Below are 72,089 nucleotides of genomic sequence, written 5' to 3' on the forward strand. Positions count from 1 at the left end.
GCTTGTTGAGCTCAACCAATTTCAATTTAAGGCCTACACATGTTTTCAACAACTTTGTCACAAGCGTAATTATACAAAACCAATACACACACACAAACATGTTCTTTATAGAGCAAGAATAATTTATTTGTCAACCATGTATACTGAAAATACGTTTGTATTTGCTATCATACTGATAATAAGTTTCTTTTAAACGTCACACTGGTGACCAGGTTTATAGCGAGAGTCACTGCACATGACAAACCTAGCTGTTGGAACGAACTTGTATGGCCAGCCAATCCATTAACAATAAAGCTGAATGTATACTGATCGCCGAGCGATTGCGATAAAACGCTTTTGGAAAGCGATGGGCAATCGAGTATAAATTCAGCTTAAGGTAATGTACAAAGCAACATTACACTTTGTGCACAGCTTAAATGACTAACAGACAACAATAACATCCTAACAAGATGAATCAAATAAAAAAAGAATATACCGGTAAGGCAACGAAAAAAACCAACCAAACCCTTTTTTATGTGCAGATGGACATTTCATGTAGGGTCCGCCGGTCTGGATTTTTTTTTTCTGGAGGCTAAAATGACCCTAAAATATCACCCAAAATTTGAAAATTTGGCACAAATTGATAATTTTTTTTTACAAACAAATTTTTCAAATGTTCTGAATTTTTTTTCAAACATTTTCAGTTAAAATCATTAAATTTTGGCCTAAAACGGCTGATTCTACATAATTTTAGCCAAACAAAACGGAATACATCCCCCACCACTCAAACTCTGCAAAAATATGCCCGAGATTTTAAAAACTTCATATTCTATACAGATAATGAAATATTTTTTGCAATTCTTCCAGAAATGCTTTAAAACTTTGAATTACCAATATTTTTGTAAAAATAAAAATAAAGAAAAAAAAATTACACTAGCCAATTTTTCCAAGACAAATGTGCACCCAAGCATGACAGCTTTGAGATATACACATTGGGCTATTGCAGTTGACTTCCAAACACCCCCTATAATGGAAGACATGACCCTTACTCTCCCACACAGGGGGTGTAGATTTCAAATGGAGTGTACCTCATTCATGTAACCCCATTTGACATGAACTTAAATCTTCCGCACAGAGGGTGTGAATTTCAAATCAAATGAAGTACCTCATTCAGGTAACCCAATTTGAAATTCACACTGTGTGGACAATTAAGGTCATGTCTTCCACAGGGTGTATGGATTTCAACTGGAATAGCCCATTTATTTTTAGGCATAATGTCTGTGTTTCCTCACCTGAAATGAAAGCTAGTATCTCCTCTTTTTTCCCATGATATAAACACATGATTCCATGATAAGGCTAAAAAAAATATGTTTGGTTGCCCTAAACCGACAGACCCAAAAAATTGGAAATCTTGGGTCGGGTTTTTTTTTTCATTCACTTTTTTAGAAGAAACCTTAAGATTTGGACAGAATCAAGGACTTTTATATTTGTTATTCACTCATTTTATTTATTAAATGCATGATAGAAAACAAGAAGTATTTCCATTTAAATCCAGTCCAAAAACACACAATTTTTTTACCATAAAATGATCAAGCATTTGTCAATACTAATAGACTTTTTTCAAAATGGAGGAAAAATCAAGGAAGAGTCCATGAAAAAAAAAAAAAAGGGATCGACCTACCGACCCTCCAAATTTTTGTCTCGGAAGGGCAACCAAACAATTTCTTTTTTTTGGCCTAATAATAGGACTGTCTTGGGGTTCATACACGAGATATCGCAGACTACAGATTATATTGACATAATACGAGATGTAATTCATACAATATTAATGACGTATATTCATATGTAGCGGTAAACGTAAATAGAGAGCAAAATTAAACTTTACCCTACTCAATTTGGTACACTCAATGGAGCACTTTCACCGGGCTAGCTGGCATCTTCAGCAGGGCAATAAAATTTGCAGAAGATGCTATTTGATCCAGTGAAAGTGCTTGGGTGAGTGTACCAAATTTGAGTAGCTTAGAAACTTTAATTTTGCTATGTAATTTATACAATTTAAATCAAATTTAACATGATGAACCTATTCCATCTTCTAACCTTGAAGGCATGCGACTGAACAAATTTACTGGCTCCATTTATAGTTTGACATCCTAACCCCACACACTTCTGAAGTGTAACTAAAAAAATAAAATAAAACATAAACAACTGATTTCAGTCTGAACACAAGAAGTAGGAGAGACAAAAAAATAAATTTACAATTACAGATTGAATGGAACCTCACTATTGAATATAAATTCAAGTCAAGAGTCAAGCGTACATGAGTGTGACCGCAGAAGCGATAGATAATCATACTAAGTGCCTGATCAACAACCATGACAACAAGACCGTTGACGCATTGGTCATCGAGCGCGTACATGTAGAAAGGGCAGATATGTCACTTCTTTTACGTGCTCGATGATCACCATTGTGTACCCGAGCCAGAAACCTGACAAATTAGGAAATTAATTTTAGTTGGTCAGGTTTACATCATGATAAGTGTACTTATACATAATTACTCAATTCAATGAATTTTATACCACTCATACAAAGATTGTTGTCATTTGATTGGCTAATTACTATTGCCAATTACTGTTGATTGATTTTGCTATTTAGCGAAAAGATTATTGCACTCTGCACAAGTGCAATAGTCTATTTTCCATTACACTCAAGTGCAGCTACCATGACAATGCTTGCAAATGCCTGGACTCACCAATTACAGATGTGGGGGTTGCGTTTAAAATAAATACAGTTTGGATATTCTTTAAATTATTTTCTTTTTCCTGCGGATTTAAACAAATAAGGAATGAAAAGCATCAATAAATGCAGCAGTCCATATTTCATCTAATGAAAATACTCTTACCATTGTACTCATAAAAATTCAATATTTGTATAAATTGTATATACCAAAGCACAAATAATAAGACCTTGGGATGTGTTACAATCGGTAGAATTTTTGATCATAAAATCAATATATATCTCTGCTGTAGCCTGTAGCGCTACATATTTAGATTAAGCATATAAAATCAACTCTGCCCCTTCTCTCAAAATCCTACCCCTGACAATGTATTCCTTTTACAATCCATACACCTCCTATGGAAGACACAACCTTAATCTTCCACACATGGAGTGTCAATTTCAAATTGGTTTACCTGAATGAGTAACTCCATTTGAAATTCACACACCCCGTGTGGAAGATTAAGGTCATGCCTTCCACAGGGGGTATGGAATTCAAATGGAATATAGGTCAATATGTACGAGGTGACATGGTAGCTGCAACAGATGATACAATAGTATGACAATGAAATACTGTATATGCTCTAGTTAACGGCCCATTGCATTTTCCAAAAGGGAGGCATTTAGGGATCTGGAATGAGCGTTTTTTGTTGGACATGAGAGCACATCAGACATATCGAATTGCATTCTGAATACGAAGAATATCTTCTGATATCAAATAATTTTCATTTTTTGAAAATCACGATTAGAGGTTAATAACTGCGATCGGTTATTTGGAGGCATTGTGAAAAATCTAAACATTTTGCCTTTGGAACCGAGGAATATCCCGAGGCGTAGCCCCGAGGGATATTTCCGAGGTCCAAAGCAAAATGTTTAGATTTTTCACAATGCCCATATATTACCGATGCAAAGTTATTAACCTCATTCATAACCATCACTTTAATCTCTTCACCTTACAAAATAACACAAAATTTTGCTCGAAAGTTTATAAAAATAGATGATTTTTACATCTTCCCTTGCCAAAAATCGATCAGGCTAAAACAGAACGACCAATAACAAAAGTGCGATCACAATCTGTGCAAATATGGTAGCGCCGCAATCCAAATACGACAGCCAGCGCTAGCAAGCGCCAGTTTGTTGGACGCACAATACCGCGCACGCAGAAGTCAATTGTGTGCGACATTGGAACAATTACGCATTTTGCGGTCAATTGTGAGATATTAATGACCTCGATTTGCGTTCGCGTTTCGCAAATAATAAAATATGATTGGATCGCACGCATCGCGTTTATTAATGAGGCTATGAATATAATACAAATTTTATGACAAATTATTAAAATGTGACATTTGTCACTTTTTTGATATATAACAGCCCTCGAAGTAAATTTTTATAAATATAATGATATATTCTTAAAGTGTATGCAGCTAGGAGGAAAAGCCGACGATCAATTGAAAATTTTGACCTTTCATATTGAAGATATGGATTTTTCCCCCAAAAGATCTAATTTTTTTGGTGTTTTGGGGAAAAAATCCATATCTTCAATACAAAAGGTCAAAATTTTCATCCCACGCACATACACTTTAAGTATAAATCATCAGATTTATAAAGTTTACTTCAAGTACTGTTAAATATCAAAATATCAATTTTTAATCATTTGCCATAAAATGTGTATTACATTGCATAATTTCAAAAAATCAAAATTATTTGATATCAGAAGGACATTCGTTGTATTCAGAATGCAATGAGATATGTCTGATGTGCGCTAATGTCCCACAATAAATACTGTCCAAACGCTCATACCCCATCCCTTAATTAGAGGTCCTTTTTATAATAATAATTCCCATTAAAACATCGCTAGTACCGTCTGGCAGTGCTGCGGTGCTCCACAAACAATATGGAATTTCTACAAATACTAGAACACTGCGAACACTGTAGATGACAATGGTCGCACACATGGATGGTAAAATTGATGATCGTATGTGTGAAAACATTTATGGAATTTTGACAGCATTTATAGAACAGTTTGGTTTAAAAAATGGTGGGGCATTTATTAGATGAGGGCTTTAATCAGATGGAGTATGGAATTCTCGCTTCATGTAGAAAATGCAAAAAAATTAAAAAACTAAAAATTACAGAACCCATCACAGTCAATGTCACCATACACTTGAATGTAAAACACCCTTTCTATATTTCACCAATAAATATTCCATAACATTTTCCCCATCTTTTTACAGACATATAAACCAGGTATATCATTCAATAGATTGAAAAAAATAAAAAATAAAGCAAGATCCAAGTTTACCACTTACTCAAAACCAACAAGAAAAACCCATAGGTTGTCTTACGAGGTTGGACATGCAATGCGGTATGGTATGCAGTTTTTGTTTTTTCTGAATGATTTTTAAATTATTTTATGACTTCTTGTTGTAACTACATGATTTTATGAACAAACACGGTTGACTAGTGACAAACCAAACCTTCTTTGTTTTTGGCCCAATGGGCTGGAGTCACCCATTTGAAATTCACATTCCTTGTGTGGAAGATTAAAGTCATGTCTGCCATAGGGAAGGGCTCAATCACTAAACATATGTGGAAACTATGAGTTTGAACGTGTACACACATTTTGCTGCAACAAAGTTACTCAGTATCTCTGACAAGTGAACCATCACACTCCTATGCTTTATTCAGCCCTTAATAAGCGAGACTCATAACATCATGGATTAATAAGGCACCTTGTCCTATCTGTGCGGGCCAATTAAAACAAGAGCTACTCCGGGGTTTACCCGATTAATCTCGGGATTCTTTTTCATCTGAAAATCAGTTGTAAACCATTGAAAACCGGTGTATTCTGTATAATGCAATGCAATGCAATACAATGCGGTTTTCCGTTTGATGTTGCTTCTGAGATTTTTACAGTGTATCGGTGCTCACTCGCTCGCAGATTTTCTGCGATTAAATCTATCTTCAGTTAGGAAAACATGCCTAAAGAATGACATAATACGCAGCACTTATGCTAAGTGCGCTTTGCATGATGTACGACTAGTGTTTGCCTTTGCTAATTTACACAAGTGTAAGTTGAGACTTCATTGACGAAACAAATTGACCAATTATGAGTTGAACCGAGTGTATTATGTGTCACTCTGCTCTATATGGCAAGCATGCAGTCTGTTCTGATAAAAAAATGTTATCACCGCATTTTGCTCCTCCGTAAGGAAAGTTCAATGATGTAAAACATTCTTTTGTTTAATTACATGTATTTGGGCCTCAAATTGAAATTCACGTTTTGAAGGGCACTCATTTTCAAGGCTATTGGACAATTCCAGTTGAAATTTACACATTCACCATGTATGAAAACATGACCTTAATCTCCAACAGGGGGAGTGTAGATTTCAAATGGAGTCACCCATTCAGGTAACCCCATTTGAAATTCACACTCCCTGTGGAAGATTAGGTCATGTCTTCCATGCATGGCAGGTGTATGGATTTCAACTGGAATAGCACATTTTTATCAGAACAGTCTGTAGCCTCAACTTGACCCTCCCCCTGCCTCTGAAGGTGACATTCACATCTGATTAGCAAACTCTTCCTCGACCATCTTCTTGTACTCATCCAGGCCTCCCTCCATAGACTTGACTGTGTTGTTATTACATACCCATAACTCTTTGCAGATCATGCGTATAAGAGACTCGTCGTGAGATACTAATATTACACCTCCCTGCAAGAACAAGAAAAAAAATATATTTATTATTAAAATTATAGATACAAGCAGGGTTCGAATTCGACTGTATCGCATAGCAGTTTGCTCCACATTTTGAAGTAACTGCTACCCAATTTTGCATTTGTAGAGCACTTTTTATAGTGCTTTAGTATGGAAGTATCCTGATCATAATGAATTAGCCAAAAACTGCTACGCACAATTTTTAAATGAATTCAAACCCTGGATACAAGTGATTTTTTTAATAGCAAGATATACTTTTCGAGGTAGGTATGCAGAGGTGACACCGACATCTGTTTCTACCGAGAACATTTTGTCATCTGCATCACATACTGTCATACCTCAAAAGGCTGCCTTGTGTGCTTTTTATTGTCATCTAATTGTGATGGGATACACTCTAAAATTCATAAATTAATTTTGAGGTAATATCACAATATTTATTACAATCTAATGTTCATTCATAAAAGAAAGAAGCATCCTGAAATATGAAATAACAATACAAAATGCAACATTAATAAACACCAGTGGGAATTCCAATTGAATGAACGCAGTTTTCAACAGCTGTATTCGATCCAACAGCGATCGTATTTCACGTATTTCAAACTACAACGGGAACGCACGACCTTGGATACAATACTAACAAATCACGAGTGCATTGGCATGGCTGGATTCACTTCCGCGTTACCCATGCAAAGTCGCACACGCAGTGTACGCAAAAAATCGTCACGCTATGTCAGGCTGTGTTCATTCAATTGGAATTTCCACTGGGGAAATCACACAAGGCAGCCTTTTGAGATACGGCACTATGTGATGCAGACGACACTCAGGTTGATCCATTATCCACCTCATTTTTTTACATTTCATGTTCAAGGTCCTATGAAAGGCACCTTTTTTTCCCAGATTTCATATGTGTTTGATGTCTAGCATCTCTATAGTCCCTTCGATAAATGTGTTATTCCATTTGAAATCTGTCACAACCCTGTGGAAGATTTAAGGAAAGTCTCACCAAGGGAATATGTTTCTCAAATGGAACTGGCTAGGGTTAATTATTTTGAAATCCATATATGGCTTTACCTAGATATATTCTACAACAGGAGTGAGTATTTCAAATTGAAGTTACCCAACTGTCTATTCTATTTGAAACCCATACTCCCTCTGTGGACAACTTAAGCTAATACTTCCACAGGGGGAGTGTGGATTTTTAAATGGAATAAAGCACTCACCTTGAAATTATTGATGGCCTTTCCTAGAGCTTCTACTGTAGCGATGTCTAAATGATTGGTAGGTTCATCAAGGATGAAGAAATTGGGACTGAAGCAAATACAGGAAATGAACATAGTAAGTACTAGACTGAACCCCTTGTCATCTACAACCAAAGATCTTTTAGTAAAGCTAGATGAGAATTAGTGTACATGTTCACGTAACCTCCTTCAACTCATTTGCATAGAATTGGATACCAGGATCGTATTCTGATTTGTTGAACTTCGAATTAGCATACTTTTGGATACCTCCATATTTGGGTTTACCTAATTAATTATTAATGACGATTACGTTGTTTACATCATGATGTCATCAGAGCTTGTCACTCGAAACACGAAAAACATTTGCACTTTTCTTTCCATTAACGTTATATCGTGAAATACCACATAGCGGAGGTGTTAGTTTTTTATTTAAGGAAAATATTCCTGGTGATGACCCCATGTTGACAATGGCTAAATATGCTGTATAAGTTCTGGAAAGGGTCCGGCGACGGTCCGCCATTTTTTTCTTCAGATTTTGAGGTCATTTAGTAGACTTGCTTACCAGTCGTTTTCATTATCCTAACTACAGTTTGCACATTAAAAAGTGAACTTCGACGCACGTGATGCGAAAAATTCTTGCCGCACCTTTTTTTATTCATTTTTCAGCCGGGACGGTTACGTTTGCGGCCACGCATCGGTATAGGGATGACCGGTTCTTGTGTATATTAGAATTCTGTGTCTACAACTGCGCATGTCATTTTGTGTCAGTTAGTGTTTGTATTGTGTTGGATTTGTGAAAATATCCTCGCATGACTTTGGTCGTGCACCCCGTCGCGGTCAGTGTCCTACCATGCTGTAGTGACAGGATCACACGGTGCTGTTCTAAAATGTGTGTTCATAAACAACCATTGATATGAGGCAAGCATCCTAAATTCAATTCCAGTTTCTGCATTATAGTACAATTAGTGGAGCCTGCAATTAATTGGAGAATAAAAGTATTGTTTTGACGACCCAGCAGTGTATTTATTGCCTGATATAACACATAACAATAATGGTATCTACCATGTTATATCAGGCGATAAATACACAGCTGGATAACAAAACAACAATTTTTTTAAAAACATTTTTATCAAGTTCACTACCATGCATGCAGTTGGCGAATCCACCGAGTCCTCATTCATGGGCGCGATCGCAACATACCGCGCAACTGTGCATGATAACTGCTGCGTACCATCATACGTAGTACGCGCATCTCATTCGGATAGCAATAAAGCATGATATCGATGCATGCAACTCAATGCGTTATGCAGGGCTATACCTTCAATTGTCTGCAAAATGCGCTGATAACCTTAATATAAACAAAATAGAAAAGATCAAATTTTAACGCACTTACTTTGCAGCACACATTAGTGCAAAGGCCACTCTGCTTTTCTGTCCTCCCGAGAGACTTGATACAGGTCTAGTAGCTAACTCCCCGCTCACCCCATAGGCACCTAATAGATGACGGTATTCTTCTATTGGTTTGCCTGTGACCAAGTCCAAATAAAAACTTGTTAGTAAGTTGGTACTACAATTTCATCAAGGTAAAAAGTAACTGCTACTTATTAGAATGTGTTATTCAAGTTGAAATTCATACACCCCTATGGTAGACATGACCTTAATCTTCCACACAGAGGGGTGTAGATTTCAAATGGAGTAACACATTCAGATATCCCCATTTGAAATTCACACTCCCTGTGTGGAAGATTAATGGCTTATGTCTATGTCTTCCATGCCATGGGGGGTATGGATTTCAACTTGAATACCAATGAAGATATGGTGATGATTTATATTAATCAGACTTGAGCACCAATGGTGCAGTAGCTCAGCAACAGGTTCACAAACTATACAACTTTGTAATGACCTGACAGCTGACTACCTAATATAACCTCAAAAATCATATTAAGAAAACTATATCCAAAGGTGTCATGTCTGTGGTATTGTTTGAGAATATGTTCATACATTACATCTATTCCTACACAAAAGTAACAACGGCTCCATTCAACTCTGTCATAATCATACTGAAATGATATTTTGACTACAATACCTACCGTATTGTTTGTAATAAACGCCCCGGGGGCGTTGCATTTTTCCAAAAGGGGGGCGTTTATTAGAAGTGAATTGTCAGTGAAAAAAGCTTTAAAATCGTGTTCAATTTCCCGATGGTGCTCCTATTAAAAGGAGGGATTTACACTATACATGATGGCGGCGCCCACGGAAAATGATATTTTCGTGGGAAATACAACAAAATTACACCTGTAAGTGCATGAATTAGTGAAATTCTACCATAATTAGGCAATGAAATGGATGGGAGTTGAGTCATAATAGGTTTTGTCCATTCAATTTAGCGATCGTGACTGATGACTGATGCAAGTTTTAAGCTAATATGTCATGGAAATGTTCGCATTTTTGTCAATTTTTCACAGAAAAATTGGAGGGGCGTTTATTAGAGGGGGAGCGTTTATTACAAACAATACGGTATTTGTGCATAATAACATATACTATACTGAAATATCACTGTTCATGCTATCAGAACAAACTAGAGAAGCGCCCCCTACCTGGAAACCTTGTTTTCATGACTTCAATGGACGTATGTTCCATTTCTAATTGATCAACGTGATGCTGACTAAAGTAGCCTATACGTAGATTACGGTGACAATGTCGTATGCCGTTCACAGGTTCTAGACCGCCTAGCAATATCTTCAATAGTGTGGTTTTACCTGAACCATTTTCACCGACCTAAAAGCAAACGATGAAAGAAAATTATGATGAGGGTTTTTCTGCCTCAAAAATATTTTTGGTTGGGTGACACAAAATGAAAACATAACCAAATAATGCAAGTGGACAGCTTCTGATTGGATGAGGGGTCTATACACTTCCCACAATGCATTTCTTCCATTTCTATTTTCTGTGCTATCTAGTGCAACATGGGTCGACAGTGACGAAGTACCTCAACGAAACAGAGGACATCCAGATCTTACAAAATATGTTTATTTCTTTTTACTATATCAACCCATGTTTAGCCTAGCTGATGTTACACTACAGAAAATGATAAAGTAAGCAAAATGACAAGCATAATATAAGCAAGTATTAAAAGAAACGTGATGACTTACTATACATATCCTTGATTCTAGCGTCGCTGATATGTCGAGTTTCTTGAAGATAGGACTACTGACATCATAATGGAAGTCAACCTCATCTAACTGTATGATTGGCGGAGACAGTTTCTGTATTTCTGATGGAAATCTATGGATAGGACAAAAAAATAAATAGTCACCAATGCTGCTCCATCTATGGTCTATTGGAGCTATATCCTGAAAATGGATTGTCAATGTGCTGTTCTATATTTATTTATTTATTTATAACATTTGGCACAAGGCCATGCAGATCCAATATTGATTACACAATAAATTGAAGGATTGCCCTTACATTAAAATCAGAAACATTACTAGAAAATACATATAATCAATACAGAATAAAATAAAACAAAACATAAATTATGTGAACTGGTTAGAGGAGGTGGGGTCCACAACTTATAAGTTCCTCCTAAATACTTTTAAAATAAATCAAAAAAAAATTGACGAAATGCAAGTGTAAAAAGATTATTTTACACATTTTATGGAACAAATTATAGTGTCACATGTCATTGCGTTCAGTCACAATGGTTCATTATGTAAAAGAAAAGACTGTTTTAAACAGTGTTAAAAGTTGCATTGAGTCCATAGGGGTCAACTCTCAAACAATACAGCAGGTCAAGCCTATTCATGTGTTTGTTAAAGAAACCCTGACTGCTATGGACTTAGGTGCAACTTTTAAAACAGTCTCTTTTCGTACACAATTAACCATTGTGACTGAACCCAATGATGTGTGATGCTATAAATTGGTCAACTCAGGTAAACCAAATAGGGCTATACCACAGAATTAAAACCAGAGAACCAGGACTCGACCGCCATCTTGATACAGGCATGGAGCAAAAATTGGGGTATTCGGTTTCCCTCGGAATGCGCCGAGGCATTCGTTGTCATGCAAGCGACATGGATAATGGGCGCATTTGAGAGACGCACTTGATGCGACCAGCACCTTGAAAAGCGACAACGCTTCAGATGAGACGCAGAATTGTTTTCGTTTGTCTCGGCGCACCGTCGGTAAGGACCCGAATACCCCCAATTTTCTCCCCATAGCTGACGGCGCGATTGTACGTGGCGGTATAGGGAGTCCCGGTTCTCCTTCTCTAATTCTGTGGGCTATACAAATCTTTTCATATTTTCACATTTCGTAAGGTATTTTTCGACTTGTTTTTAAAAGTATAGGGGGAAACTTAAAAGTTGTGTACAGCCATATATCCAATGGAAGACATGACCTTAATCTCCCACACAGTGGGTGTAGATTTCAAATAGAGACACCCATTCAGGTAAGTTCATTTGAAATTCACACTCCTGTGTGAGAGATTAATCATGTCTTCCATAGGGGGTGTATGGATTTCAACTGGAATAGCCAATTCCTTCACAATGCTGTTCAATATGAACAAGACAAACAACAATAACTATAATAGGATTCTATTTTGAACTATTTTTGTATTCCTGATAGTGTGTACATGTATGCTGTTTGTACTTAAGTTGTTGTTGTTTGTAAAGTGCATCAAGGTCGGCGATATAATGGGCTATTCCAGTTGAAATCCATACACCCTTTATGGAAGACATGACCTTAATCTCCTACACAGGGAGTGCAAATTTCAAATGGGCTCATCTGAATTGGCGACTCCATTTGACATCTACACCCCCTGTGTGGGAGGTTAAGGTTATGCCTTCCATAGGGGGTGTATGGATTTCAACTGGAATTGCCCAATTGGAATAGTGTCTGTTACAACAGTTTAATGTCAGTCTATTTATTTATTTGATTCATTTATTAGACTTCATCACTGGTACATATAAAATTATTGCACATCAAAATATTGAAAAATATAAATATAGAAGTTTTTTTTTAAAAACATGTTAAAAGACCAGCAAATAGGCCTGGATAAACAGGTGCAAATTCACCTCTAGAGAACCATCCCACCTAGGAAAGACCTAAATAATTTGAAAAAAAGAGAATGGAATGCTAGGGCAAGACCTTAAATGGGCCTACAATTTGGGCATCGCAAACTAGAAAACCAGGTATCAGATGGAACACATTTGGACTAAAATTGAGACTTAAAAAAATCCAGAGCTTGATATTTGAAAGGAGAAATGGAATTGGATAATTTGGTTTCCAAAGGCAGGGAACAATGCAGTTGAAGTATGATTATTTGTGGGACACAGTCTTACACCTCTGAAAAGATAACATAAGAGGACCTGCAGAGAGCCTAGTGGTGGGATGGTTCTGTTGGTTATTACTTTTAAAAACAACATATTTATCTACATCTAAATCATATTGCCCCAACTTGCATGTATGAAAAAAGCTAAGATCACCAAGTTCCCTTCTGGATGATAGTGGAAGAAGATCAAGACTGGTTAACCGCTCTTTATAGTCCATGTCAGGATAGTGCATAATGAATTTGGTAGCTCGTCTTTGGACACCTTCAATAAGCTGGACATTTTGTTTTGAAGTCCCACTCCAAAGACAGCTACCATACTTTAACTGGTGCATTAAAACCAACTGTATGCATAATCACTTACTTTAATACAACATCTGGTTCTTTCTCTACAGGTTTTAATTCAGGTCTGGAAAAGAAACAAACAAAATAAAGCTCATAATTTAAATAATTTGATACAAAATATGTGAAATAAGTAAAAAAACCTCGAAAGATTAGCCCTCACAGTGAAACTCGGTATGAAACTCACTGCGTATGCATGCATTCCACATGATGCGATGATGCAATCAGCCGAAGTCAAATATACCCAGGGAATTGCTGGCTGGGCCAGCTAAACCCTCATGGCTAGGGACAGGCATAAAAATTTCAAATTAATTCTATTAACATGAATTGTTGTTTATTGGAAGAGAGAACTTCTCAGAAACAATTTGACACCAAAACCAATCTTCTACTGTATTGCTAAGTGAAGTTATGACGAAATTACTGTCGGAACATTGGGCCATTTTCTCTGATAAGACTTACCATAGGAGTGCATGGGGGACTTGATAATTTTGTGCCCCCCTGTCAATTTTTTGTTTTCACTGTAATTTAATCTAATTTTTGTTGAATATTATGTATGTTATCATTTTCAACACATCTGTGAAATTTTGTTTGAAAATTCAAATTTTAAGGTGGTAAAAAAGTGATTTTTGTGCTAATTTTGGTCAAATTTTGCCATTTTTCGGCCATGTTGGGCCCATTTTAGGCAAAAACAATGATTTTCCCAAGCGATAACAAAAAAGTGCTTTCTCCCAGCAAATAAGGAAACTGGAATTGTTATGTGAAAAGGATGAAAGTTTTTGTCAAACCATGTTTCCCTTTTGTCAGAAGATGAATTTTGGGTCAAAATAGTATTTTTCCCAAAATGCCCCTTTTGACCCCCTTTTTGACCAAAACGGTGATTTTCACCTAGGCATATCTCACAGAAAAAAATATTCAAAAGTGAAGTCAATGTTGCATTCTGCTTCCTAAAGCATTGAATCTGTTGTCAATGCAAACTAGAGCATCTGAAACAGATTAATTTTGGTTTTATTCATCATTTTCTCCAAAAATGGTGTTTTCAGTGGCACAAAATGGCACAGATTTACATAGGGCTTTATTATCAAGTAAAATAAATAGCGCCCTCGCTCAGATTTGCCTGTCCCTATCATGGCTACAGTTCCGTGATCTGTTGGATTAGGGCTAGCTAACATGTTTTCCTAGATTCATGCCTAATTTAAGCCCCATTAAAGCTCACTATATGAAAACCACTGCATGTATTCCACATTATCGTCTGTGTGCCATGCGAGGGGTCCGAGGTTTTAATCCCGGGGTACCAAGTGACTTCTTTGGTCATCTTCTCTCCTTTTTTTGTTTGTTCTTTCCTTCCGATATCATACAATCAATGGGTTGGGTTAGGGTTAGGGAAAGAATAGAGTCAAATACAGACTAGAATTAAGAATTTATAATTAAATGCTATTAACCGCCAAGATGGCGCCCTGACCATGGCACTTAATGATATGAATATCATACATATACTTACAATTTTTCTAGAAACTTGAGTTTACTCTGTACTAAGGATGCTCTCTTTGCATTGTAACGAAACCTATCAATAAAAGTCTGAAATTTAAAAACAAAAAATTTGAAAAGATTTTACACAATTGATACATGAAATACAGCGTCGTTGGGCAGGTAAAACCTCCTGTGTCATTGGCCCCTGAACATGTTTATATAGCAAAACCCCTTATGTAACTGGTTGGCAGTTTTCTTATTAACATGTTCAGGGGCCACAAACACAGAGGAGGTTTTTCCTGCCCAACGACGACATGACTCTCAAAGGCAAAATGGGCTATTCCAGTTGAAGTCCATGCACCCCCTATGGAAGACATGACCTTAATCTTCCATACAGGAAGTGTGAATTTCAAATGGGGTTACTTGAATAGGTGACTCTATTTGAAATTCACACTCCCTGTGTGGATGATTAAAGTCATGTCTTCCATAAGGGTTGTATGGATTTCAACTGGTATATATATAGGCTAATTCTACAAGACAAAACCAGTCGCAAAATCTAAAGATCTTTCATTTAGGCTAAGTAAAATAAATAACATGTATATCGCGCCTGTCCTCACCGATTTTCGGAGTTCAAATAGTTTTGTTATTTTTCTTGTTTGCTCCCTTGTATCTAGAATTGTTGTGACGAAAAGACATGTTAAGAAGTTCTTGTTTATCATTTATAAACACTTTCTTCAAGCTTAAGTTTGTTCGGCTTATATAAGGCAGAAATTATTTGGCTTTTGTTACAGTGCGTGTTAATAAATTCCCAACTCATACTCGCATAAATTAACATAAGCGTGCGCCAGTCACGCATTATGCAAGGCGCAACTAGCGTAAGCATTGCGCCCAACAGCGTGCACACCATTCTATATCAATACACAGTGCTAAGAGTCTTATTTTTTCCGCCATATATAAGCCGCACAAACTTTAAGGGCAGGGCTTTGGGGCAATAACTACAATATTTGGTTCCTCCCTGTTTTTATGATGGTGTATAAATGAAAAGTAAATTTGCAACAAATTAACAAATAATAAGAGTCTTCCTCACCAAATTTGGAAAAAGTTCGGACGATATACATGTTATTTATTTTACTTGCCCTTACTAGTCCCCAGCCAGGATAGTTATTATTTGAAAATAAACAAATTCATAATACATTGAAGGGAAATCTGTCTTCCTGCACTGGAAATCTTGAGTCATATTCCTAGCAAAGGTTGACTCACACAGGGACTGACGGCACCATTATTGTGAATTTGTGATAACCAACAGTGTACTCCTTTCCCTATCCCTCACTTCTCAAAAGCCCTACCTGTGCATGAGCCCTCACGTCCATCTGTGCATCATACTCCCTCTCCCCTATCCCTTACATCTCACAAGCCCTACCTGTGCATGAGCCCTCACGTCCATCTGGGCATCATCCCCTTTCCCTATCCCTCACTTCTCAAAAGCCCTACCTGTGCATGAGCCCTCACGTCCATCTGGGCATCATACTCCCTCTTTCCTATCCCTCACTTCTCACAAGCCCTACCTGTGCATGAGCCCTCACGTCCATCTGTGCATCATACTCCCTCTTCCCTATCCCCCACTTCTCACAAGGCCTACCTGTGCATAAGCCCTCACATCCATCATCATCCCCTTTCCCTATCCCTCACTTCTCACAAGCCCTACCTGTGCATGAGCCCTCACGTCCATCTGTGCATCATACTCCCTCTTCCCTATCCCTCACTTCTCACAAGGCCTACCTGTGCATGAGCCCTCACGTCCATCTGTGCATCATACTCCCTCTTCCCTATCCCCCACTTCTCACAAGGCCTACCTGTGCATAAGCCCTCACATCCATCATCATCCCCTTTCCCTATCACTCACTTCTCTCAAGCCCTACCTGTGCATGAGCCCTCACATCCATCATACTCCCTCTTCCCTATCCCTTACTTCTCACAAGGCCTACCTGTGCATGAGCCCTCGCGTCCATCTGTGCATCATACTCCCTCTCCCCTATCCCTTACTTCTCACAAGCCCTACCTGTGCATGAGCCCTCACGTCCATCTGGGCATCATACTCCCTCTTTCCTATCCCTCACTTCTCACAAGCCCTACCTGTGCATGAGCTCTCACGTCCATCTGTGCATCATACTCCCTCTCCCCTATCCCTCACTTCTCACAAGGCCTACCTGTGCATGAGCCCTCACATCCATCATCATCCCCTTTCCCTATCACTCACTTCTCACAAGCCCTACCTGTGCATGAGCCCTCACGCCCATCTGGGCATCATCCCTTTCCCTATCCCTCACTTCTCACAAGCCCTACCTGTGCATGAGCCCTCACGTCCATCTGTGCATCATACTCCCTCTTCCCTATCCCTCACTTCTCACAAGCCCTACCTGTGCATGAGCCCTCACATCCATCTGGGCATCATCCCCTTTCCCTATCCCTCACTTCTCACAAGCCCTACCTGTGCATGAGCCCTCACATCCATCTGTGCATCATACTCCCTCTCCCCTATCCCTTACTTCTCACAAGGCCTACCTGTGCATGAGCCCTCACGTCCATCTGTGCATCATACTCCCTCTCCCCTATCCCTCACTTCTCACAAGGCCTACCTGTGCATGAGCCCTCACGTCCATCTGTGCATCATACTCCCTCTCCCCTATCCCTTACTTCTCACAAGCCCTACCTGTGCATGAGCCCTCACATCCATCTGTGCATCATCCCCTTTCCCTATCCCTCACTTCTCACAAGGCCTACCTGTGCATGAGCCCTCACGTCCATCTGGGCATCATCCCTTTCCCTATCCCTCACTTCTCACAAGGCCTACCTGTGCATGAGCCCTCACGTCCATCATACTCCCTCTCCCCTATCCCTCACTTCTCACAAGGCCTACCTGTGCATGAGCCCTCACGTCCATCTGTGCATCATACTCCCTCTGTTGATTCTTATGTTTCTCTTCTTTCGTCTTGAAGAATTGTGCGTAGTTACCCTTGTAGAATGTGAGTTCCTTTGAGTGAAGGTGAATGGTGTCTGTGCACACCGAATCTAAGAAGTTCTTGTCGTGAGATACGACTAGAATGGTCGTAGGCCAAGACTGAAAATAAAAAAATATGCAAATAGAATAGGAAGTGCCATTTAGCTAGAAATTCTACATTCTAAAATTTATTATTATTTAATATCATTCAACGCCATAACTTCTTTAGGGATTCAATCATGTTTCACCGTTGTTCATCACCGATTAACAATGATGCGTCCGCGTCTTCTGAGTGGTTTACTTCGCGAGGGCAGCTTTAGCTGTAAACCACACAGACGCGCCGGACGCGGTTGTTAATCAGTGATGAACAACGGTGAAACATGATTGAATCCCTTTCAACAACGAAACAAGCTAAAGATGTCTAATTCACATGATTTTTTCATTCGGAATGTCCATATTTGTCATTGCCACTCAACCTTACAAGAAGATCGAGGTATTTCTCTGTTGATATCGGCAATAAAACTAAAGAATAAAGCAGTAATATTTAGCTGCTACCGCCAACATTAAGAGAGTTCATGTTTACGCATTCGTTCCAGGCATGACAAATTTTACGCGCTCATGCGTAACGCATAATACGCGTAACCTTGCTTCGCGTATACGCTACTGGACTGTGGATTCATCACGGATTAACAACGGTTGGCTCCTGTACAAAGGTATAGGAAGAGTTGTTGAATTATGTTTTAACAATGGTGATGCATCAGTAAACATAGATGTTTACCCCACTTGAAAGTCTTCATCCTTGTGTGGATTAAGCTCATGTCTTCCATAGGGGGTGTATGGATTTTGAATTTAAAAGGAACAGCCCAACATACCTGTAGATAATTTTCTAACCATAAAATGGCTTTGATATCCAACATGTTAGTAGGTTCGTCAAGAAGTAGCAAGTCTGGTTTTGTAAATAGCGCCCTCGCTAATGCTATCCTCATCCTCCACCCACCAGAAAATTCTCTGTAACAAAAATTAAGTTACTGATATTGGTTGCACTATTCAAATCCATTTATGCAGTCAAGACTGAAAAGTACAAAATTTTGTTCCAATTAAGTTCATACAAATCTGATGTAATGTAAGCGCTATGTTTCAATGATTAAAGTCAAAATTTGAATAATTGGGAACACTTCTGTTCTACCCTTTATATTACAGAAGTTTTACACAATAAAGTGCATATAACACAATGCATGTAAAGGATTGTTGGGAATTATACAAATAATTGTTTACTCATTCCTCACCTATCAAAACTGACCCTAATTTAAGATATAAACACAAAGTAGTTTTGGTAAGTTAACTTTTGTTCATAGCTTTATTTTGTTGACAAAATCATCACAATTTGGTTCCAGGAATATGGTCATTTTAGTGTTGCTCAGAACAATAAAACACAAAGGAAGTTGAATGCTTTTATTGACTGTATCTCAAAATTAATATTAGCGAGAAACAACTCATAAAACCTGAGCACATCACATATTCAAATACACTTTGTACAGTCAATTTGACTGAATACAGATATAAAGAAAATAATAGTTTTATCAGAGAGGGTGGGGCAGAAATGTTTGCCATGCAGTTCTCGCAAAATCATTGGCTTCATTCATAGTTCTTTTCAATTAGCCTCTTTCGGTATTTATCACTCTTTGTACCTGGCCCATTTAAAATCCACATCCCCCCTGTGGAAGAATCTGGAAATATCTTCCACAGGGGGAGTATGGATTTCAGATGGAATGAACACATTAGCAGCTCAATTTGAATTTCATACACCCTCTGAGAAAATTTCATCCTGAATCTTTTACTGAGGGAGGTGAGTTTCAAATGGAGCTGCTAATGTGTTCATTCCATTTGAAATTCATACTCCCCTGGTGGGAGATATTTCCAAAATCTTCCACAGGGGTAGTATGGGTTATAACTGGAAAAGCCTATTGGATTTGCCTGGCTTTAAACTCTGGTTGCTCTACGAAAAAGGAATAACTATAATCCCTCCGATTATCCCCTGCTGATGCCCTATTATATCAGTTCGGGGGCACTGCTAATTCAAAGACGTCTCTGATATCAAAGACTCTTCAGTGCCGAGTCACCTGACAGTATCATAATTCAAAGACGTCTCATAAATCACATACTCCCTAGTCTCAAAACCCAGCCGCAAACGATATTGTGAACGTGAACTGGCTTAACGGGAATAATTTTGCGAGTAGGCCTAATCAGCATGATCAGGGTTGTAGCTATAGCCCAAGTGCCTGCTAGCTCCTGCTAATTTTACTATCCAATTTATGAATTAAATCGCGGGCTCGGGATACACTCTTTCTAGTGAACGTGATAAATCGGAGAATGCTAAAAAATGTTGCTCTTTTTCATAATTGAGCTTAAATGCTGCAGAATAACTTTGCTCTCGACGACATTTTGCAGACTTTCAATTCTCCGGACACATCAAAACTGTTTATTGGTTATTTTCAGAGCATATATTTTTTTACAGATTTCCAACTAAGCATAATTTTAGTTTTAGGCTTAGGGAAACTGGGGTAATTGTGGCTCCCTTTTGCATTTTTACCATGTAATTCTTTAAGTATGAACTGGAGAAGTAAGATTTCTGCATGAGTGGATAGAGGCAATGGGTACCTATAAGATGTGATAAATATAATTGGAAAATATATTGCAATTTGCATAATAATTAACATGTTTTAGGGGGCCAATTACCCCAAGCGGGTAATTGTGGCCCCTGAACAAAATAAAGAATTTAAAGAGTATTGTGAATCCAGTTCTTCCTGATAACTATTAATAACATGTTTATAATCATTGCGATAATTCTAGGCCATTTGGACTGGTTTATTTACCAGAAAAAGGCATTTTAAGGCATTTTGTAAATTACTTGTTATTATGCTAATTTTTGCTTGCCGAAACTGCGGCCGGATCTGACTGTTCATTATACTTCCTTGTTTTGATTTGAAAACATACTAAATATGTCTTTTTTTTCTCAATAATGACCCCAAATGGCTAATTTGATTAACATATAACAGATTAATGACCAAAATAGCTTTTTAGGGGGTCAGATGCAAGTAATTTGCTTAAGACATGAACAGGGGCCACATTTATCCCAAGCCGGGTATTACATAATATGCAAATTTAGCTCATTAAATAAACAATTTTTTTATAAAATTGTTATATCAATGGGAACTGTTATGATTACCTTTCATGTCAAACACATACAAAATAGTCAGTGATACAACCAATAAGTACCACCCTATGAATAAAAAGTGGACTTGCCACTTTTTTAGAGCCATTTATGATGTCGCTCCGCTAATTAGACCCCCTCATAAAAATTTTAATGCTATTTGAATATTTTTTCACCAAATAGTAACATAAAGACCACTCTTTCATACAATACAAAGTTAAGTCACCTAGACCAATAAAGACACCCTGATAAAGACAAAGGGGCCACAATTACCCCGGGGCCACAATTACCCCAGTCTCCGCCTATATTTAACACTCGTGCTCAATAATTCCTTCAATTCAGCCTAAGTGTAGGCTTTTCTGTTTTGCTTGAGGGGGATGTGCTATAATAGGCCTATAGTCATTATATCTATGAACGATAGGCCTATAATTCCTAACAAATTTCCTGCGGACCTGACTTCTGCATGGGTATGAACCTGCTCAATTAGGCCTATATGGATAAATGCAAGTTAGCATTTTCTTTTTTGACGGAGAAGGGTGCCTGAGGGGGATGTGCTCCCTCAGAAGGATAATTATTTTCAAAAAGTTATGAAAGGCACAATAAAGTCATTTGGTGTAAAAGTTTACACTTATTATTCGTATTATTTTGGGCATAACAGATTTCAACGGACCCGACTTGTGAGGGGAATATTATCCTCAAACTAAAAGCCAATTGGTGCATCATTTTGCATTAGGCCCCTATTATTAACTTATTTTTCCGACCATCATGATTAAGCATAGCCTATAGGCCATATAACCATGTCATGATAATGCATAATATGTATTTTAGAATGGATTTCCAGTGGATGCGAATTCCCGTCACAAATTTCAAGCATGGACATAATTATGATGCGCAATGACTCAGAAAGTAGGCCTACTCTTCCTCGTTTCTTCCTGTTTTCTTCCTTGTTTTCTTTCCACTTTCCCCCCTTTCGTTTGCCTAAAAATCCCCGGATATTGAAATGAGCCTGGGTGGCTGTGGCAAAACAAAATTATTCAACCCAGTTTTGCTAATATTTTGTCCTGATTTTTGTAACATTTTCGTTCCGGTATTATTGGCAGTTATTTTATATATGTTTTCAGTTGTCGGGTTATTTCTTTCAATTTTTGCGAAATCAGCACGCAAAAGTAGACCTTTTTCTTTCCCTCTCTTTTCCGCCCTTCAATTTTTGTAGGGGCACTATACTGCCCCACTGGCTATGCCCAGGCCCGTACGCAGAGTGGGGCCGTGCGATGGGGCAAAAGTCCTCAAAAAATCCTAATTTACGATCGTAGTGACCAAAAAATACGCTTTTTTATGTTTTTAGTCAAAAAGGTCCAAAGTTTGTGAAGAAGGTCCACTTTTTACAAAATCGCTCCCTGGAAAAAAAAAAACAACACTTTTTCAAAATCAGCACCCCATAAAAAAAAAAACGGGCCTGGCTATGCCACTGCTCTATCACTCCCCTTCCTCTCCCTCCTCTCCCTTCTCTCTTCTCTCTCTGTCTCCCTCATTTTTTTTAAGACCCGGGGCTGCAGGCCCCAAAGCCCCACTCCCTGGGCAGTGGGCACGCGCCTGGTTTACCGTAATTTGTTGATCTATTTTGAGCCACCTAATCATAACATAACCCCACCCCTATCAATAAAATACAAGTGACCATATTTCTCCGATTTCATCCCATGCACGGTTGCAAGATTCAGACCACGAGGTTAGGCCTGAACGTTTCGTGAGGGGCCTACCATTTTCAAGTCATTTTTGAATATATTCTTGAAAAGTTGCCGCCACAATGCGTGCCAAAAATCGCTTCCCTCCCCCTTCGTTGACTGGCCAAAAATTCATTGTTCCCTCCTTTTTTTGCCTTGCCAAAATATTCACTCCCCATGACTTGGGATTTTTTTTTTTTTTCAAACGTTGGATATGGCTCGATTTTGCCAATCTAAGTGTTTTCTGGGACCATTTGTCAGAATTTGCACAGATAGATATGATGTTTGCACAGGCAGATATTTGCTAAACATAGGAAAGCATATTCCGATACAGTCACCTTCTTTCCGATATGCTGCATCTAGCCCCAAACTGTAAAAAAAAGACGACGTATGTGATATCACAGACCCCGTATGTGAAATCACTGACCCGTCTTTGATATCAGAGACGTCTTTGAATTAGCAGTGCCCCCGAACTGATATAGCTATCAACATGGTGTGAAATACCATTATTACATTACAATTTTCTATCTTTTGGCTTGTCTACTGTGGTTTATCATTAGGGTGGGCTTGTCCAGCTGAGAGTGAAATTGGCCAAAGGGGGTATTAACTAGTAATTGGTCATGGATAAACATCCTTTTTCATAGAGCAAGAGGACTATACCAAATTTTATATACAATATATTCTTACTATCTTACCTTGTAGCTTTCCTCTGCATTGCTGGTGAAAATCCTAAACCAGCAAGAATCATAGCAGCTCTGAAAAAAAGGCAAAACAAGACATGAATTGATCAAGCTCCTTTTTGTCGCTAAATTTGGTATTTGAAGCTTTTGAAAAGGAAATTTATATATAGTTTTGACATTATTATGAATGATGAACACTTGCTTGAGAAAGTTTCTGTAATCTTATTGGTTCTTAGTGGTGTTATATGACACATTCTTAAACACTTGAGAATGTTGCTGCAATCTGTTTAGTTCTTACCCGTGTGATATGACACAATATCACACGGGTCAGCGCGTATGCATCGACGCGATACGCGCACTCGCTCTTTGAACCAATGGGAGGCGCACTGCAACAACGGGACTGATAGATTTTAAGCCCTAGGTAATTCCTTGTAAAATGTAGAATTTAATTTGATTAAAATATGTAATACTTATGATATTTTTATTATTTTGAATTTAAGTGTTTAAGAATGAGAATAAAGGTATTGTTTTTAGCAGCTGTCGTGCATCTATCGTCTCATATAACAGGCGACATCATTATTTTAGCGTAAAACAACTCGGCTCCGCCCGTTGTTTTACTTAAAATAATGATGTCGCCTCGTGTTATATGAGACGATAGATGCACTCCAGCTGCTAAAAACAATACCTTTATTCTCTAAACATAACACGGTTCAGCATGTGCGGGTTGAAGCAATACATTTACGCACTATTTGAACCAATCAGAGGCACAGGAATAATCAATTCTAAGCCCTAGATAATTTCTTGTAAAATGTAGAATTGAATATGATTAAAATTTGGTATATTTATAATTAATATTTTTATTTGAAGTGTTTAAGAATGAGAATAAAGATATTGTTAATAGCCATGAATCTATCATCTTACATATAATGGGCAACATCATTAGTTTTGGCATAAACCAAATCTGCCTCATTGTTCTACTTAAAATAATGATGTCCTCTGTGTTATATGAGATGATAGATGCCCATTTTATTTTGTTCCATCACAGTGCAACCCCCTTCAGGGTTATGTATTGATAAAGAATATATAAAATATATATGTTGGGTGCATTGAAATTCATCATTTGAACTACAACAAATTTCATATCTAGTCTAGTCTGCTCTGCGTGCTTGCCATAGACTTTAACATAAAAAGTCAAAGTTTTGATATATTTTCTCAAAACATCAAGAGCTATCTTAAGAACAACTGAACCAATACTAGGCTTGTTTGTACTAGTTTTAATGCATTTTTCTTGCTGATTCCAAATATGGTCATGAAAATTTACAATTCTGACATTTTTTAAACTTTTCGTCTGCAGTTGACAGCCGCGTGGAGAGAATTAACCTGTAATGACTTACTTTGCTGGGGCTTTATCTGCTTCAATTTCTTCTAATTTGGCATACACCTGTGTTAACCTTGTACCGATTGCAGGATCAGCTGACCCAGGACTGTAAAAAGAAAACCAAACAGACAAAATAAGATACGGCAAAACACAGCAAAAACTTTTTACGATAATGTCACAACCACATAATATATGTACATTATATGTATTCTCATATTTTTTTCTGTTAAGCGATGAAAAAAAATAACCCTGTTTTACAGGTCAGGGGACACAGATTTTCTGCTTTTGAGATTTTTACTTAGTTGTATACATGAAAAATCAGCCATTTGTTGGCGAAAAGTGGACTGAGTTTGACAGAAAATGTTGTATGCATGTAAAATCAGCTGTTTTGGATAAAAAGTAGATTTATTTTGACTGAAAAAAAAACATGTGCAAAACGAATGGAAAAATTGCAAAAATTATTTACATATTTTGGTGATTTTTAGAGTCATATGCAAAAAAAACACCAAGAAAACAACCCAAACCAACCAATGTTACTTGAAAGGTCCATCTGCATGTAGAACAGTTGTTTTTTTCATTGCCTTATTTACAATTGAGAGATTTGCTACTTGCCTTACTTGTTTTGTAAATTTATTTCAACAGTTTTGCTTTTGTAACATAATATGTTACAGGGAAAGAGATTCTGCCCTGGAATCGAACCCAGGACCTTAGGTTTGCGAGACCTGCACCTTACCACAGGAGCTTCCAAGAGTTAGGCAACTGAAAATTTGATATATAAAATTCTATTAACTCCACAGTCCATTGTTCAAAATCGTGCACTGTGATTTGTCCAAACATGTCATGTGAGGGTACATTATTCTGCAAATAACGTGCCCTGGGATCCATTTCACTAAACTTTTAACCCTTCGTAACTCAAGTAACCATTCGTAAAGTTACAAATACCCAATACTAGACGTAATTTTACAAAGGGTTCCTGTAGTAAATCTCTATTACTTACGAAGGGTACCGTTTGTAAGTTTGGTGAAATGGAACTTATGACTCGTCGTAAGTACGAACGATTTTGAGATTTACAAAGCTTCGTAAAGTTGAGTGAAATGGACCCCTGATTAGTCTAACTATAATATTGTACACTAACCCTTATCATCCCCAACTCAAGTAACTCACCTGGTAGCATGTACTAATTCAGTGAGATGTTTTTCTTCTTTAATTAACGCCTCTCTTGTTTCATCACATTCCAACACACTGTCTACAGCTATCGTGTCATCACCTATGACCTCTTGTTCCACATGTAATACCGTGATGTGAGACTGGATTCTTAATTCACGTCTGCAAAAAAAACCCCAAATATATGTACATATGTGACCATCCACCACAACTGAGCCCGGATGTCTCCAGTGCCACTATTGAGATATGCTCCATTGAACTTAACAATAAACAATAGGAAACAAAGGATTTATTGACTGTTTTATTGATTTTTCACTACTTAAATGTCAAGTACTATAGACATGATATACATCATTTTAAAGCTAATTTCAAGCAGAATATTTTGGTTGAATATCTCAAAAATGATGATTGTCGACTTTAGGGCTCAGTTGTGCTGGATGGTCACATATTTATCTATTTATAGTCAAATAATATAAGGTGTGCCTTTTTTTAATTGCTAATTGGGGAAAAAAAAGATGATTACCATACGTGTCTTGTCTGATTCATGGAATGTGCAATTCCAGTTGAAATCCATACATCCTCTATGAAAGACATGCCCTCAATCTCCCACACTGGGAGCATGAATTTCAAATGGGGTTTCCTGAATGGGTGACTCCATTTGAAATCTACACCCCTGGTGTGGTAGATTAAGGTCATGTCTTCCATAGGGGGTGTATGGATTTCAACTGGAATAGCCCAACGTTTCTTCCTTGTGACCATTATGCGATATGTTAACCCCATTGACACTATCAGCCTATTTTTCGGCCTCAAAGAACTATTTTGATTGGTTATAAAGAGGACTATATCATGCATTAAGCCAATCAAAGATATGGTAATTATAAGAATAGTCAGTAGGGCTGAAAGGGATTAACTTAAAATTGCTAAGAGATCTAAAAGCTCTATTTTGATTGGCTACTCAGATGATTACATCATGTAATGAACCAATCAAGGGCACTGTAAGAAAGACAGTAGTGCCCATGGGGTTAATGCACTTACAATGATATCATTTTGAGCAATGTACTCTTGCCAACACCATTCCTACCGACAAGTCCATATCTCCTACCAAATGACAGCAATAGATTAGCTTCCTTTAGAAGTACTCTGAAAAAATAAAATAAAATAAAGTGGAATCAAAACAGTTTGATCAAATACTCTTTATATTTTACATAAAAGTAGTTTTTAATTTATATAAAAGTAGTTTTTTATTTTACATGAAGTTGTTTTTATTTTACATAAAAAGTAATTTTAATTTTAATCAAAAAATGGTTTTTATTTTACATGAAAGTAGTTTTTAATTGACATAAAAGTTGTAAAATATAATCAAATTGACTGACTCTACCTCCTGAAGATATTCTGTAGACAAGCAAACAATTCTTTGTTGTTGTTTTTTGCCTAACCAAGGCATGCCTCTGCACAGCACAGTACACATTTGTTTTAATAGATAAGCAAACAAAATATAGGATTCTTCTCATGCATGGATGAACAACAACAAAAAAGCACCTCTAATTTTGGACTGCAGATACTTTTTGTTTAAATCTACAATACATTGTAGAAAAATTCAACTTCATTATTTTCATCCAAGGAGAGAAAATCAAAACAGCGATGCTAAGGATAGAAAACCTTAGCAAAAGAACATAGAACACAAACTAAAGAACACCGCTGGCCCAAGGTTTATACAAATGTATAGGGTGTGCACAAATTGGGGTCAAAGGTCATGTAGGGGTTTTGAAAACACTTACTTTTCACCAAAAGCAACATCAAAGTTCTCAATTCTGATGTCTGTTGACCTATTACCACCACCTGATTCCTCCATTTTGAGTTCCTTCCTGTTGGTTGCTTGACTTGCTGTAGCTGTGATAAGTCTGAAATATAATAATGATACACTGCATTGAGATCTGATACTAAAGTTACAGATCACATCATCACCTTGAAAGATATTGCTGATGAAATCCATACATATCCATATGGAAGACATGACCTTAATCTTCCCCGCAGGGAGTGTGAATTTCAAATGGAGTTACCCATTCAAGCAACCCCATTTGACATTCACACTCCCAGAAGAACACACACTATCAACTTGAAAGAATTGGATATGCCAGATGAAATCCATATGTGACATGATCAAGGGGAATGAGTCACATGTCAACCCTGGTTGAAAATGAGTTTTACATGTTACTAAATAGGACATTTAGAGCTTTCTGAAACTGAAAACCCCATGTTGATATGACTTTTCTTTGCAAAGTTACATCAATTTAACAATCGCTGAAAACAATACAAAACAAAACAATTTTAACACTTTCTTTGCCAATATCTCAAAATCAATATTAGCGACATCCGACTCATTTCCTTTGATCGTGTCACATATATCCCTATGGAAGACATGACCTTAATCTTCCATTGAGGGAGTGTGAATTTCAAATGGAATCACTCACTCAGTCCACAGGAGGTGTATGTTTTTCAACTAAAATAGCCCTATCTCTAACTTAGCAAAAATAAATGAGGTATATTGACTGCGATATTGATATAGCACCTGTTTTAACAAAATCACAGCACTTGATATTTATTCCACTGCCAGTAGGATAAATCATTCTGTTTGGTTACCTATAAGTCCTTTCCCAATTTCAGAAATCTCGGTCTGCGCATGCACTAAATTCTTTCCTTGGGAGATAAACATTGAGGACTCGCTACAGTATTTCAATGCGGGTGAACTTCACACTTTGTAAGAAACACTTCCTACATGTATGAGTGTTTTTTAAATTGTTGGGTCTTGATATCTTCTGTACACTTGCATAAGACAATTAATGAAAGTATATGAGCTAGCTAGAAACTGCTAAGAGTGAAAACAGGAAAGTAAAATCACGGGGAATCCCTTTCAGGTGCGGTTCATCACATGCATCATCAACGGAGGAGGTTTGGCTGTCATCTCTCTGAAATTGCGCCTGTGTGGATTGCGTTTTGCTCAAGGATGCAACATGTTGGCCCTGACAGGGTTCGAACCGCCAACCTTGTGATCATAATTCGAATGCTCCAACCACTTTGACACCTTCGTAAAGGTAAGAATCTCCTCATCTACTTACCCATTCTGTCTGACAGGAGCATCTTTCTGTGATTTCTTTTCCTGTTTCAATTTCAGTTTGGCTTCTGCCTTTTCTAATTTCTTTTTGTCAACAACCTGTCAAAGAAAAGAGAAATGTTGTGATTAGGTTCAACACTTAAAGGGGCATTGGTCTATTCCAGTTGCAATCCATACACCCCCTATGGAAGACATGATCTTTATATCCCACACAAGGAGTGTTGACTACAAATTGAGTAAAGCATTTGTGACACGATCAAGGGAAATGAGTCGGATGTCCCTAATATTGATTTTGAGATATTGGCAAAGAAGGTGTCAAAATTCTTTTGTTTTATATTGTTTTCAGCGATTGATAAATTGACGTAACTTCGCAAAGAAAAGTTATATCAACAAGAGGTTTTCAGTTTCTGAAAGCTCTAAATGTCCTCTTTAGAAACATATTTAAAACTCATTTTCGACCAGGGTCGACATGTGACTCATTCCCCTTGATCATGTCACATTTGGGTAATCCAATTCAAATTCACACTCCCTGTGGAGATTAGAGGCATGTCTTCATAGGGGGGTATGTGGATATCAACTAGAAAAGCCCATTAACAGCAGTAGCATAGCCAGGATTTTTTTTTTTTCAGAGGGGGCTAAGGGGAAGCAAGGGGAAGGAGGTGACTTGGGGGGGAGGGGGGTTTGACGAAAATGGTCCAAAAAGGGTGGGCAAAATGTTTCACAAGCTGCCCCTCCCCCCGGATAATTCACTTCAAGATGTGGTACATTTGTAATTAATAATGAAAAAACAAATGACAGTTGCAATAACATGCCCATTTTGTGACAATCATCAGATCTGATAATTTCTGTTAGCCCTTTCACACTACTCAAACATGTAGGTTTGTTGGTATACTGTCTAACGGGCTTGTTTGGGACTAGTTTGTGTAAAAATTGTGTTGTTTAAAACTGTATCTCAAGCATTTTACCAACCATCCCTATTGTTATGACATCACTGGTAAAAAAACAATGGACACATTATTTACCGTAACATTATCTGCTGTTACCAACCAGATATTTGTGTCATCGTTGGCTGCTTCTTCAGCTGAAAGTAAACAAGTGTACAACAAATATAAGTGTAAGTTAGTTTGTCAGGTGGTGGTAGAATTGGGCTATTCTATTTAGAATCCACACTACCCCTGTGGGAGATTTTGGAAATATCTTCCACAGGAGTAGTATGAATTTCAAATGGAATTAACACATTAAAAAGGTAGCTCCATTTGAATGCTTAGTGGACGATTCAGGTTGAATCTCTCTCAGAGGGAGAGTGAGTTTCAAATGGAGCTGCTAATGTGTTCCATTTATAATTCCTACTCCCCCTGTGGAAGATATATCTAAAATCTCCCACAGGGGTAGTGTGGATTTTAAATGGATTAGCCCAATTTCTCACATGCACTTCCAGCCTATCTGATCACCCAGCAATGGGCACTTAAAAGATTCAAACATTTCATAAATTACATTTTCATGGCCATATTTGGAATCTGCATAAAACTGCATTAAAATAAGTACAAACAAGTCCACCAGTATTGGTTCAGTGGTTTTTGAGACAATTCTTGATATTTTCATAAAATATCTTGACACTTGGATTTTATGTGTTGAAACCTATAGCAAGCATACATACACCTTTCTTTGCGCTCGCTCATCTATCAAATATTTAGAGAATAAACGATAGGAATTTTGGTTTTTGCAATCCTCTACCGTGTGATAGACGACAGCGCCGGTATCCACTACGATTCTTAGTCAGTTAATTATTGTTTTGATAACTTAAACTAGTTTTATTTAGGAAAAAATAACTCCCCTTATTCTAAAATGAACAAAACCTGTTTACAAATTCAGTTGCACGTAGTGCGTTGCGTATTACGCACTACGCTTACACCACGCTTCTTACACGCAGCTAGTGCGCACCTCGACAAGTGCGTTCCGTAACGACGTGACCATATTCTTTACCATGTGATAGACTACATTTCAGAACTAATGAAATTCAACGCTTACAAGCTAAACCACAGCCACTGACTAAGAATTATAGTTGTTTTATTCTTACCTTCTTCTTGTACTTTTTGACCCAGGTGGACTGGTGCATCAAGTTTGGTCACTGAACTCTGGCTTGTACTATCTCTGTTATAATGGGACACAAAAGATCAATGTCAGTGATAGAATCAGTAGGAATCACACAGGTTTTGTATTTTTTTTTTACAACCAAAATTTGGACAACAACCTTCAGGAGAGTTTCATATGTCATGGTCGACATACTTCTCCAGAGAGATTGATACCATCATCCTCTCTGTTGGTGGTAAAACAACTCCATCCCCTGGATTCACAAAAGAGGACCTACCGCCATGAATAGAGACGAGGGGGCCTACCATTTAAGTCATATGGATGGCCCTCTAATCAAGAACATAATGGGATGGAGCTGTTTTACCACAAACAAAAACAATGATGGGATACCAATTCACCAGCGAAGTGGTTACATTATCCTTGTTAACTGGATCACACACCTTTTGGATTGGTAGCACATGCCATAGACTTTGTGTTGCGATCATTTTGATCGTGGTGCAGAACTAAAAAGCGTGATCCAGTTGACATAGTGATAATTGGATTACATGTAACACTTCGCTGGCGAATGAAGAACTATGTGCCAGTCATGACATACAAAACTATCAGGTCTGTCTGTGTCTTAACTCAAAATGTTGGTTTTGTAAGATGAAGAAGTCTGAAAATATACATTGGGCCATTCCAGTTGAATTCCACACACCCCCTATGGAAGATATGACATTAATCTCCCACACAGGGGGTGTAGGATTCAAATTTAGTCACTCATTCAGGTAACCCGTTTAAAAATTCACACTCCCTTTTAGGAAGATTAAAGTAATGTCTTCCATGGGGTGTATGGATTTCAACTGGAATAGCTCATTAATTTTATGCTGTCTATAACTCACACTGAGTTGAGTGTCCTGAGCAGTTGATCGCAGACTCCTCGTATTTCTTGCTCATCTTTGTCTGCAGCTACCTCATGCAGCATTCCTCCCACTGCCTCATAAACATCATCCGTGTTCTCAAACTCATCCCCTTCTGTGTCAAGTACACCTGCAAATCAAGTCAAAGTGCATTTTAATAAAAATTCCTTTAAAAAAGGAATGGGACAACCAATTGGAGCTTTGATGTGCTGAAATGTAACCGTTTGGGTAAAATTATCTTCTTTATAACAAATATATGTAATGACCAAAACTTGTCTCGGTGGTAGAGCTCTAGCTCGCTTCTCATAGAACTACTGTGGCTCTATAGTCAACAAGGTCAAGGGGTCAATGCAGGGGAAACTATTAGTTTTCAAGATCTGCAAATTAACACAATATATATGATGCGATCAAGCAAAATGAGTCTGATGTCTATCAAAATCCATGACATGAGCTATTCTCAGAGCTTTATTTTGCTGAAAAACCCATCATAACTAGACATAAGGTTCCAGAGTTATGGCCATTTTGGTGTTGCTCAGAACAATAAAATACAAAAGAAATTGAATATATACTATTATGGGTTATACAATGTATCTGAAATGAAAATCATTATTCCTGACATCTGACTCATTTTGCTTGAACGCATCACATATATTATGTGCTAGCAGCTTGCAAGGCAATTTAGTTGCTTGTAAAGATGAATTAAAATGTTGGTTTTTTATTTAAATTATTTTTAAAGCAATAGTGATAAGTGGTGTATCATGTGTTAGTTATGCATCACATTAAGATATAAATATCAGAATTAAGCAGACAAAATTGAAAGTTTCATATTTTTTTTTGGTGGGGGGGTGGGCAAGGGGTCATTCCCCCACCCTGGGGGGAGTGGGTGTTTATTTTTTACAAAATGTAGTTACCGTACTATTAATTATTATTATTTGGTGCTGCTGGAATAACTTAAGAGGTAAAGGTATAGACCACCCATTTTTTTTTTTTTCATTTTTTAATTTTTCTTGAAAATTTAATATTAAAATCATTTACAATTTATTGTATTACAAGCGGTGGTGTAGTCAAGAAGAACAGCTGCCCACCCCCCTTTTGCGTAACTATGGACAAATGGTGTGTAAATTTGAAGCAAGAGTTCTTGAGTAACCGACGTCTCAAACAGGGTCTTAGCTAGAAATTGAGGGTTGCCCGTCATTTGAATAAAATTGCCTGTCCTAATTTCCAGACATCTATAGCCCATTGGGGGTTCAAAAAGTTCAAATATGTGCTTATATGGCCTTGTTATACAAATTGGGTCTACTAAAAAGGTCAATTAGCTTCTCAAAACATACAATTTATAATAGCATCTGTCAAAGGCATTAATTTTGCCCGTCCCAGGAGCAAACTCCCCATCTAAAAAATGACGGCCAGACGGGTAGCTAGCTAAGACCCTGGTCTCAAATTAGTCTGAATAATCAGACCCAGAACAAAATATTAATTTCTGACATGATCCTGTTCTGGGTCTGAACTGTTTCCATATGAAATCTTGATGGAAAATTGGACAATAGAAGCACATGGTTCTACGTGACAGCTTTTTAATCCCTATTCATGTTACGTGAATCACGCTATTGTGGACCACCCTTCTGATACTTGAGTGTTTGGACAAGCGGAACGGTCTTTTGTCTACCTCTCTGTTTGTAAACAAACCAGGAGGTCGAAATCGTCCTCCTCGCCGAATCACGAAAGTCAGTGTGAGTGTAATAGACGGCACTTAGTCTCAAATGACTTCACAATGTATGCCATTTTTTGCAAAGTGGATTTCGACTTAGTTTATCTTGACAAGTCCATCAAGAGCCTTTACTTTTTACTTCTAATTGATTTGATTTATACAATGCCAGGATCCAAAAGTTAGACTTTCTCAATCTCAACAATATCATGATTCTACATGTTCTATAGGCTTTAGTATAGCATGATAGATGACTATGACTCTATAATGTGGTTTCGTCGGTAATGGTGATGTGAGCTGCTGCAACACATCTAAAATAAACCAACTTTAATTTCAATTACTGGCCATATATCAAAGATCATATTTGGAAGAGAAGAAAAATCACCTTTTCATTGGCATTGCCTTACACATGCATGACATGTACATGATCATGATGAGTAAACTATTGCACAACACAAAACACATTTGATTCACACGCACAGGAAATGCAGTAGGTATTTTTTTACTGTTCCCGCGCTCATTTTGTCACTTAAATTGAATCGATTGAGCATAAAAATAAACACCGTGACAAACAAACCACTTACAAACCTTTCTATGAATACCAATCTTATATTTACCTGTCACATATTCGAGTAAATCACTGTCAATTTCAGGAAATGCCGACGTAAGAATCTCACTGTGCGCGGCCATATTGGATTTTAATGGTCAATTTCATTTTTCAGACAGGGGTGGGGTATTTAATCTCAAAGTAAATCAGTGGAGACTGGAGTACATTTAATTTTTTACTAATATTGTAGTTTACTATAAGTAATTTGAAATTTTGCTATTTCATTCTAAACCATATAAAATGTTTTTTTGAAAAAAATATTAAATAAACATTGTTAATTATTTATTTTTTTAAAGACACACATACTATGACTCCTGCAATTTAATAGATTATTCTATTTACATCTAACAAATTTGTCAATAGAGGGCATAAACACCATGGCGTATTTACAGAGTATCACGAATTTTGTCCCATTTTTGGCTGATAATTTGGGATTCTCCGAAGCTTCTATGCGTATGTTGTTGACCCCTTTGATAGGTAAGTATGTTATCAAGTAAATGCACTTTTTTAAAGGTTTTGAAGTGACTTGGATTTGAAAAAAAATGGTTGATTTCGTCAACAGACTTGTTGTTGCCATTTGCACTGCATGACTGCACTGCACTGCTCATCATCTCATGATCTCACAGTCATCAAATGCAATGACTTAGATACAGACTTTAACCCTAACAGAACTAGGACTCACTAAAGCTCACTATTAAAACCGCTCTGCGTGCACGGATTCCACGGGACTTGATGACGCAATCAGACCAAGTCATATATACCCAGGGAATCGTTGGCGGGCCAACGTCACCTGTGTAGCTACATGCTGGGGATCTTCTGCGTGGCATGCGAGGGGTCCGAGGTTCGAATCCGGGGTGCCAAGTGACTTTCTTCTTCATCTTCTCTCCTTTTCGTTCCTTCTTTCCCTTCCGATAGCCAAAAAACCTCGGGTAGGGTTAGGGTTAGTGACCATGCATATTTTCCCTATATGCCTTGTTAACCCTAACAGAACTAGGACTCACTAAAGCTCACTATTAAAACCGCTCTGCGTGCACGGATTCCACGGGACTTGATGACGCAATCAGACCAAGTCATATATACCCAGGGAATCGTTGGCGGGCCAACGTCACCTGTGTAGCTACATGCTGGGGATCTTCTGCGTGGCATGCGAGGGGTCCGAGGTTCAATCGGGGTGCCAAGTGACTTTCTTCTTCATCTTCTCTCCTTTTTCGTTCCTTCTTTCCCTTCCGATAGCCAAAAAACCTCGGGTAGGGTTAGGGTTAAGGTACATATTTCGAGGTGCATAACAGACACAAAATTTGTGTCATAACAAACACCAAATTGGTGTCGATGACCTGACATGCATGCATTCTTTTGTGATGGTCTTTCAATTTGTGCCGAGTGTCCTTGGCATACTTGACTATGCTTCAGTGGTCATGAAAGGATTCAATAGATAACCTCTGCCCCACTAATCCCCAGCTATTGTCTGAAATTGCACCTCGGAAGATATTATAACAACTCAGTCCCTCAAATGATAGTCATATAACGACCAAAAGATAAATGACTGACTATCATTGAGGACTGAGTTCATGCAGTCTAGCAATGACTGGGAGTGGGAGGCTTGCCTTTAGTGTAGCACAGTTACTGTGTACGTCAGACATCAGACATAGACATAGTATGTGCAAATGTTATCCAGCTGTGTGTTAGAATGTCAAGTACACTGTAGGCCTATACAGTACTGTTAGAAAGTGAGATGCCAGTCATCCAGTCCCTGCATCCAGTCATCCTGTCAAGGTCATTCGGCTAAAAACAACAACATGATATTTAAAGGAGGATTTCGTGATCCTAGCATCCTCTTTTTATGACATTTTCAGTAGATATCCACGAAAAAAGCTTATTTCCAAAATTTCAGTTGATTCCGATTTTTGCGTTTGTAGTTTTGCATTATTTATGTGTATTACACTGCTCCATACAATGTGTTGTAATTTCGTTCTGGTGCACCAGAACGAAATTCAAATTTGGCTTATATCTTTGCTAAACGAATTAATCTGCAAGAAATATTTTGTACATAAACATTATGTAGCCAGAGGTTTCCAGTGATATAAAAATCTCAACTTTTTTGAGAAAAGTGGAGGATGAGGCTGTGGATCACGAAATGCCCTTTTAAAAAACAAAACAGCATAGTCTCGGCATGATAGTGCAGCTTCTGTGGAATTGCTATCATAAGGCCAAGTAAAATAAAAAACATTTCACATCCGGGTTTTCGAAAAAAAGGAGGAAGAGGGGGCTTTTTATTTTCTATTTTTTATCGCAATATTGGTGTTATACCCATACTTAGCTCAGCTGTTTTAGCGTAGGCCCTATATATATATACATACAATAAATGCCTGGAAAAAGGAGGAGGCCCTTTTTTATTTGTTGTTCTGTTTATTTTACCTCTCATTACTATTTTGAAAGGCAAACTAAATTACAAAATAGTGAAATTGAGTGAAATTGTACAAAATAGTGCATTACTTAGTACAATTTTTCGAGCAACAAGTGATATGCATAATTATTAGCCTAATTTCATACAGGAGAAAAAAATCGGTGATATATTTTGTTTTTTATTTGTAAAAACAAAATCATTTAATGTTGTAAAAAAGAACCATAATAAAAATGCATCAACCCCCCTGAAAAATGAATCAATCCTACGCAACGCAAAAGTATCTGATAGCACTATGCGTACAATGTGTACACAGAGTGCCATTATATACAACCAATGTAACCACTCTCCTGATTGGCTGCTTATAAAGGAGTGTATGAAAATTAACATAATCAATGTAATATTTTATTACTTCATGAAACTAAATATAAATTTCATAAAAAGATTGTCTCTTTTCTTTTCAGAAGTTGTGTAGTTTTAAAGTTTACTTGTTTCTTTATTTCTTGCTATGGACAGGTTTACCGCTTGCCTACATCCATAGAACCTACCTCTACAACAAGTCTGCAACAACCAAACACCTGTATACTATATGGTGGGGATTGTCATTGGCATACTTCAACTATGGTAAGAAATTTGAACCCCATGGACATGCAGGAATCAGGCCTTGTGTTTTAGATGTTCAAACCGCTCCCCTTAAATTATTAAGGAGAGTGGTCGAGCTGTTAAGGAGAGTGGTGGGTGAGAGATTAAAGTTGTTCTACATGTACATATGCCTGATATTAAGGACACCAGATTCTAAATAGGGTGTTTTTTTTTAGTTATTGTATGTGTGCCTATGGCACATTGGCGCCTAAAATACAAAAGGGTTATTTTGAATTGGATAAAACCTGTCAATAGATACATATGTTTTACTGATATTTAGTCATAGTTTGTGAATTAACATCCTGGAAATATTGATTTTAAATTCATAAAAAAACAGCTCCTCTGAATAATTGCAATTAATAAGGGGAGTGAATAGCTCCAAGCCGAGCTCCAGCTCCAGCTCTCCTCAAAACAAAAGGTCTGGATTCTGAGTAACCAATTGAAATTAGAGCTTTTGGATCTCGTAGCTATTGTTAAATTTAATCCCCTTCCCAGTACTGGACTCACTCATTCTTATCTCTGATTAGGCAAGTAGTCATTGATTGATTGATCAATGATTTATTAATTAGTTATTGATAAATGATGTAGTCTTCTTTGAAAGCAATCAAAATAGAAGCTGATGATATGAATGCAGATTGCCAAAGTCTTGATTGTGATAATTTCTTTGGAAGAAAATTACCCAGTTTAACAGCTTAACTATTAGTAGTAAGTTCTACATCTCTATTATTTTCTTATAGGTCTTGATATCAAGCACTCAGCATTCACAGTATTACTCAACTATCTGCTGCTCAACATCATTGGTGGTACACAAGTCAGCGTGGCTCTTTCGTTTGGTCTTAATATGGTAAGTTGCACAACTTGTTGATGATATTGCTTTTCTTGAATTTGTATGTCTTTTGTAATTGACCTTTATGCAGTACTAATATATTTAATTTACCCTCTATAGTACGAATGGTTAACCTATACATGTAGGCACATGTCTCTTCCATTGGGCTGTTAAATTGGTAAGAAGTAGCATGTTATTTTTCTATAATTTGTTTGCCTAGTTATAAAACTGGAATGGACGAAGCTAAGTGAAGCATATTTCTTGCATGTTGAAGAAATTGTGCCAAAAGAAATCAAAGCAATTTGTGAATAGATAGATGTACATTCTGTAATGAGCCAACACTTAATATTGATCATCTAAATACAGAAAATGTGATCGAAATCTACCATTCTGTATTTGGGTAATCTTATGACACAGGCCAATTCTCAGTGAACAGCTCTTTTCAGAGCCACCACTTGTTTACTTTTATCTGTTGACAACAGGCGGTCTTCTTCAGTGAACGGCTCTTTTCAGAGCCACCAAAAACTTTTTACATAATTATAGGCAAGGTCTGCTTGTTCTGTTCACAAGGGGCCGTCTTCAGTGAACGGCTCTTTCCAGAGTCATCAGTATGCAAGGCGGGGCCTACGTGTATCATATTTAGATTATTTGTCCTGAAAATGTCAGGTAGCTACTCCTGACGTAAAGCTTGACGGTTCTATACTTGTCCGACGGCGAACCCGCTAAAAACTTACTAATACTGTATAGTAATAATCTTATGAATGATATGACATGCATGAAGATAGTGCCCAGGAAAATCTAATTATCATATTGGTATGGAGAAAAAGGTAAGATTTAAGGCTTGAAAGTTTTCAGAACTTTTAAATCTTGTATGTATGTGTATAACAGTATTCGAATATTATATGTCTTGACAATCTGGAGGATAAAAGCACTCAACAGAGATGTGACTTTCCCAGATCTATCCGGAAATTCGGATCTGGGTCATAAAAAAAAAAAATCTGGATTTTATTTTATTTTATTTTATTTATTCACATTTTTTCTTTATTTTTTTCTTTATGGAATTGGATGATAATTCTGCTTAAAAAGAGCAACAAGATTTTTTTTAAAGGGGGTGATACTTCATAGCTTATTTCCGGACGAGCCCCCATAAATGTCTGATGTTCAATTTCAGGATTTGGACAAATAACTGCATTACATCTCTCACCCAATCACTTAGCTATTTGGATGTTTTGGTTTTGAAAGCAATAGGCTGTCACACACCATAAAAAGGGATTGGGCTATTCCAGTTGAAATCCACATGCCCCCTGTGGAAGACATGACCTTAATCTCCAATACAGGGGATGTAGATTTCAAATGGAGTCAGCCATTCAGGTAACCCCATTTGAAATCTGCACTGTGTGTGTGTGTGGGAGATTAAGTCATGTTTTTATTTCAACTGGAATAACCCATCGCTTGTAGGTTAAATTGCATATGCTAATCGTGGTGATTACAGATGGCATTTTTTTGCATATTTCATTAAAAGATTAAAAATGTTACAAGAGACATTTTTCGGTTATCTGTTGCTTTGAATTTTGTGCCTCCTTAAAATTTGATTTTATTAAATAAATTATATTCTGTTCATACAGGGCTACTTACTCACCTCCTATGGATTGTATGCCTCGGATGATTACGATATGACATGGACTACACCACAGTGTATACTGACTTTGAGGATGATTGGATTAGCATTTGATATATATGATGGACATAAACCAGTGGTAAGTGTGATTTGGTGTGCCACGGGGATCAATTTAGGGTCCACTTCAAAACTATATGCCAAGAACCATGCTACAGTGTAGCTTAATGAGGATGCATGGGTTGGTATATGATCTCTACGATGGTAGTCATATAAATGTGACTTGGTACCCTGGACTTGGTATGCCACAGGGATCAATTTAGGGGACATTACAAAAGTATATGCTAAGAACCATGCTACAGTGTAGCTTGGTGAGGATGCATGAGTTGGTATATGATCTCTATAATGGTGGTCATATAAATGTGACTTGGTATGCCACAGGGATCAATTTAGGGTCCACTTCAAAAGTATATGCCATGAACCATGGTTCAGTGTAGCTTGATGAGGATGCATGGGTTGGTATTTGATCTGTATGGTGGTCATGTAACTGACTTGGTATGCAACAGGGATCAATTTAGGGTCCACTTCTAAACTATATGCCATGAACCATGGTGCAGCGTAGCTAGACAATGAGGATGCATGGGTTGGTATTTAATGGTGGTCATATAAATATTAGCCTGTGGCTACGTGTAAGTAGCACTGATTTAGTTGCCACATGGGTCAATTCAAGGTCTTGGAAATAAATAGCATGGACTACACCTTAGTGTATGAGTGGTGACTCTGAGTATGATTGGGTTAGATTTGACCAATATAATGGTCATTTCCAGTGGTAAGTGTGACTAGCATCGAATTGGGGTGCCACTGGGATCAATTTAGGGCCCACTTCAAAAGTGTGTGAATACAATATATATGGCATGTATCACACCACATTGTATCTTGACATTGAAGATGATCTCATAAACCTGCGGTAAATAAGAAGCATTAAAGTCGGCAAAGTATCATTTCTCCTAGTGTGATGTAGTTATTATGCCTGAGGGGGGTACTCAAGTTCAGTTTGGGTAGAGGTGTGCCGCTTTTGAAAGTGGACCCATTTAGACTAATTTTCAAATATTTTGACCCATCAATTTACAAAAAGTTACTTTTTGCCCAATTTGTGGGGGAATTTTAAAATTTTGGCTACAGTAAAATCAGGCAATTTTCTGGAAAAAAATCAGAGAATTTTGAAAATAGGACCCATCCATACATATAATTACCAAAATTGGCCTTAAAAAAGGGTTGTGGGTATACTAAATGCTACCCATGTTTGCGGCACGTCCCTGTGTCATTATGTTTTTATTTTGATGTTTTTAGCCAAGTTCATCAATAAAGGAAATAATTGTATGTTTTATCGACAGGACAAGCTAAGCAGTGATCAGAAGACATCATGTATAGCCAAAGTGCCGTCATTCATAGAGATGGTTGCATATACTTACTTCTATGGAGGATATTTTGTAGGCCCTCAGGTGAGTAGTAACAACTTACATAAACTGGGTTCAAAAAGAAACTTGGTCCTGTGTCACAACCTGGGGTACCTTTGTGTTATAAATACATAGTTAAAAAAAAAAGAAATGTTTCAAACATTTTACCTACATATCTCATTTGAAGTGGTTCATCCTCCTGAGCATTTTGACACCTTTTTTATGGAAATCGGTTTAAAAATAAGAGAGTGCGGGCAAAAACAATCACAAAGGTGGGATTTAACCCCACCTCTTTTTTCCACATTTACAATCATTCTGAGCAAGTATTAGTCTTTAAAATGACCTTCTGTATTTATTTACTTGGTTTAGAGGTCTGGGAGTTCATTTAGACATTTTTACTACATGTAGATTCAAATTTTTAATGGGGTTTTAGATCAAATTTACGATATGAATCCCTCCCTAATCCACCTCCCCTAATCCACAACCACCCTTGGCACATTTCACGCCAAACGTCATAAGAAAATAATTAAAAATTATTTTAAAACAGGATAAAAACAGGAGTAATATGGAATAAATTTGCCTCAATTTAAGACCTAATTGAATCTTCTAGGTGAAGGAATACTCAAGAGACAAGTGTTTTGAAATCCAAGGTGCACATCAACATGTAACAAAACCACCTTTTTGGGTACCCCAGTAAACAGTATATGACACAGATTCACTTATAATTTTTCACAAGGTCATATCTTAAAATCCTATCCATAAAAATCAACCAAAATTACACACAGGATTACTTCAATACTATACTCTAAACACTGGTCAGTAACCAAGCAGTTGTCCAAATGACACAACAGCAAAATGCACTAACATGGAACAGTTTCCTGGACCACATTCACAGGCGAATAATTGGCACCCAGCAAAAGAAATCTGTGAGAATGCGTACAAGATCCTTACACAGATAATAATTTCCAAAGAGTAAGTGAAACAGGGCTTCTTCTGCTTTTCACACACTTTCTTCAAGAAACAGGTCTTGTTCCACACTATTCCACTTACTCACAGATTTCTTGTTTTGGGTGCCATTTAATGGGCTGTGATTGTAGTCCAGGAAGCTGTTCCATGTCAGTATATTTTGCTGTTGTGTCAATTGCACAATTGTTTGGTTACTGGCCATTTACTGCCTAAAATGATAGTAAATTCATTTTAAAAAAATGGGAAAACCAATATCACATGCCAGGAAATACTTGTAAACATTAAAAATATGAATATGCCTACTTGGTAAAATACTGGGTAGGCAATCCTTTATATTTCAGAAATAATTATATTATGTAAATAAATAAATAAAAATCAATTTAGTTCATGTTTTTAAATTAAAAACAAACAGATGCTCATAATTTTTTATCAAATAATTTCAACACATTTAGCAAATCAGGTACTAATTAGCATATACATTGTACCGTCTCAAATCTGTGACTATAATGTATGTGATAAAGAAGTTACACAGTAACTGTTCAAAATTTTTATTTCACTACGAAATAAAACCATTTCCCTTCCCATCTACCGACGCACTTTTACTTCTTTATTGTTTTTAACTATCTACAGCTGAATAAAGTTTATTACTTATTATTAAAGTTTGAAATGCACTTCTATATAAATAAGAATTCCCCAGTATTTCCCGGTCTTTCACTTAAAGAGGATTTTGTGATCCTAGCGCCCTCTTTTTATGACATTTTTCAGTAGATATCCACGAAAAATGCTTATTCCCAAAATTTCAGTTGATTCTGATTTTGCTTTTGTGAGTTATGCATGATTATGTGTATTACACTGCTCCATAGGCCACTGTTGTATTTTCGTTCTGGTATATATACCAGAACAAAATTCAAATTTGGCGATATTTTTGCTAAACGAATTAATCTGCAAGAAATATTTAGTACATAAACATTATGTAACCAGAGGTATCCAGTGGTATAAAAATCTCAACTTTTTTTGAGAAAAGTGGGGGGGGATGAGGCTGTGGATCAAGAAATGCCCAAGTTTTAAGTCAAAATTCACTGAGTGGTAATTGGCAAAAATCGGTATGAACCGTCTGGTATTTTAACTTCAAATATTAGAGGCCCATTCAGTGATCCCAGCGCAAGTGGAAAAAAATAAAGTTGTTTATAAATTGCTTAAAAGTGAAGGATAAGTCGTTCAAAATGTCATTTGGTATTTTTGAAATGAAAAATTTGGTAAAAAACAAAGAAAACAGCAGTATTGACGAAGTTGAAATCTCATTCAAATACATATAGATAATTTATATACTGTTATAGATTGTTACAGATTTTTGCAAATGCCTTATTTTGTCTTAAATACACAGGTTTCGGCTGAACCACTATCAAGCTATATTAGCACATCTACAAAAAATGTATAACAATGAGAAAGGTGCCAAAATCTGAATTTTGATGATTTTTACTATCACTGAATGGTCCGTTTAAAAAAGCTATAATCATGACAAATGAGTCCAAACATTATAGGATTAGGCACAATCATTAACCATGACGATGTTAAAAATCGTCATATAACCTTTTCTTTTTCCAAGTTTGGGAACTATCACAAAAGGCCATTTTCCTAAGGATATATGCTAAAAAGAGCCACACATCAAAGGAGGTCCATATTATGGGGGGGGGGGGGTAATTTCACTTTTTACATTAAAAGTCCATTTCTAAGCAAAAACATGTCCACATTGTAGAAAATCCACACGCCTGGGTGGTGCCATTATAATTACAAGTGCCCACCCAGTAAATTATGTTCCCTGATTTGAGGGAAAAAATAAATGAAATTGCCCACCCAGTAAATTATCCTTATTTACCTTCCTGACTTAAGACAGACAATATAGAATTGCATAGAACAATGATGCTGGTTTTTTTTTTTCTTTTCAGTTTCCAATGAGGAGATATTTAGATCACGTCCATGGGAGGCTGATGAGTGACTCGGATGACCGTCCACCGCAGTGTGTCCAAGCTTCCTTAGTGTCATTCAAGTGGGGCGTATTCTACTCGTTGGTGGTTGCTTTGATCGTGCCGTTCTATCCTAATTCATTCTTATTTTCATCAGATTTTACAGTAAGTATTGGGCACATCTACACTACCCCTGTGGAAGATTTTGGAATTATCCACCACAGGGGAGTATGAATTTCAAATGGAATGAGGGCATTAACAGCTCCATTTGAATTTCATACACCCTCTGAGAAAGATTTATTCTGAATCTTTCCCTGGGAGAGTGAGTTTCAAATGGAGCTGCTAATGTGCTTAATTCCATTTGAAATTCATACTCCCTCTGTGGCAGATATTTCCAAAATCTGCCACAGGGGTAGTGTGGATATTAAATAGAATATCCCGTTTGATCGAGTGCAAGAAAGTTGTATACTGTAATGGCTGCATCATATTAGATTTTGAAATTGCACTTGCAGAGAAATCCAAAAACTTTACAAATGTATACTGCGCCAAAAAAGTATCCTTACAATTGGAAGAAAAGTCCTAATTTTAAAACTAAACCATATTTGGGTAACTTTATTTGTTTAATAGATGCACTATCTCATCCGGCACATTTAATATGACACCCCATTGAATCCAATGTGATTTCAAGAAGCAAAGTTACAAGCATTTGATTAGATGAAGGTTCAGTTTTAAAAGTGACATACTGACCCATTCAAAACTCCACGGACTAAACATCTGGTTTGAGAGTGGTGAATGGCTAATATATGTGTGCCTTTAATTTAAAACAAAAGGAACAAAAGAAAACTGAAACTGACAAATTAAGTGAAAGTTATGAAAAGTACAGAGAAGTAAAAACTGAAATAAAAACTGCTTTAAATAAAGCTTCATTGAAGGAACTGTGTTGTCTCTTTGTTGCGCTTGTTGGAATATTTTTGCGTTATGTATAGGCCAGTTTGTCACTTTTAAAACTGGACATTCGCTTATTCAATTGCTTGTAACTTTACTTCTTGAGGTCATATTGGATTCAATGTGGTGTCATAATATGCAGGATTAGATAGTGCATCTATTTAAAAAAATAAATTTATTCCATTGAACGTGGTTCAGTTTGGGAATTGTGATTCTTTTTCCAAGTTTTTTTGGCGCAGTATATATCTCATGAGTCATTGGGTTTTAAGATTGTAGACCCTTTAGATCGTTTATTGATATTGATATGGGTGCAGCCTTACGCTAGTTGCGCATTGCCATATTCTCAAAATTGAAACAGGTAGAAGACTGAAATTGGATTTGGAGGACCGGGTGTGTGATCTGTGCAGGGATGGGATGGGAATATTGAAGATGAATATCATTTTGTCATGGGTCAGCAGGTTTTTTGATATGATTCATCACTAATATCTTCCATTCAGATCCGAACCGGGTCCCCAAAAATTCATTTCTCTCATGAGTTCTGATACACCATCTGACATCAGTGGTCTCTCATTATTTGTTTTTCATGCCATGAAACTTTGTGAAATGATTGAATTTATGTAATTATATCTCCATGTTATATGTCTTCCTCATATGTAATTACTATCATAATCTCGACAACATGGCGGACAGTGAGCCACGATAGAAAACGTCGTCGTGCAGGCCCATCTGTTTTCTCCATCTTCATGTGTTTACAACACCTCAATTATATTTCATTTGACTGTATCATGATTTTCTGAACACTTCTGTCTTCACGATATATCAGCAGGTATTATAGATTTTCTAATATAAACTGATTTGTTGCTCATTTGATTCACTACTCCATCGCTTTGCTTTGCTTTGCACTGTGTATTCGCCGCTACATTCAAAGCCGTGTTATTCGCCGTGTCATCCATTCATTCTCCATTGCTTGTATTGTGTATACTGTATCGTGCTCTTCGGCGGATTTTGAACTGACGTGCTTCTTTTGACACCACGGTGTTACGCATCACTAAATCCTTGTGCACGGTTACGCTCTTCGGCAAATGATGAACTTATCGCAATGGAGGAACTTAAAACAATTCTCAATGACATGAGAAAGGAAAACAAGAATAACTTTGCGGGTATTTCGTCACAAATTGAAACATTAAAGAATGATTTATCAGACCTGAAACAGGAAGTGACGGACCTGAAGCTAAGCGTTGAATTTATTGACTCAGAAATCAACGCTGTGAAAGAAGAAACGGTGCCGGCGTTACGTGCTGAATTAATGAAGGAAATACAGGCCATGAAAGCCCAACGCCTTTCGTCAGAACTGTATAGTAAAAAGACAAACCTTCTCTTTTATGGTATCTGGCAAGAAACACCTGAGGACTCTGAGCTGGTTGTTCGCAACTTTCTGAAGAACACTCTCAAACATCCCAGAGCAGATCGATGCCCTTTGTTAACGTGCATCGCCTTCCCACCCGTCAACCAGACAGCTCAAAACCAAAACCCGTCATAGTGAAATTCGTCAAGATGAAAGATAGAGATTCTGTCTTAAGCATGGCTCCTGTTCTGAAGGATGCCCCTGTCAAATATGGCATTTCACCTCACCTTCCGCAGGAGATGCAACAACAGCGTCAGAAGCTTCTACCAATCAAACGACAAGCTATGGCAGCCGGCAAGAAGACCTTCATCAAGACTGTGGGCACCGACATCAGACTCTACATTGACAATATACTGTATGATCCTACCTGTATCTTCCCCTGTTTAATGCAGCCTTCCAAACTTTGTGTGGAATTGACGATGCATTATGATACATTACTTGACATTTTTGTGTGTCTTTCATGATAATGAACTGCATCCATAAATTGTATGACTTTGGATAACTAGTTAGAAAGTTGGTTCACTTAACTAATCTACTCTTGAACTTTTGCATTTTGAACTTTCTGCCTCACCATTCACAGTTTCAGTCAATTGTATTTTGATATCTATTTATATCTGTTTGTACCCAATGTCATGATCTTTTATGCTTAAGGTTTAATAATTCTTTATTTGTATGTTCCCTTGCTTTTGCATTGCAAGTCTCGTTCTTGCATATTATGTTTTTCACCCCCCCCCCTCCCCCCACGGACTTACACGGAGAGGGATGCTGCTTTGAGATGTAGGCCTACGTGGCATGGCCCTGGGTATGGGGTTTTGACGGCATTTTTCTCCGTGTACGTTGGCCTGTTTTTATTTTTCCTGCATCCATTCCCCGGGGTCCTCTCATTCCTTCCTTTTTGACCTGTGATTGTGGACCCCGGTGTCTACTTATTCCCTCCAATTTTGGTCTGAGGTGTTAGACCCCGGGGTCCACACATTCCTTCCAATCTTGTCTGTTTTCATGGCCCCACTTATTCCTTTTATGCATCCTTGATCTGTCATCATGGTCCCATTCCTATTATGTTTTTCCCATCCATGTTTACCTTCTTTCTTAATTATTTGGGTGTTTTGAAGTATTTTGGCCTGACCGTCGTTTCCTTTACTTTCTCGAAGCCCTGTCCACGATTATTATATATATATATTTTTCTTATAAGTAACTTCTTTTTGTTTTGTATGTTTGTATGTTGTATGTTGGCATCTTATGGCAAATACTTGTAATACTTGTTGTAAACTTATTTTAAGACATCAATCTCGTATTTTATGCAATTCATGCAACTCATGGTATCATAATCGTTGTGTGTTTACTGATTGTAATGTTAATGATGCGTGGTTTATTTGTTTTAAATGTACAGGCGAATTATTTCCATTTAATCATTATGTTGATGATGATGAATTTAAATTTGCTTTATTCTGTCATGACAACACCATTGATTTTAATAGACTGCTAGGTCTCAAACTTAATCCTTTTGCTTACGATGATATTCTTTATAATACATTTAATGATTCTGACAACTTAATTAATTATGATATTTCCAAATCGTGCTCATATGTTTTTGATCGTGACAATATCACCGCTTCTTGCAATGATGATTTCTCAATTCTTCATCTCAATCCACGTAGTTTCAATAAGAACTACGATTGTATTAATGAGTTTCTTTCAGGATTAAACCATTCTTTTACTATTATTGCTTTGTCTGAAACTTGGTTTAAAGATGATGATTCAAATTTAATTGATATTGATAATTATGTCTTACTTAATGCCCCTCGCCGGAATCGAGAAGAAGTGGCGGTGTTGCTATTTATGTTTCTAATTCAGTTTCTTATCATATCAGGAATGATCTCAAGCTTATCAATCATCCAACTGATGAAACTGATCATTCTGAATCTATTTTTATTGAAATTGTCGTCACAGGGAAGAAAAATATTATTGTCGGCAATATTTACCGTGCTCATCGCACCAATACTGATATGTTTATTACAGATCTTGCCCGTTGTCTTGCTCAAGTTAATTCCGAAAACAAACAATGTTATATTTCAGGTGATTTTAACTTTGATTTATTACTTCATGAAGATAACCAAACTATTAACGAATTTCTTTCTATTTTCCATGATCATGGCATGTTTCCTATAATTGATAGGCCTACAAGAATCACTCCTACATCCGCCTCATTAATCGACAATATTTTTACCAATGTCCTTACTCATAAAATTAATTCTGGTGTCATCATTGCAGACATTACTGATCATTTCCGATTTATCAAATAACTCAGTCGCTCCCAATCAGTTATCACACCGACAGGCCTACTCCTACTCGTGCTTTCAGTCAAGACAGAGTGCACAGTTTCCAGAACCATCTTAACCTTGTTGATTGGAATTTTGTCCTTGATTTTGATTCATCAGATGATGCGTATAACGCATTTATTTTAAAATTCACAAATATTTATAATGTTCACTTTCCTATCAGGTCTAAATGCAAAACTAGGCACAGTCATCGTATTCCACGCAAACCATGGATTACACCCGCGATTCTGACTTCTATCCGCCGTAAAGAAAAGATCTATAAAAAGTACATGAATCATCCGTCTGACTCGAATAAATTTGCCTATGTTACTCACGCAACAAGCTAACTACTTTGATTAGGCTTTCTAAGCGTCAATATTTCGCCGAAAAACTCGAAGAAGCCAAATTTGATTCAAAACAAACTTGGAATATTTTGAATAATTTACTCGGTCGACATAAAAATCCGAATATTTCATCTTCTTTTAAAGTTAATGACACGCGTATTTCCAATCCGAACACAATTGCAGATTACTTCAATTCCTATTTTGTTCATGTTGGTCCCAAACTGGCACGTACCATCCCAAACCCTGACATTGATTTTAGGCACTTTTTAAACAATATTAATTCCCCTCCAAGTTCACTTTTCTTTTCTCCCACCGACAAAGACGAAATAATTTTAATTTGTAAATCTCTTAAGTCTGGCTCTAGTGGTTGTGACGACATTAAACCTGACATTATTAAATCTGTGAGAGATTCAATTGCTTTACCTCTTGCTCATATCTTCAATTTATCTTTAAGTACTGGCAGCGTTCCAAACCAACTTAAAACTGCCAAGGTTGTTCCTATATTTAAAAATGGGGATAACGATATTATGAGCAATTATAGGCCTATTTCAGTTTTACCTGTTTTCTCAAAAATATTAGAACGTTTAGTTCACAAAAGGTTGTATAGTTTTATTTCCCGATATAATTTAATCAACAAAAATCAATTTGGTTTCCGTTCAAATTTTTCTTCAGAAATGGCTATCCTTCAAGCATATGACAAAATTATTTCTGATTTGGATAAGAAAAATCATACTCTGGGCATCTTCTTGGACCTCTCGAAGGCATTTGATACCATAAATCATGACATTCTTTTATCTAAACTCTCCCATTATGGTATCCGCGGAATTGCCTTCGAGTGGTTCAAAAGTTACCTTACAAATAGGTCCCAATACGTTTTTTTCAATCACTACAATTCATCCAGTTCTAATATATCTTGTGGAGTTCCACAAGGCTCCATCCTAGGACCTCTCCTATTTATTTTATATATCAATGATATAATTCATACTAGTAATTTCTTCACTTTTATTTTATCGCCGATGACACCAATATTCTTGCATCCCATAAGGATTTAAATTTGCTTATTAACACTGTCAACAATGAACTTTCAAAGATCTCCGTTTGGTTTCAAGCTAATAAGTTATCTCTCAATGTCAATAAATCAAATTTTATGATTTTCAAAAATAGATTTAGTAATCGCAAATACCAAGACATCAGCATTTTTATAGATAACTGTTCTATTTCGAGAGTTTCACAGACAAAATTTCTTGGTGTTATCTTAGATGATTGCTTAACTTGGAAGCCACATACAACTTCTGTCGCTAATCTTGTGTCCAAGTATTCTGGAATTCTTTATCGTCTCAAACCTACTTTAAGTGTCAACATTTTGTTCTCCTTATATACAACTTTAGTTTTGCCTCATATTCAATATTGTAATTTAATATGGGCTGATCGTACAATTGTAATTTGAATTCCATTCATATCAAACAAAAGAGAATCATGCGCTTATGTACTGACTCCCATTTCCTTGCACATACACCACCCTTGTTTACCAAACTTAAAACTCTTACCGTTCATGATATTCATATGTTTCAAAAAGCCGTTTTATGTACAAGTATCATAATAAATTACTTCCACATAATTTTTCTGATTATTTTGTCCTAGTTAATGCTATTCATGATTATGGGATCAGGTCTTCTGATTTGTATCGCCCAACCAATTTTGTTACTGATCTTGCACGAAATACAATCAGAAGACAGGGTCCCATATTATGGAACAGCATTGATATTTCTATTCGTAATTCAACATCAATCAAGCGGTTTAAGTCACTTTATAAGATTCATTTATTATCAAATCAGTAATCTCTTGTAGTACAAATGTTTATTGTAACAACTATTATTCTATACTTTTCAATGTGTATTAGTCTTGATTCATATTTCATTTGTCTATGCCAACATACGTACGTTGTCTGTCTCACTTGTCCTGTCTTCTTGTTGTTTTCACCATGTCTCTCTTTTTGTCTTGTGTGACTTGTCCTTAGTCTCTTTGCACTTTTCAACATTTTCTTTGTTATAGGGTGGCCAAATATTTTCGAGCTGTGCTCTCTTTTGACCATCCTTCCATTATATATTTATATTTCTATTTTGTATGACTTAGTGGATAAATAAATTATACTGAACTGAACTGAACTGAACTATATTTGTAGTGCAAAGGGCCAAGGGCCTTAATAAAAATAAATCTAAACTGAAACTGATAGCGTAATGCGTGACTGATGCACCCTTATGTGAATTTACGCAAATTTACTTTAAAAGAGGTCAATATCACTCGGGTCGTCGGTCATTATTATCATCTCACATTTTGACCTCTTTTCTGATCTTTTAATATTTTTAACTCAAATCTTTTTTCTTTTCAGGATGCATCCTTCCTTTATAAAATTTACATAGTGGCCATCTGGGGGCATATAGCTTTTGTCAAATACTGCTGTATTTTTAGTCTATTTGTAAGTATATTTTGAAGAAAAAAAAGAAATTTACTGAAAATACCTAAATTTAGGTATTTTTGTATCATAATTGTAAGTTGTGCCACGTCTCTCAGGAATAGAGGATCTGTAAGGTTATGTATTGATTGTCTTGTGACTCCAAGTATGCATGAACAGTGTTGCCTTGGCCGCGTCTTAGGCACAAAATTGGGCTACTTTGCGTTCACTTGCCGCTACTCAAAAATCTTGTCGCTACTTGCCTAAAATTGGGCTAGTTTTTCAAGTGTCAATGCCGTGGCAGTTATTCGACTTATGTTCCTTTCAATTTAGCCAAATTATAAAGGTTTCAAGTGTCTGAAGCTTCAAATTGCAATAACAGTGGAATTTGTGACCATTTATTGATCGGTCAGTAAGTTCCCATGAAGCACCAGAAGTTTTTAAATCAAGTGCTTTTTGGCCCAATTGGGTGATTTATGTTCTAACTTTGGGTAAACCACCAAATATCCAACATTAATTGAGCGATTTTTGGAATTGCACTACTTGAGAGTCATTCACAGCAGCCTGACGAGCCAATACGCCACCCCTTGGCACTGGCAAGTTTTGGCAACAACGTGTATAAATTGAGAGATATCACTTAAGCCTCTATTATAAATAGGAACAGGGTTGCCAAACCCGCGATTTGATAGCCCAGTTGGGCGACTTTTGAAGATTTCCCCTGCAACTTTTGCCAATTTCCTGTCCCATGGTTAGAAAAAAATTGGGAGACTTTTCAACATTGGCTCCCTCGACTTCCGTTAATTTCCTGTCCCATAGAAACCAATGGTTTTAAGTGAAAAATTTGGTGACTTGTCGATTATCTGACCCACGATTTGGGCTGAAATTTCTTGGCAACCCAGAACTTGGCAGTGACCATTGGTGATTAATCCTATTAAAATGATATCAATGAACCAATCAGGAGTGAGTTAGATTCACTCCCGCATCAGTGCACAGTTAACAATTGAATCATACGTTTCCATTTCCTTTTCCCAGGATGCAGTGTGTGTGATGACAGGCATGACCTATAATGGTAAAGATGAAGCTGGAAATGCATTATGGGATACCTGTATTGGAGCCAAAGCATGGGATTGGGAAGTGTCCTTAACAATGAAAGACGTTATAGCATCTATGAATATATCGACCAATATGTGGGCTGGAAAGTAAGTCTATATCCACATGGGTACACTAGCCTCTAAGAACTGTTTTGATTGGTTACAAGGAGGGGGTGTACGATGTATTGAGCCAATCAGAGATATTGTAAGAATAGTATTGAGCTGAAGGAGAGTATAAGCTTAAAATTGGTCAATCAAGTTGATTTCAAAGTGGACATTTTAAAATTCTGAGAGACCTGCGTATACGATTTTTCATCTTGATGTGGCAGTGATGTCAATGCGTTAAGCATGTGTACATGGTTCGAATTCAGTCAATTTTTTTGCATAGCTGGTTGTGCGATGCAAAACATATGTTTGTTTAGCAGTTTCCAAATTTTGCATAGCAGTTATTTTGCTATGCAAAAAAAGAAAAATGCGTAGCATTTTGCATGGCAATATTTGTATTTGCGTAGCGAATCTACAACTTCTGTCATTGTCATCAAATCTCGGCTATAAAGCCCCCAGATGATCACATGTCACGCTCGAGGGCAGAGTTTGAGGGCAATTAGCAAAATAATATAATTATATGCACGAAGCAGGATCATAGCATTTGAAAAAAAGGGTAGGCCTATACTTTTACCGTGAGGAATGAGCATTGAAAAATAATGTTGCAATTTTGCAAACCTGGTAAAGTCGCTCCTTGACCGTAAAGAACAGCAAAAATACCACAGATGAAAAAACCTTCAAAAACGATAAAACCAGATTAGGTCTTCAGTAAACTCGTCACCTAATTTTTGTTCAACATTATCTCGACATTATCTCATCCCCTTAAAAATATTGCAAGCTTCCGAAGGTCACTGATCTTATGGTTTTGGTAACTCCCTTCACCAGGAACATGTGTTATGATTTTCAGGCATGAGAATTTTCAGTTTAAAAACTGAATTCAGTTTTTTTTATAGTCAAAATTTCCGCAACTTTATTTAATTTCAGCCTGATTTTGGTACTTTTGCAAAATTTCACGCGCATTTTCAGTTTTTTCAGTTTTTTTTAGGAAAGTGCAGTCTCATGCCTGGATTTTGTGTATAGTTAGTGCGTGCGATGGTGCCATTCTCTCGCATAATTGGGGGAGTAACGCTAGTAAACATAAGCATGACATAAGCAATCAACCACAACAGATTCCGCAATATGGTACCCAACATTGCTTTGTCTTATTTTTGCAACGGAATACAGCATAATTATCTCAGACGTAACGAGAATGAACAAGTACCGACTGCATGATGTTTTTGATTTTCGGGGAATTCCAGATCATCCCGATGTGTTTTGAGGTAAATGCGACGTGTCGGGGAATTTGGCTCGCAAATAGCGATGCATTGGGGGACTTTTAAGGCAAATGCGACGTGAAATTTAGCTCAAATTTATGCATAGCACTTTCAGCGATGCATTTTGGAAAAGTGCATAGCAGTTGATGGAAATTGCATCGCAAAATGCTATGCGATACCATCGAATTTGACCGCTGCATGTGTATGCCAACGCTTTCTCTGAACACTAGCGATTTGAAGTTACCTCCAATGATACGTGCAGGGACGTCACTACTGCCACATCAGCATAAAAATGGTATAGTTGCAGGAGAACAATCTTGCTTTGCTATCAACAAAATAGACCAAAGACATATGATACCAATTTTTAAGTAAATACATGTTCTATTTTCTAGGTATCTATACAAGAGGTTAAAGTTCCTTGGTAATCGCTACATATCACAACTCTGTACAATGATATTCCTTGCCATGTGGCATGGCTGGTACGTAGGATACTATATCACGTTTGCTTTTGAGATGGCTGTCATCAATTTTGAACAGCAGGTATGTATGGGAATGACAAGTGATGGATTATTTATTATTTATGATAGTACAAATTAAACCAACTCTAGAATAGTTTGGCTGTTGACACCATGGAATATAAATTCGTCCATTCCATGGGGATGGTTGTCCAGCCAAATTTTTTACATCCTGTCATCTGACCGATTATATAAACTCAGCCAAATTAAAAAGTCGCCACTAGTTTCATCCCCCATTTAATCATGGAGTCTGATGAGTTTATGGCAAAATAATTTATATAATAATTTTCTATACACTTTCCTTCGAAGGTCGATTCCAAATTTGATATCAAAAGTTTAATCATTGTGAGCATAGGAACCGTGGTTTGGAGATTTGTGCAATTTTAAAAATGACAAATTATGAATTGACCACGCAAAAGCCAATGCATGGTATCAGCTTATTATGTGGCCCGAAGCAATTCCCGTACAGGAATCATTAAATTAAAAGAGCGGGGTATTTGATTTGACATGCATTGGTAAACCTTTAATGACAATGAAATTAGACCTCTCAGATGCGTTTAGATGTTGATTAACCTGCCGGCCTATTCAGGCGACTTGATTCTTGGCACCCACGCTAGCTCCCCCGCGTGATACAACTCCTTATGTCATTTTTTAAATTGCACAAATTTCCAAACAATTGTTCCTATGCTCACGATGATTAAACTTTTGATATCAAATTTGGTATCAACCTTCGAAGGAAAGTGTATAATAAATCCAGAGGCCACAACAAAAGTGTGAATGCCAACATTTAGTTTGTAAATTTTGTTTGTAAGTTATACTATAGACCACTATACTATAGGAGTGAGTACTCTTGGAATGTTGTTGGAGTGAGTACTCTTGAAATGTTGTTGGAGTGAGTACTCTTGAAATGTTGTTGGAGTGAGTACTCTTGAAATGTTGTTGGAGTGAGTACTCTTGAAATGTTGTTGGGAGTGAGTACTCTTGAAATGTTGTTGGAGTGAGTACTCTTGAAATGTTGTTGGAGTGAGTACTCTTGAAATGTTGTTGGAGTGAGTACTCTTGAAATGTTGGAGTGGGTACTCTTGAAATGTTGTTGGAGTGAGTACTCTTGAAATGTTGTTGGAGTGAGTACTCTTGAAATGTTGGAGTGAGTACTCTTGAAATGTTGTTGGGAGTGAGTACTCTTGAAATGTTGTTGGAGTGAGTACTCTTGAAATGTTGTTGGAGTGAGTACTCTTGAAATGTTGTTGGAGTGAGTACTCTTGAAATGTTGTTGGAGTGAGTACTCTTGAAATGTTGTTGGAGTGAGTACTCTTGAAATGTTGTTGGAGTGAGTACTCTTGAAATGTTGTTGGAGTGAGTACTCTTGAAATGTTGTTGGAGTGAGTACTCTTGGAATGTTGTTGGAGTGGGTACTCTTGAAATGTTGTTGGAGTGAGTACTCTTGAAATGTTGTTGGAGTGAGTACTCTTGAAATGTTGTTGGAGTGAGTACTCTTGAAATGTTGGAGTGAGTGCTCTTGAAATGTTGTTGGAGTGAGTACTCTTGGAATGTTGTTGGAGTGGGTACTCTTGAAATGTTGTTGGAGTGAGTACTCTTGAAATGTTGTTGGAGTGAGTACTCTTGAAATGTTGTTGGTGTGAGTACTCTTGAAATGTTATTGGAGTGAGTACTCTTGAAATGTTGTTGGAGTGAGTACTCTTGAAATGTTGTTGGAGTGAGTACTCTTGAAATGTTGGAGTGAGTGCTCTTGAAATGTTGTTGGAGTGAGTACTCTTGGAATGTTGTTGGAGTGGGTACTCTTGAAATGTTGTTGGAGTGAGTACGTTTGAAATGTTGTTGGAGTGAGTACTCTTGAAATGTTGTTGGAGTGAGTACTCTTGAAATGTTGGAGTGAGTGCTCTTGAAATGTTGGGAGTGAGTACTCTTGAAATGTTGTTGGAGTGAGTACTCTTGAAATGTTGTTGGAGTGAGTACTCTTGAAATGTTGTTGGAGTGAGTACTCTTGAAATGTTGGAGTGAGTGCTCTTGAAATGTTGTTGGAGTGAGTACTCTTGAAATGTTGTTGGAGTGAGTACTCTTGAAATGTTGTTGGAGTGAGTACTCTTGAAATGTTGTTGGGAGTGAGTACTCTTGAAATGTTGTTGGAGTGAGTACTCTTGAAATGTTGTTGGAGTGAGTACTCTTGAAATGTTGTTGGAGTGAGTACTCTTGAAATGTTGTTGGAGTGAGTACTCTTGAAATGTTGTTGGGAGTGAGTACTCTTGAAATGTTGTTGGAGTGAGTACTCTTGAAATGTTGTTGGAGTGAGTACTCTTGAATTGTTGTTGGAGTGAGTACTCTTGAAATGTTGTTGGAGTGAGTACTCTTGAAATGTTGTTGGAGTGAGTACTCTTGAAATGTTGGAGTGAGTGCTCTTGAAATGTTGTTGGGAGTGAGTACTCTTGAAATGTTGTTGGAGTGAGTACTCTTGAAATGTTGTTGGAGTGAGTACTCTTGAAATGTTGTTGGAGTGAGTACTCTTGAAATGTTGTTGGAGTGAGTACTCTTGAAATGTTGTTGGAGTGAGTACTCTTGAAATGTTGTTGGAGTGAGTACTCTTGAAATGTTGTTGGGAGTGAGTACTCTTGAAATGTTGTTGGAGTGAGTACTCTTGAAATGTTTACAATGTTCATCTCGTTTCAGATGACATACGTGATAAACAAGATCCCAATACTACGCAAGCTATCCGAGAGTGAGAATTTGAAGGTGCCAATGTACATCCTACGCAAGATGTGGCAGCTAGAGTACCTAGGTTATCCACTTATATCCTTTACATTCTTGAGATGGAGACATATCAAAGTGGTAAGTCATCAAGGTTCTGTTTAGTCTAAGACTGGATTAAAAAGATCAGTTTGCATCTGACGTCACCTGTCAATCACACTCACAAATCGTTTAATTTGCATAAATGCTAATTAATTAATAAATTAAAGTACCCTGAACATTTATGCATGGATTTTTAGGAAAATATGGCAAAAGTTACATATTAATGAGCTTCTCCAGTCACTTTAGCTCATCAACTTATTGATTATTAATAAAAACAATAAGATACAAAGAAAATATAAGTGTGCTTTGCTCTACACAATTAATCTGTTTAAAACATGCTTGGAGCACTTCCATAATGCCTCAAATACCACCTTGAGATAAAAAAGATACAGAAGAGATAAAAAGATCCATTGAATTTAATGTATTTTCAGTCTGTGTCAGGGTTGCCAAAAATTTCAGCCCGAATCGCGGGTCAAATTATCGAAAAGTTGTCCAATTTTTACTCGAACCAGTCATTTCTATGGGGCAGGAAACTGTTGGAAGTCGCAAGCCAAAGTTGAAAAGTCACCAATTTTTTTCTTGCCTTGAAACCATTGTGGGACAGACAGGGAAAATCTTCAAAAGTTGCCCAATTGGGCTACCAAATTGTAGGTTTGGCAATCCTGGTCTGCGTCTTATTTGTCACTCATGAACCTACTTTTCTGCCTCTTTAATTGTTGCAAAACAGGTTCACGGTGCCTTATTCTATTATCCATACTTCCTGTTCTTTGGTTGGCCTGTGATTTACTATGCTGTTGTACTGCCAATCTTAAAAAGCAAAGAGAGGAAGGAAAGAAAAGCCGCTAAAACTAATATGGTGGGAGGAGAGAGCAATGGATCAAATGGGTGAGTACATGGATATAATGTAGGGGTGCGTAGGTGTTTACCAGCAAATGAGGACACACACTCATTTTCCACATTCAAACTGTGAACCGTCCTCGGTTTAATGAGGTCTGCAAACAACTGCAATTGCATGTGTAATGTATTTGCGAAATGCGTCCTCTATCGTACGCAAGATATAACTTCCGCAGTTGCTAGGTAAAAATTCATACACAATTACACACAAAAAATGATGGAAACGTCCTTGGTATGTTGATTGAGTATGGATTCAGACGACCACATTTGTATGAACACTTTCAATTAATTTAGCATTATTTTTACTTCACAGGAATAATCACACAAAAGAGGACTAATGAACAGCTGCCGTGATGCCCTTGATTTGGACCAAACCATTCAGACCATACGAGTCTTGATGATGGTGCCTATTCAAATATAACTTCCATATCATGATCTTCAATAAGGTAACAGAAAACCAGGTAGTTTGCAGCTGAGTGATATGTATACAAGGGTTTCTTGAGAGTGACATAATGCTTTCAGTAAGGAGCTATTCCGGTTCATATTCATACACCCCCTATGGAGGACATGACCTTGATCTCACACACAGGGGGTATAGATTTCAAACGAGAGTCGCTCATTCAGGTGTCCACATTTGAAATTCACAATCCCTGTATGGGATATTAAGGTCATATCTTCCATAGGGGTGTATGGATTTCAGCTGGAATAGCCCAATCCATCTTCTGTATGCAACATACTAACATCACATGATGATACTTTTTATCATGTGATGAGGGTCACATGATGCTGCAGATAAGAGAGGTGTCTTGAGAGTTGTATAACACTTTCAATGATCTACCTCACTATACAGCATTCTAACATCACATGATCATAGATATCATGTGATGAAGGTCATATGATGTTGCAGATAAGAGAGGTTTCTTGAGAATTATATAACACTTTCAATGATCTTCCTCAGTATACAACATTCTCACATCACATGATGATACTTTATATCATATCATGTGATGAGGGTTATGATGCTGCAGATAAGAGAGTTATTATAACACTTTCAATGATCTAGTCGGTATACAACATTCTTACATCACATGATTATACATATCATGTGATGAGGGTTATATGATGCTGGAGATGAAAAAGGTTTATAACACTTTCAATGATCTACCTCGGCATACAACATTCTTATATCACATGATTATACATCATGTGATGAGGGTTATATGATGCTGCAGATGAGAAAGGTTTATAACACTTTCTATGATCTTCCTCAGTATACAACATTCTCTCATCACATGATCATACATATCATGTGATGAGGGTCATATGATACTGCAGATAGAGAGGTTCCTTGAGAGTTAAATAACATTGTCAATGATCTACCTCTGTATACAACATTCTCACATCACATAGTCATACTTTTATATCATGTGATGGTCATATGATGCTGCAGGTTTCTGAAAGATGTCATATTTGCTTATTTTACATACCAGACCAAGGAGACGACTCCTAAGTCTAAGGATTTTGGTTGCCTGTGTCTGTTGATTGCATTATATCTTAGCCCCTAGTTTGATGTGGTACCCGACACCCCTTTGTTTTGAAAGTCATTTCTAGCAATTTCTCAAGTCAAGTTGAGTCGAAAAAACTTAACTGTATAATCTCAATGTGGAAAATGGAAAATCTGAGTCAGATCATTTAATTTTTTTAAAGTTGAGTCTCGAGTCATGACTCAGTGCAAGCAATGCACTTGAGAAATACAAATGGGCATCGCAAAGTCCTTTAACTGAAATATTGTCTCCTATAAAGTAAAGGCGAAATAATGCTTTCATGAAATTGCCACGCCACACTTTTCTTGTACTATTGGGGTTTAAAACTGAAATCAGATTATTTAGTTTGTAAGTTTCTGTCCTTTTTTTTAGGAAATGCCGAAGGATGTGACTGAAAATATTAGCGTGTTTTTATATGTATACTGAGAATGTTTACCATATCAGATAACAATTACCCCAATATCCAGCTCAATAGAATATGCCCATACTGTTTATCCAAACAAAATGGTGCACCAAAATCAAAAGCTTCTTAATTTCGATTAGTTTGACCATGTTGCATACCACTATTTGCCAGTGGAAGCAACCGGTACTGCTGTTCCATCTAAAGTCCACACTCCCGCTGTGGAAGATGTAAGAAATATCTTCCAGAGGAGGAGTATGAATTTCAAATGGAATGAACACATTTGGCAGCTCAATTTGAACTTCATACACCCTCTGAGAAAGGTTCAACCTGAATCTTCCACAGAGGAAAGGTGAGTTTCAAACACATTGTACAGTTGGTTAATATGCCAAGTCCATTTGAAATTCATACTCCCCCTGTGGAAGATGTTTATAAAATCTTCCACATGGGGAGTGGTGACTTTAAATGGATTAGCTCAATTTATGTATGCATGCTCATTGCTCAGGAGTCCTAGCATTTGCTCATATTTTTTGTGTTATTTATTGTTTTAAATTGTACATAGCAAATACATCATTTGCAATATATATTTTGATATCTGGGTGGATTTTTCTTTGAGTAACCTCGAGTTCAGTAATGATGTATGTGCATATTTCAATATCAAATTTTTCATATAAATTTAATCGTGCAGAGCGTACATGCACACATACAAGGTTGGTTTGTCAGCATGCTTACGACGCAACCCCATAAAAGCATTGAAATCACTACCGAACTTGAAGTGACGAACCAATGTATATTTGTATTTAGAAGGGATATGTTTATTAAAATTCAAATATCAATGCAATTAGTCAATTCTGAGTTTCTCTGCCGGAAGACATTTTGTACCGAAATTCCTTCCCAGAAGGTAATACTGCATTTTAAGTAATGGATACAGGTCAGAGGTTAATTCATCTCCTTCGTTATGAAATATGCATATAGTATTGTGGGAAGGAATTTTCACACAAACTTGACTTCCGGTAGAGAAATCCCGGATTCACATATTCGCTAATCTTATCACACAATTTCTGAAATGTTTAATTAATCTTGAAGGTATAAATAACTCTTATATTATCTTGCCACATAAAGTTTTTAAAAAATTAATTTCATAAAACATTTAACTAGCTACCAACAGATTTAAAAGTTATAAATTATTTGTATTTAAAATCAACGAGCTCCCCATACATTTTGAGGGCACTTAATATATAATACTGTTTAGCCTAAATTTTGCCATTTTTTTATTAGTTTTACTTGTTTTTAAATTTGCAATACTAAGCTTTCTTACATCTACGCAAAAGAAATATATTAGTTTTTATTTCCGCAGTAGTTCCTTGAAACGCGAAAATAAATGTAGCGTGAAAATTTAAAACTTAAAGTATATAATTTATATGTATATTGATGATAAGTATATTTTCACACATTATGAGATATGATAATAAACCAGGTGCGAAATTCTTGTATCTTTTAAAAAGCAAATTATAACCAAATTTCTTTTCAAATAAGCATAGTTTTTAAATAAGAGGTGTTATTGATTTGAACATGTATAAATAGACGAATCCAGTTTCACCCATAATCCTACACATCGATGACAGACATTGGCTGGGTCCATTTCACCTGAAATGTGCAATAATGCAGGCTTGGCAGGGATTTTAAATTGCATTCCATCAAAGAATGATGAAACAGTACAATGCAGTACAATAATTAGATCGATTTTAAAGCAGCTTTTATCCAGGGTTGCCAAACCCGCGATTTGGTAGCCAAATTGGGTGACTTTTGAAGATTTTCCCCGCGACATTTGACAATTTCCGGTCCCATAAAAACCAATGATTAAGAAAAAAATTGGGGGACTTTTCAACATTGGCTCCCGCGACTTCCGCTAGTTTCCTGCCCCATAGAAACCAATGGTTAAGAGAAAAATTTGGCGACTTTTCGATTATTTGACCCACGATTCGGGCTGAAATCTTTTGGCAACCCTGCTTTTATCCATCAATTGGGCAGTCATAACACGAGTTTGGTGTGGATGGACCGCGGTAATTGTCATATGAATTCTGACCATAACTTTTGATCATTGGATTTGTCTATACTATAACATATGAGTAAAGGTGTTAGAGACTATTTTTGTGGTTTACTAAACCAGTGTGACATGGTAAAATTTGAACACAATTTTCATTGAACAACACTCTGAAGATGGCACTCGCTAGGGTTCCGAAAGCTCAGTCCTCTGAAAAGGACTTCTCTAGTGAAAGATTTAAAAATCTTACTCATGTTTACTGACCTAATCCCCATTCCAGATAAATACAGCACTAATTTTTTGGGAAAATATGGTCAAGTTCTGCAAAATAAAACATAGCTAAATCCTAATCCTTTAGTTAGTCCTAACTGACAATAAAAGTAAAATTTTAATATTTGGCCAATTTCTTGAAAAAAGTGCCAAAAACATGCATTTTTGTCATGTTTTCTGACAATCGAGTCACAAAAATCAAAGACTTGGAGCAAGTCTAAGCATTCAAAATCTTGAGTAGATGCCACAATTTTGATCTAATTCCCACTTTTTTGTGTTACTATAACTAAATAATGGGTTATAAAAATGAAACATGTCTTTTCTAAAAACTAGAATGCATAAACGGAAATTAGTCTTGGTACAAGTCTTTGAGCTTGATTGTCACAGCATATGAAAAAACACCCTAAAAACACCCTAAATGTTTTTGGCCCTTATTTCCAAAAATTGGCCAAATATTAAAATTTTACTTTTATTGCCAGTTAGGACTAACTAAAGGATTAGGATTTAGCTATGTTTCATTTGGCAAAACAGGATAATTTTTTTTTTATCCCAAAAAATTAGTGCTGTATTATTCTGGAATGGGGAGTAGAGTACCAAGTAATTTCAAATCAAACTGAAAATATGTCAATTCAAGTCACTTTAATATTATTATATAAGTCTTATTACCTTGAAATTGACATTAGTTTTTTGGGGGGAAATGAGTTGATAAACGTAACAAACTACAAGATAAAATAAAACAAACGAAGTCGGGAAACAGTTGTACAGCAAATTTTCGGTACTGGGCGTACCTTCTTCAGGCTTTATTACATATAACTACAAGATAAGTGTACATGATTATGTAAATTTCCTCGTTTATTTTGAAATTGTAAATTATTGAATGATTCTAACATCTCAACTTTAGAACTACATGTAATGTGATACTCTAAACAGATAGCAAACTAGTTTTAACTTATTTATTTATTTATTTATTTCATCTTTCTTTAACCAGGGTAGCCCCTTCAGTAACTAGTACTGATCTCCAAGGGGGCCCTGAGTGACAATTCACAATATACATATACATTGTACAATTTCATAACAGAGGTTAATATAAATTAAATTAAAAGCAATGCATGGAATCAAAAGTTACATGATACATTAGTTACATTGTACATCAGGTTCCTTTTTACATTAGGTCTGGTAACATCAATAGTTACATGATTAAATACTGATAATATTATAACAATGTACATGTTTGGCAATCAGATATAAAGAAAATACAAAAAATTGAATAAATTTGTGGAAATTGATAAAATCTAATCACAAATCTGAAATACAGGTTTTAAAAGTATTAAGGGTCATGGAAGAAAAGTTTCTGCGGATGTCTTGAGGGAGTTCATTCCAAGCGTAACATGATCTGTAGTGAAAAGTTCTCTTGCCAGGATTTATGTAATATAATAATGATATGCCAAGTAATTCTCATCCAATTGCATTGGGTTTCATCAAGTTTTTGATCTTATTGATCACATGATAATCATATGATGAATTTCATTATATGACTTGATTTCCACCCAGTCTTGATTGGAATTGACCTTTTTGGTAAATCCTGTAAGCTTTGCGAGTACATCTGAGATGTCGTCATTTGATGTCACGTCGATCTGCGCATCATCGTTTACCGAACATCATTACTGCGCATTATAAGTCGGCGTGACGTCAAATGACGACATCTCAGGTGTACTCGCAAAGGCTTATGGGATTTACCGAAAAGGTCAATTCCATTAATAACCTTGTTATGTTTAGCTGATCACATGTTTGCCACATGTTGAATCCAGATTTGTAATTGCCATCTGATCAAACCAGAGCTCCGTCAGCATGTTGATCCAACTGATCATGTGATAAGTCACATGCTATGACATGTAATCACCATCTGTGATTAGAGCTTTGATTGAGCATAGGATCCACCTTGCCTTATGGTTCCACCTACCACCTTGCCATTGGGCTGTTCCAATTGAAATCCATACACCCCCTGTGGAAGGCATGACTTTAATCTCCCACACAGGGAGTGTGAATTTAAAATGGGGATACCAAAATTGGTGACTCCGTTTGAAATCTACACCCCCCTGTGTCATAGATTAAGGTCATGTCTTCCATAGGAGTGCATGGATTTCAAATGAAATAACCCAGCCCATGATATTGAAATGCTTTGTAAATAAGATATTATATATCGGTGACGTTGCAGTAGTTAAAAAGCCAATGAACAACTTAATTTTCTCTTTTCTTGCCCCGGTATTGGTAAAGGTATGTTAACTTGTTACAAATCAACATGTACAAAGCTTTAGTATTGCAATGAATGAAATTAAAAAGGACCACTCTTGGTTGGTGTCTTTTTGTCCATTTTAAATCTATGTTGGGCCAATGTGATGTCACTTTACCTAGCTGCACAGAATACAATGATTACACTTCCTGGCAGTAACAAATATCATTTGTTTACATTTTGAAAGTGCAGCGTAAACACAGATGTGAAGTTCTGATTAGCTAATTCAATTACGTTCCATATATATCTATTACTTTTTGCCGCAATTTGTCACATTTCCAAGTTATAACTTTATTGCGATAACGCAATGCAGTATTTTGCAGTGCGCCGCAAATCAAATCATATTCCGCATGGTCCACTGTCCATTCATCAAAATTATATTCATGTGAATGGTTTGTCAATCGATTAGGTTTACAGCAACTCCATGGCCTAACTGATGTCACACTATGTGACATTGTCTGAATATATCGCCTTTTTAGTAAATTTGCTACTAATTAGAAGCTTACCAAAAGTATATAATAATACATGTATAGTGATTTGTAACAAAGTAACCACACCTTTAACAATGGGCTATTCCATTTAAAATCCACACTACCCCTGTGGAAGATTTTGGTAATATCTTTCACAGAAGGGGGTATGAATTTAAAATAGAATGAACACACAAGGCAGCTCCATTTGAATTTCATACACCCTCTGAGAGAGATTCAACCTGGATCTTCCAATGAGGGAGAGTGAGTTTCAAATGGAGCTGCTAATGTGTTCATTCCATTTGAAATTCATACTCCCTCTGTGAAAGATATTTCCAAAATCTTCCACAGGGGTAGTGTGGATTTTAGATTTAATAGCCCAATATGCAGGAGGCAAAATCATGATACTGTTGCACTAAAATACACATGCACAATGTACTTAACTTAGCTCTAGTCTTTCTTGTACATGTAGTACAATTTTAGCCATTAATACAAATGTGTAGTAGTTCACATCAGAGTGATTTGCCTTAAAAATTCTTCCAAAGTGCCTTTAGAATGTAACACATAATGAAGGTGTAGTGTGTTTGCATTGTTGTCTCAGGTTAAAGTTTAAAGTGTTGTAGATAGAAATAATTATAGGTAGAATTATTAACCCTATGGGCACTACCAGCGGAATTATCGGCCTCTAAGAACTAATTTGATTGGTTACAAAGAGGGCTATATCATGTATTTAGCCAATCAAGAGATGTGGTAAGAAGTCAGTAGGGCTGACAGGGGATAAAGCTTAAAAGTACCAAGAGATCTAAGAGCTGTTTTGATTGGTTACTGAGATGATTATATCATGTAATTAAACAATCAGGGACTCTGTAAGAAAGGCAGTAGTGCCCATGGGGTTTAAGTGTGGTAAGAGCTTTGTCCAATGGCTGTATCATACTAATGAACCACAGTCAGTCAGCTACATGTAGCAATTTTTCAATGCCAAAGATTTGATGATCAATATCAAAAAATAGCTGCATCCATGATAGCAGACCTAGGCTATATAGACTATTTGACAGGTGACATCATTGCCCACCAGAATGTGTGCAAATTATGGCAATTTCCATTGTTCTTTGCCCTGCAGTGTGCGTACGCATTGTAGTTTGCTCAGGGCATGTGCATTTTAAATTGCCCACCACATTTCATATGGTACAAGAAAGCCATTGAACAGTGTAGTGATTCGTTCATGCATATCGATAGACCAGTCCCTCGCCTTTGTTGACAACAATGATGTCAAGTGGTCTTTACCCAAGATATCTGGATACTAGCAAAGACTGATCTGAAAAACACTTGCTGGTGGCATTTGTGCAATTGACACCCAGCAATTTGTTAATTGGCTATTTCAGTTGAAATATATATACCCTATGGAAGACATGACTTTAATCTTCCACCCATGGGAGTGTGAATTTCAAATGGAGTTACCTGAATAGGTGACTCCATTTAAAACCTACACTCACTATTTGGGAGATTAATGTCATGTCTTCCATAGGAGGTGTATATGGATTTCAACTGAAATAGCCTAATATATAGTATGATACAGAGTTGATTATAAGTACTGTTAATCAGTGACATAAGTACACACCAAAGAGGTTAGACCCAAAGATTACCTACTCTGGCATGTTTGCTTGTCACTCATGGAGGGCAAAAGAATGTACCTCCGGCTTATTTCGCCATGCGCACTGCACTGTAAACTTTGATTTTATTATAATAAATATGCTTGTTTGTATTGCGCGAGTAGTGCATTGTGCCAATGATGCATGTTAGCGAGCAAACCTTCGTAATGCTCAAGCTTAACCCTAATGCTGATAGAGAAGATGAACAAAGAAGTTGTTCGTCAAGCACTCCATCGGTGACTGGTAGCCACAGGTGTTTCGTTGGCCCGGCCAACGAAACCATGTGATGCAGCACATCAAAAGGGGGACTTTGCAGGGTGAAGTCAATTTTGAGCTCAGTATTTCTACTTTGAAAGCATTTTGCAAGCTTTAAATTGACACCAATTTGCTCAAATTGATCAAGGCATTCATATTTTATAAATAAAAAAGCATCTCAAATTCTTATTATTTTCCTTCTTTTTTGTGGGTTTATTTTAATCTATGGGTTTCTTGCAAAGCACTTTGCCACAAAATACTCCCTTTTGATGTGCTGCATCACATGACTCGGATGATTGCATCATCGCATCAGCTGGGATTCATGGGCAGTGGATTTGTGCTGCAAGATTTTGTCTTTTCCCAATTCATGCTGGAGGTACACTGTTTTTGTCCCTATACATGACAAGCCAAAATGGTGGATTTATCACAGCATTATCTGAGTCCGTTCTCTCAAAGTCTAAGCTCTTTGGTATACAGTACACATCACCAGGAATGAATTCAGCCTAGAAGTCGGTTTTGACCCAGAGGGTTTGCCAAAAGCTATCATACAGGAATGTGCCTACAGAAATTTTCCAAAGTGTTTTTTACTCTTCTCTTGTTTTCTAAAGTGGAACCAATACATTTCTAAGATGGTGTCATAAATTCACAAGAATGTGACTTTCAACTAAATGTGGTGTCATCTATTTTATGATACGGACATTTTTGAAACAAAATGGGAAGTATTTGGTATGCAAATTATCAATAAAAACAGCCTGCCCAAATTACATTGCATTTCACATACAACATACATGTGTAAAGGACATTCAAAAATGGCATTAACAATGAACGTAGATGAGTGTAATTTCATTCAGTAATTTTCAGGCACAGAACATGACATTGAAAAGACTTCGGCCAGCACCATAGAGGTTGTCCACTTTACTCATGCGTGACTTCTAACAAAAGGCGCTGGTTCCCGTAGTATTCCTCATTCAAACTAAAGTTCAATGCACGACCTCGGAGTTACCTGCATGACTTTGGCGGGCTATTTTGAAATAGTCAAGGTTGCACATGCAGGTACTTCTTTTGAAAGTCCTAAACAAGGTATAGGAGTCGCTGGTAGGATATGCAGCTTATAGAACACGGATAACCTCTATTAGAACAGAAAAGAAAGAGTGCATGTAGCATGTGACATCCGCTTGAAATTGATTAGTATTGTTGAGGCATGTACATGTAATATCCATTAAAATGATCAGCTGAGAGACCATCTACATTATTGTATTTATACATTATTGTATGAGTATGTGTAGATGAAGAGCTTTCTGTACAAGTCAAATGAAGCAATACAGAATGATACCAAAAATAAAATTCTTAACATGATGTCTCTGCTTAAAGCTAGCAGTTGATGAATAATGAACTCAGTGAGTTTAATACGAATCAAGGGGTGTGTGTCCAATCTTGAAAATGAAGAGGAAAATGCAAGTAATAACAAAGTTTACCAAATAGAACAAATAATATGAAATATCGGCTATGTGTAGATATAGAAAAGTTTTTGTAAATTTGTATCTGAAAATTATTATAAATTTATATAGTTACCTACCTACATTTATACTATTACCGAGACTTGTTAACTCTTGTTGTTATTGAAATGTTGGAATTATTAATTTTTGTTTTGGATCTGATCGGAATGAAGTTCACAGTATGAACCCATCTTACACATAAGTATATGTAACCATCGTAAAGTTACAAATGGTCTGTACTCTTGGGCTATTGCATTTAAAATTCACACTACCCACATGGAAGATTTTGGAAATACAGGGGGAGAATGAATTTCAAATGGAATGACCACATTAGGCAGCTCCCATTTTGAATTTCATACACCCTCTGGGAGAGATTCAACCTGAATCTTCCCCTGAGGGGAGCGAGTTTCAAATGGAGCTGCTAATGTGTTAATTTCATTTGAAGTCCACACTACCCCTGTGGAAGATATTTACAAAATCTTCCACAGGGGTAGTGTAGATTTTAAATGGAATAGCCCAATTTGATCAGTTGAATGCAAGAAGGTCATAGGTCATAGTAATAACTAAGTACTTAACAGCTTCCTTGTATTAAACTGACATGATATACATACGTATGTATCATTCACACATCTCCTTTATGATGTGTGTTTTGATGGGTCGTAAATGATACTAGTCGTTATGGTAAATGGTGGGTAAAAAGACGACAATTAGATATACGATGTGTTGTGTGACTGAAAGATATTTTTTCTGTTAGGGTTGATTTGTTCACCAGTGAAGGTGAATGTGTGGTTCCTGCACAAGGCATTTTGTATTTTCTGGGACTCTGTATTAATTAGGGGAGAGTATAAGCTTGGTTGAAAATTGCAAACGCATGTATATCTGTGTATTGATTTTCTTTCAGTCACACAACAAAATGTTGATTGATCAAATAACTAAAACTTTTTTTTTGGTTTCGGAGAGAGATTTAACCCTGTGTGTGATTCTGCTGTAGAAGTTTAGTACTTTTTTGTATTATCTACAATGTATTGTTAGTAAAATTTGTTGTAATATTTTCTACGTAATTCTTTCTGTGTAATCTTTTTAATTAGTGATTTGGCATTGTTTTAGCCCATATGGGTGTTATAAAAATTATTGTATATAAAAAGTGTTTGTTTTTAGGTACAAAAGTTTCATACTATGGAATACATGTAACTAATGAATACCCTCTGCACCTAACCCCAACCTTAAACCTGACACTTAACTATAAACCTAACTCGAATGATAACCTTAACCCAAAAACACAGGGTTTGAGCAAATTCTACATGTGTATACATGTATGTTTATGATCAGGGTTCAGGCTACATATGCAGAAGTGACATGCCTATAATTATAATGTGTTCCAGCTACGCAGACACCTCGCGATGTCACGCTGCACAAATTCCATTCATTGACAGAGCAGGTTTGAGGGTGTGAATGCAATAAATAAACCTGCATTCAATACAGCCTTGATTTGCTAAGAATTGAACAGGGCACCTGTGTCATCAAATCAAGTGACAAGAGGTGTCATCGAAGTAAACAGATAATAATTGCTAAGTGTGAAAAGTATTCTACAGTTTGCTGTCTAAAACATGTTGTATGGGACATTTTAAGAGGTTCTGTTTGACTTACTTGTAGTAAGGACCAACTTTTACTTCATATACAATGTATTTTAAAAGCATGTAAAACACAAAATGTACAAAATACAGTTACAGATTATGATCATTTATTTCTTTATTGGCATATAGATCAAACATAAATATCTTCATGGTACATGTAGACATAGTTATCTCTGTTAAACATGGTTATCTCTCTACAAACTTTGTATCTTACTTTGATTATGTTTGCTTACTTTGTTTATATTTGCTCACTTTGTTTATATTTGCCGGTGTAACTTTGAACTTTCAAATTGCGACACAGACTCGATGTAGGCACGTGTCAATACAAGTGGTCTCTCAGACTGCATTATTATTGCTAGGCAGCATTATGCAGCAACTAAGACTCGCTCAAACTGATGGTATAGGCGAGGGGCACTCAACTTAAATTTTGGTTGGGGTGTGCGAATTGAGAACTGATTTTTGGGCAAAACAAGGGACTCTAAACCGAAATTTCAACATATTTTGGGGGGTTTTGTGAACTAAAATTGGGCCAAATTATAGGATGTCGAACTAAGAAACTCTTAAATTTTTCCAAATTTGAGCTAAAGATCTAAAATTGTCAGAGTTTTACTCAAGGTAAGAATAAAGAACTGTGGAGCATGATCCCCAACTGTGGGTCTTCAGAACTTCTGGAGAGTTTGAAAAGGGACCCTTGACTGCTGCACATACCTAACCTTTACAATGTGAGTGCCCACCCCCGGAGGTACAGGTTTCAAATAATACATTATAGCATTTCTGTGTAAAATAGTAAGTGTTTAATATTCATATGATTTGTATAGTTTGATTAACACTATTATAAAACCTTGTATTATTTGTATAGCCTTGCAACTTTCCATATCATATGTTACCACACTTTCATATTGACTTCTCTAAAACAGTACGAAGTATTTTCAAATTGTTACCAATCTTGTTTAAAAACATGTATAACAATATGACACAGTGCAACAATAGCTCTTATTTTATTCTGCTTTTAACATGTATACGCAATAAGCAACATGTGTATATTCAGACTTAAAGACCATGGCATCTCAATGTTGACAAAGGCATGGACCTGTCAGTCAAATGCAAGTGGTGACAGTTTTTTGCTTGATGAAATGTTACTGCAGAGATGGTGTGGAATACTGCTCTCCCGTGTAAAAAATAGTATCTGGTCTGCTTAGTCCTACATATTGCCTGTTTTATTTGTGGGGCAGACTGATTCAAAATATAGGATTACTAACAGTGTGACCACCCTCTGTTTCTTGCCATGATGAGTGGGACTAAGCATTGCCCGTATAAGTGAAAAGTAAATCCTCGATCCGTCTCCAATAATCAATATTAGATACATTTATTACAGCTTTACCAAAATTTCTTAAGTCAACATTTGAAGAGGTGGTTTTCCAAGTAAAGTGTTTGGATGCGAGCCGTTAGACCAATAGGCCTATAAAATAGGTCTAACGGCTCGCATCCAAACACTTTACTTGGAAAACCACCTTTATCACCTACTATGCGTGCCGACGTAGCAACCTTGTCTTCTAACATATGAAGAGGGTACAGGGTACAAAGTGGAATAATAATGACTGCTATAAATGGAATAATAATGATGTAATAAG

At 36.8% G+C, this 72,089-nt stretch overlaps 2 protein-coding genes across 2 annotated transcripts; one reads left to right on the forward strand and one right to left on the reverse strand.

Annotated features, from left to right (window-relative positions):
• Positions 1–4,413: 4,413 nt before the first annotated feature.
• On the reverse strand, positions 4,414–34,497 carry LOC140157484 (ATP-binding cassette sub-family F member 3-like). The gene is made up of 19 exons (XM_072180689.1): positions 34,422–34,497; positions 32,082–32,229; positions 31,187–31,260; positions 30,132–30,190; positions 29,114–29,208; positions 27,776–27,898; positions 27,033–27,137; positions 25,998–26,159; positions 24,850–24,939; positions 23,471–23,530; positions 18,716–18,851; positions 17,763–17,963; positions 14,877–14,953; positions 13,401–13,445; positions 10,860–10,992; positions 10,305–10,485; positions 9,101–9,233; positions 7,690–7,777; positions 4,414–6,466 (listed from the first exon to the last, which is right to left on the reverse strand). Exons 1-19 carry the CDS (start codon positions 34,492–34,494, stop codon positions 6,314–6,316), a joined length of 2,136 nt encoding a protein of 711 aa, XP_072036790.1. The 5' UTR covers positions 34,495–34,497; the 3' UTR covers positions 4,414–6,313.
• A 283-nt stretch (positions 34,498–34,780) lies between these two features.
• Positions 34,781–59,440, forward strand: LOC140157485 (lysophospholipid acyltransferase 5-like). The gene is made up of 12 exons (XM_072180690.1): positions 34,781–34,888; positions 37,329–37,436; positions 38,192–38,298; positions 39,906–40,037; positions 41,290–41,397; positions 44,265–44,447; positions 51,684–51,770; positions 52,779–52,945; positions 54,588–54,735; positions 57,396–57,554; positions 58,243–58,400; positions 58,723–59,440. Exons 1-12 carry the CDS (start codon positions 34,789–34,791, stop codon positions 58,745–58,747), a joined length of 1,482 nt encoding a protein of 493 aa, XP_072036791.1. The 5' UTR covers positions 34,781–34,788; the 3' UTR covers positions 58,748–59,440.
• Positions 59,441–72,089: the final 12,649 nt, after the last annotated feature.

The sequence above is a fragment of the Amphiura filiformis genome, chromosome 7 (genome assembly GCF_039555335.1).
Source record: "Amphiura filiformis chromosome 7, Afil_fr2py, whole genome shotgun sequence".
NCBI lineage: Eukaryota > Metazoa > Echinodermata > Ophiuroidea > Amphilepidida > Amphiuridae > Amphiura > Amphiura filiformis.

Bases quoted from the DNA above. Each gene is read 5' to 3' on its own strand.
- LOC140157484 (XM_072180689.1), bottom strand. From the start codon at position 34,494: ATGGCCGCGCACAGTGAGATTCTTACGTCGGCATTTCCTGAAATTGAC. The intron at 26,160-27,032 runs GTAAGTGCATTA...TTTTTTTTGCAG, and splicing joins TTGCTCAAAATGATATCATT to ACGTGAATTAAGAATCCAGT. The intron at 13,446-14,876 runs GTAAGTATATGT...TTTCTTTTCCAG, and splicing joins CTCAAGTTTCTAGAAAAATT to ACCTGAATTAAAACCTGTAG.
- LOC140157485 (XM_072180690.1), top strand. From the start codon at position 34,789: ATGGCGTATTTACAGAGTATCACGAATTTTGTCCCATTTTTGGCTGAT. The intron at 37,437-38,191 runs GTAAGAAATTTG...ATTTTCTTATAG, and splicing joins ATTGGCATACTTCAACTATG to GTCTTGATATCAAGCACTCA. The intron at 38,299-39,905 runs GTAAGTTGCACA...CTGTTCATACAG, and splicing joins TTTCGTTTGGTCTTAATATG to GGCTACTTACTCACCTCCTA.